Genomic DNA, 72,089 nt, shown 5'->3' with positions numbered 1-72,089 from the left:
TATAAAACCAGATAATTTAGGCCATATTTCCAATGGAATAAGTTAACATTTTTCTACATGATTGTTTCATACCCACAACACTCAAACATCTTAAAAAAGAATAAAATAGGCAATAACTTAAGCTACATCCCAAGTGTACATTTAAGCAAAATATCAAAATGCCAGGATCAGTGTCTTCTCATGGATTCAATGGCTGTGACCTTTCAGGGTACAGGCTGTGCCTGCCAGCTCGATGTGTTCATCTCCAGGGGCCTGGCACAGCCGTGGAGAAGGCACTCGGCAAATATTTCCTGAACACAAGTAAATACCAAGAGCCATTCTGTTCAGTTACTCAGGTTTATTTATTTTTCTTATTTTTTTCTCCATTTATTGTGCTGATGTTCTCCACTGAAAAGGTAAAAGTGAGTGTGTGGGAAAAGGCAGGTCGTAGAATAAAAGGCCTTCCCTGCCCCCGCCCCCCCCCCCTCCCCCCGCCATATACTCAAGTTAACCAGATAGAGCAGCCCAAGCGATGAGTCAATATGAACAGACTGGGAGAGACACAGACTCAGGGAAGGCTCAGATCCTAACCTGTCCAAGCACAAAAGAGGGCTAGAATGAGAGTACAGGAAAAAACAACAGCAACAAAAACAACAAAAACCCAACGCTGGCCAGGATTACTTTTACCCAGATACCCCGGAACAGCTAACTAGTTGACCCCAAAGTCTTGTTCTCAAAACAATACCATCATGAAAATACCAAGGGAGGAAAAAACAGAACACGATATAATCAGCAAATAAGAAACCAAGCACGCCTTGCAAGCCTGATCTGAATTCAGTCACACTTGAGGTTTGCAGTTCTCTCTCTCAAAAACCCCAGGTTCCACCGCCTCCTCTCACTTCTACAGCAGAAACTCATTGCACTATTTTCGCATTCCTTTAGGTTCCTATCTTGCAAACAGACCTAGATAGAGTTTATTCTCATTTGAAAGTGGCAACCCTGCAAATAATTTTCAGGAGAATTAACACTCACACTTTTCCTTTCTTCCTTTTATCCTCCCTCCTTCCTCTCTGCCTTCCATCCTCCCTTTACCCTCTCCCTTCTCCTCCATTCTGATATAATGAATCACGGACAGAATTTTCTGTTTTGATCTAGTTAGAAAAATAGTCTCATTGCCTCAATATTGACAGCAGCTGCAGCTGGACCACCCCAGGCCAGGAATCCTTTGTCTGAAACAAACAAACAAAAACTGCCGCTCCCCATTCCCCCACTGAAGCCTGTCGCCTGCCTCTCAACTGGAAATCTAACCCACAGGCATTTACATCATGAGGTTTGTTTTTATAAGTTACAGCAAAAGGCAAAAATGAGCATGGTTCTCTGGCTACAGGGCAGATTTCCCAATGCCTCATTTTTTAGGAATGACATTTCTGTTAATGCCCTTGTGTTAAAATTGCATGCCCATATTTTAATTTTAACATATCATATGATGGCATTTAGTAAGAGAGGACCATCAAGAACCATTACCAAAAAAGATATTATGGAACTTTATTCAACTAAGTTGTATATTGACTTTTAGTCAGTGTTTCAAAACAGTTTCATTAAGTTTATGTTGGAAGAAAGAAACAAGGAAAGAAAAGAAAGGAGAAGGAGGGACGGAGAGAGAGAGGAAGGAAAGGAGAGGGAAAGAGGAAAAGAGAGAGAGGGAGGAAGGGAGAAACGGACATATGGACTCTCAGAGTAAGGACTCCTGATAGAGAATAACAATACTTTTGTTATTTATTTTGTAATTTATCATCCATTCTACTATGCACTGCAGAAAACATCATTTTTCTTTAAATGGGTTTGATATTAAATCTCTTGTTCTACTGGATCAGGTATTATTATATACCCACCGACTCTGGAATCTGCTGTGCCTGAGAAGTATGTTTAGAAAAACGGATGCTAACATCAAGGTTTCCTTTCTGCTAAACGACAAACTTCCACAAAGCACAAAGCAAGGTTTAACCCAATCTCTCTGGTAGCCATGACTGGGTGTTCAAAGCATATGTGACCACCACATCCAGGATGATACTAATTTCCTATGTGACAAGACAGTCCCGAAGATCGTACACAGAAATTCTTTGTTTTTATGGTTAATCATAAACAGGAGAAAAAGATCAAATGAGCCAGCTTTCAGTCATACATTAGGCACTCATTTTACAGCATAAGAAACACATGTTTTTACCCCTGATTTTAAAAAAGCTAACAAGTGCATCACAGAAAATACAGATTCAGTTGCTTCGCTTGTACATGGTGAGGGCCTTCTCCAAGACCGTGAGTATCAGCTTCTACTAGACTTGGTCAGAATTTGATCACAAATCCTTCAGAAGCTTTTTGCTTAAAAAGCAGAGAGCAATTCTTTGCATAGCAGAAGGTGGTTTTCACTCTTCCCAATTCTCTGACCCAGCAAAAATTACTGTCAGCTATCTGCCCAGTTGAGGGATATTGATTCTCCTGTTGCCGTGGTAACACATTAGTTGTCAGGTCTGTGTGACTCTCATACTCAGTGCCTAATCTGTTCCTCCCGGCTTTTGGATTTTGACACTTTCTAAGCCTTAATTAGTTTATTTGATGGGACCCGCACATTTTATTTTTATACTAAGTAGCTATTGAGAACATCGTCATCCAAAGAACAGATCACAGAGGTAGAAATCGGTGTGCTGTCAGGCCGACTGGAGATGACAAAGACAGAGAGCAAAGTGGGAGGCACAGGCTCCGCTTGCTGCTCCTCGGATATTGGGGAAAATCAAAACAGTTTTTGCCATCTGTCACACAGCACAGTGTGAAAATTATGGAGCTGTTCGTTTCGACGTTTGAGGAACATTCTGCCACTGTGATTAGATCACAGTAATATTACCCAGTCACTAAAGGTTTGGATCAATGCGCTTTAATATTTTTCTTCTCAGAAAATCTCTGTCTTAACTTATTTTTCAGTGTGAATGTCTGCTGAGCAATTCGCTTAGAGATAAATATTTCATACAGATAAAGTACTTAGGATGGGAGTCAAAGGACAGCTGATGACTTAGTTAAGTTTAGAGTTAATAACAAAAGAAAATAAGAAGTTTAAAAAAAAACTTCATAAAGGATTGCTGTCCAGAACGAAGCATTATTCTAGACCCATTCTCGAAGTATGGCCCACAGAACCCTGCCAGATTTGGGGAGTGGAGTCCAAGGAGTTCTGTAGGGAAACCAATAAGTCAAAAAACAATTGTCATGATAAACCCAAGAAATTATTGCCTTTTTCACTTTCTTGGCCTTTGCATTTTGATGCTAAAGTAATCATGGTAAAACTGCTAAGTGGCTTAGCACAAATCAAGGCAATCACACACACACACACATAGAGAAAGAGAGAGAGGTGGGGGGAGAGAGGGAGGAAGGGAGGGAAGGGAAGGAGGAGGAGGAGGTTGCATTTTAAGAATATCTTTGGTGAGTTTTAAAAAATCACTTGATTAAATCTTGGCCCTTAAGTACAAGCCTTCTTAATATCCTATGTGACAAGATGGGAAAGTTGCATAAAACACTTATGTTGTATACTGAAGTGGAGTGGCTAACTCAAAGGAAAGCACTTGTGTGATTGTTTGAGGGGAGAGTCAAACTAATTACTTTTTTAAAATTAAAAAAATCTAAAAGAGATGGAGTCTCACTGTGTTGCCCAGGCTGGTCTAGAACTCTTGGACTCAAGCAATCCACTGACCTTGGCATCTAACCACTTTTTAAATGGAACAACTTTTTCTCAAAAGAACAACAGAAATATCCAAGGCACTGAGACCACAAATAAAGGACCTAGGGCTCACAGAGAAATAAGTTTTTGAACGTCCATTGCAGTCCCTTGAAGAAACAAAGGGACAAAGATTGTACAAAGAACAATCGCTTTGTACCCAGGCCCTAACCTCTTATCCCAAAGTAATGATAACAAAAACCTAGAGCAAGGAAAAGACAGTCCAGGTTTAGCCCTAGGACACAGTTCTGCTTTCCTGGATAAGACATATTCCTCTCTTCTTTTTCATCTTACAATATTTTTGCCTAATAGGTCTCTCCATCCTACCTTAATAAGAAACATTTTATTCCATATTAATATTGACAAAATGCTTTGGGATCAGGAGAGAATCTTTAACACCAAATATCCTTTACCAAGACAGAAGGCAGGACTAAAGATGTGACATATTTTACCTTTTAATGAACACCATTCCCAATATCTATGATAAAAGATGCAGTAAAATTCTGCTGCCTATGTATCTTACACTATTTGAATAGAAATCACAAGTCCTAATATCACTAAGGCATGACTAATGGCAGACTAGGGCGTATGGACCATGTTTCCAGCAGAGATTGGCATCTTCAACCAATGTAACCATTCCAGACTGTCAGATTAAGATCCAGATCACTCTAGTATCAGGGAAATTTTGAGAGGCAATGCATCTTGCAACAGTTAGGAGTCAATGATTCAAACCTCCAAAAGCACAAAATCTTATTCCATAAACAGAACATTTATCATCTTGGGAATGAATGAAACCAAGTAAGTAAAAATAATAACTCAGCTTCTCATGTATGTTTTTCACAATAAATACAATAGTAACCATTCTTCAGCATGGACTGTTTTACAGCCTACATCCTCCAGTCTTGGGAGGACTGGATTCGCAGTTTCCCCATCAGTAAATGTAGAGAAAGGTCATTCGGCATTTACCTGACTCCAAGGCCATCCAAGCAGCTTGACAGCTAGACCTGCCATCATGTCTTCCTCTCACAAAACTAGAAAATATAACAAAACAATTATTAAAATCTGGCCTGGAACCCTTCCATACTTCCCTATGTACTTTGCTTCTTCACTTCTGAAATTAATGACAGCTTCAGAAAAAGGAGACATGAGGGAGGAAGCCACATAATATTCTCAAGAAATTGTCCTCTGGAGCTCACCTTTGCACAAGCTCATTTTCTCTTTCACAAGCTATAAAAACTGTGATGCTTAATTTATGATGGCAGTGCCAGGGTACCTCTTTTTTTAGGATACAAATCAACTTTATTATACAAAATTAAGGTTTTTGTGTTTCTAAGTCTACCAAGGCTAAATATAACAAAAGCAAAAACAAAAGTCTCTAAAGAACCTTATTTCAAATACTTCACCGAAAAAAAGGTAAATGCTTAGCTTCACTAGTCCCCATTTCTAAAATTAGCAAATTGGCCTAACCAAATGTTATAAGAAGGAACGCTATAAATAACACCAAGTCTTTCAAAGGAGAACATCTATACATTCTTGGCTTGACGATCTTTATAGGGTAGGATGGTGTGACCTTAAATCCTTGGGACTAGCTGGCATCTCCAGCCAACCCACCATTTTAAAAATTCAACAAAAGCAATATCATGTCTCCCAGGTACCAAACAGTTCCTTGAAACCAGAGAATGGAGTAGCTGATAACATCATCCCATTCGTTTCCTCTCTTTAGTTATTAAGGAATAAAATACAGTTTGGAGGGTGAGAGTGAGGATCTGGTATCCAATTTCCTGGAGTGTTAGTTGAAGCCTGAGGCTCCATGACCAGGCATGTGTAGCAACATGAGTCTGTTTCATTGTTTTGACCTTTTCTTTTGTCAGTAAAAGTACCACACATTTTAGATAATATATCCCAATCTATTTTTGCACACTCCATTTGCATTAGTTTATCATGAAATAGAATTTCTTTTAACTATCTCAAGCTATTTGTGAATAACACCAGTTCTTTAAATAAAACAGATACCTTCACCCTCATCTTCATGGCCAAAATAAAGAAACAGGGCACACATCTCTCTCTTAAAATGTTGTGATTCATATTGTAGATGTAAATTCCATGATTCAGTCTGTTATCCAAGTTTTGGGGTTAAATATTGTCAAACAAAACAAAACTAGCTTTTAAAGACTCAACCCCCAGCCAAGACTGCCCTTAATACCTCTTTGTTACTATTAATCATTAAGTAATCAACAATTTTGTTCTGTTTGATAATTAAATCAACACGACCACAGCATACTGTTGATTGTTAGCCCCTCTTCACTAAAGGATTAAATTTTTCTAAAGCTTTAGTGCTAAGCAACTATGAATAATTCAAAAAACACAATTTGTTAATCCAGCAACTAGTCAATGAGCTCTTCAAAGACTTCAAAAAACACCAAAATTAAAAACAAATTATGCTTAGTTTATATTTCTTAGTATTTCTCCTTAATCTCATTTCACTTGACATTGCCTTAATCTTGTTAATGGGTGCAGCACACCAACATGGCACATGTATACATATGTAACCAACCTGCACGTTGTGCACATGTACCCTAGAACTTAAAGTATATATATTTAAAAAAAGTCTCTCCTGGACTCTCTGCTTTCCTGTGTTCTCTCACTTTAGCATTTAAAATATGCAAGGAAGTTTATCATCTGGGAAGAAAATACAATTACACCTGTCAACTTATAGGAGGGACAGTTGCTCTGTTTGCCACAGGGAGATTTAATCATACCCAGGATCTGCATCAAATACTTTAAAAAATAAATCTAGGAGAATCCCTGTTTCAGAAAGAGAGGCCAACTTCAAGAAGAAAATGGGCTGTTATCTTGGCGGACCCTGGTTGCAGAAGTTGGCTACAAAGATTAACAGTCAACATATAACATAATTCTTTAGGAAGGGACTACTTGTCCTTGTACTTACAATTATTTCTTATTACTGTGGTAAAATACATGTAACATAATATTTACCACTTTAACCATTTTCAAATGTGCCATTCAGTGGCATTAAGTAAATTCACATTTTTGTGCAACCACCACCACTATCTAGTTACAGAACTTTTTCATCACCCCAAAAAGGAAACCCCATACCCATAAAACCTACAATAATTTAAATCACGGACTAGATGTTTGGCTTGGGTGAAATTTCCTTAACTCCTTCCTTCCTGTCTCGGTAGATGATAATAGTTGGAAGCAGAGGCTCTGGGACCTGATTGCCTATATTTAAATCCTGCTTCTACTGCCATCCTGGGCACATTGCTCAATCTCTCTGAGCTTTATTGTCCTCATCTATGAAATGGGAACAATCATAAGACTTCTTACAGGGCTCTGGGGAATAAACTAGAACCCTGTAACCCACTCAGGTCAGTGTCTGGCAAGCAGGAAGAACTCAATATATGCTTCCTGTATTTACTAACTTATATTTCTTATTAGACCCTCTGTATATTAGGCACCACTCTAAATGCTGTGTATACATGAGCTCTTTTAAACCTCTTAGTTCCATAAGATAGTTACTGCCACTAACTTCGTTTTATCTACATGGAAACTCAAGCACAGAGAGGTTAAGTAATGTGCCCAAAGTCACACAGCTCATAAGTGAAGGAGCCAGAATTTGAAACTCCAGAGGCCATGCTCTTGAACACTCTGCATGCTGCCGCTACATTATTATCAGTTATCACACTCACCCTGAAACACATATGATTAGTCTCTTCTCACCATTTTTTTACTTCATGAAGCAATTTAATTTAATATTGATAAAATAAAAACCATCCCTATCCCTGCCTTCTTCATGCAGCATCTTGAAGGGTTTGTGTGTACTCTCACCATTTTTGTTTCTCATTAAATGTGTGATTTTACACCATCATCAAAAGACCGGACATGCAATTTACTTGCTGTTTTGCACCATGATGTTAATAACATAAAATATTTTATTCCCATGAATGTCTGTGATCACAATACTTGAATTAGCCTGTTGTACTTCCCGTCTATCTATGTAGGTATGCTACACCCCCCACACACTGAGTAGCAGTTTCTGTGCAGCTAGTTAGCTCACATCAAATCAAGTACCTGCATCGAATTCTGGGGTACGACGTTAGAATAATTAGAACCCCAAGGAAGGTTGGAGCTCTGCCAGGTATAAAAAAAATCATGGTTCCTTAACTCATCCTGTGGCCCCTAGGGCATTGTGCGGGAAACACCATCCTGGTCACAGGATGGAGGAGAAGGGAGATTATGGAGAAAACAGCACATCAGCTACAGAAGTCCGAACTGTACAGAAAGTGAGGGAAACTAACATCAACCAGCACATGTGCATGCCAGCATGGGGATGAGATGCTGGTCTAACAAACAGCATTTCCAGTTACCGTCAATTATTAGCAGAGATCTGCATATTTAAACAAAGCAAGCCTACTGGAAATTCAGGGCAAGCTGCTTCATTATACGATTAAAAAATCATACAGGTTCTGATAAAATAAATTTCCCTGGAGGCACAACTGTTGTTCTTCATACCTTCAAAAGGATGAAAGGGCTTCATATTACTTGTAGGGATGTCAAATTTAATTTCTTCCCTTTTTTCTCTTTTTCTTTAATTACAAAAGCAATATCTGCTTATTATACAGAGTTCAAACAATACAGAAGGATGTTGACTAAAAATAAAGTTCCCCTCTTGCCATCACCATCTTCCAGTTCTAGTCCTCACAGGCAACTGCTGCTAACACTTTAGAATAAGACCTTCAGACTCCTGTCCTATTTACTGACAAATATTTTTACACATACATGCATGTATATGGATATGCAAGTGCATTAGTATATACATTCAAATACACAAAAGTCTAACTTTTGTTATTAATCACAGGAAAAAAAGTATAAAAAAGAGAAAAGATAGATTGAATCAGAAGTTAAAGACATATTGGGTTTCCTGATACCCAGAAAATAGCATTGAACTGAAAAGAATTGAAGAGAAAATGTTCAAATGAACATACCTTTTGGCTGAGAATACATAACATCATTCGACAAATGATGTACATACTTGTAACTCCAAATTGGGGCCAGTTTAGGGTGATTGGTTATATAACCATGCCCCCTCAGCAGAAGCATACCTATAGAACCACCATCTTTGAACATCTGTCCGGTGATACTTACAAATAGGAAAAATTTGCTACATATACTCATTGCTGTCCACATTCTTGCTCATTTGATTTGATATTCTCTCCAACAGTGTTGCTCATACATTGCTCGCTTGCTCAAAATATACTTCCCCATCCGTATATCTTTCCTTCACCTACCTAAGGCTTAGTTATGCTTCAAGTGATAGATTATTTCCTCCCACCTTTGCAAAGACTTTTCTTGATTGCTCTGACCCAATGAGATTTCTTTGTCTTGTCAACCCTACAGAGTGGGGCTTACCATTTTGTGCTCAACCAACCATTTTATATTAGCTTCACTTTGTCCCCACCTAAACTGTATGCTCTGACATGACAGTATCTCAGGTACTCCCAGGTTGTCTGGCATGATATATGTAGTGTGCATCAAAACAACGTTTGATGACAAATTTATTTCATTTGCTGTGGACTGTTGTCAGATGTCGACCAATGTTCATGGTTTAAACCTCAAATAAGAAATCAAAGATTATTTCCCCACAGCTTACAAGTTCTGGATTATAAGAAAAAGAAAGAACATTAACAAGGATTTCTTAAGGCCCCTCAAAGACTCCAGAGGGTCATTAAGAACCCCTTAAATTATTAGCAAAATTGGTGTGTTTAACCGCGTGCATTGGGGCTGGGAGGAACAGGTCCATGGGCTTTTGTCAGATGATGGATAGAGTCTATACCTCCAAAGGGTCAAGAAACATCATCGAGGTCACACAGCAGACACAGAAGGGAAAGTGTTCAGGAAGGGGTAGTGGCATTTGTGTGGCAGTGTGAGGCTTAGATAACACAAGGGGCTGTGCCTTTTTCCATGGATGGAAGAATTTGCAGGAGCGTTTGTTTCCACCCCTCCATTCCAACCGGCTGCCCAAATGGTTGACATTAATAACTATCTGCTTTTTGATATTTTTCAATGAGCAAAAACTCCCTTTATGGCAGGAGACTGCAGCAGGGAGGGTTGTCATGAGAAAAGTGCCTCAGGCCAGAGAGGGTTTACATAAAAATAAGGCTTGCACTTTAATATGATCTCCAACCTCAGTACACCACTCCACGTTCAGTTAAACACACCACGCAATACTACAAATTCCTATTTCTATTGGTATGTGCTTATGCATAACTGGTATGAATGATCCTAATAAGAAAACATGGCTCTAAAAACCCATGTAACCCTTCAGCTCCTTAGAGGATATTATTAAGAATGATCCTAATGTACAATACAAAGTCAAAGAGAAGTCCAGTGAGTAGAGCTCATTATTTCTGAAACTTGTCATGCCCTGCAAGAGAAAAAAAAAAAACACATCGTTTGCTCTGACTTAAATTAGAATTGGTTTCCCACTGAGTACTGTGTTGAATCTTTGGCAGAATAACAGATGATGCCTTAGACAATTACACATCCATCTTGAGATGAGACTGAACCCAGCAGTATTAGGCATATCTCAATTTCAGATGATGGAGGCAATTACACCTTTACAAGCCTGGAAGCAAAGTTCGGATTTCCTGCGAATCAGGATATCTGGGTTTCAGTCCTGAGCTTGCCATTAATAGATATGTGACCTTGGACAAATCAGTTAATCATTTGTAAAATGAGTGGGTTGGATTCTGCTTCCTTTTGGCTCCCTTCCAGCTCTGGGATTCTAAACCTCAAGTATTACTTTGAAATCAGAGAAAGGATTAAGAGATTTTTAATTGGAAGAAAAAGTGAGGAAAGAGATTTCTCTCCCCTTAAGAAATGAATTTCGAAAAACTCATGTTGCATGATGATTCTATAAGGTGGATCCTGTTGTTTTGTTAGATATGTAAATATGCTGCCTTTGATAATTTATAGCTTAATATTCATGCTTTAGGTTTCCTGGCCCTAGCCTCTCTCTGGAGGTGAGAGAGGCTTGTTGTTTGTTTACCTAAACAAAACACGTAAGTGCAATAGAGTCAACATCTAAAAGATGATTCGTGTTTGTTCATTTTGCGTGGTCATATATCAGGATTTCTGAAGTCCAGTTTACCTAGGACCAAAAATCACTTGAGTTCCTCTTTTCATTAAACAACTCTTAGTGGTCACCTATGGATATGGTTAGGCTTTGTGTCCCCACCCAAATCTCATCATGAATTGTAATCCCCACAATCCCCATTAATTCCCACGTGTCAAGGGAGAGGCCAGGTGGAGGTAACTAAATCATGGGGGCAGTTTCCCCCATGTTGTTCTAGCAATAGTGAGTTCTCAGGAGATCTAATGGTTTAATAAAGAACGTTTCCCTCTTCACCTGGCACTTCTTGCTACTTTGTAAAGAAGATGCCTTGCTTCCCCTTTGCCTTCTACCATAAGTTTCCTGAAGCCTCCCCAAGCATGCTGAACTATAACTTAATTAAACCCCTTTCCTTTATAAATTACCCAGTCTCAGGCAGTTCCTTATAGCAGTATGAAAACAGACTAACACATCTATCATGTGATAATATAGGACCATGTGCTGGGAAACAGGGGGACCTCAGTGAATTTGGTCTTAAAAATTGAGAATTCTTTTTAATGTGTGTAGCTCTCTCATCTTTTACCAATGTCTAAGGAGATGAGAATAATTTATCTCCTTCAGTGACAGTATTTCAAAGGAAAACAAGAGGCATGTACATATGCTTTTGACTTGAGAAAAATTTTTTCCAGAACTGAGAAGAAAGGCATAGAATAAACTCTTTTACCTCCTCCTTAGGGAATGGCCAACCCTCTTTAAGATGGAAGAATTAGAAAAACGTCTCCTGGAGAATGGTTTATTTTCAAGGCTTTAGGATCCACTACTGTCAGTCACCAGGAAGTAAAAATACCTAATAACTTGGACCAAAGGATTTCTGAATTCTACAGCTCAATTCTAGAGTTAAGTGAATACAACTACCCCGGAACACACTGTTGATATAGATGAGTTTCCTTTTCTTAGCTGAGGAATATACCAATGGCCACTTTCCTATCTAAAACCATCAGTAGTGGTTGTATCTCTTATCTTTTATTTGTATTTTTTCTTCATAATGAATTGCTGAATAATCATATTTTCTCCTGAGGATATATTTATTCAATTACTCGTGATATGCAGCCAAATTTTCTATGTTGGCAATGTTTTCTTTAAGTAGAAGGAAATAATTATTAAATCAATATAATTAAATGGTTGATGATCCAAATCACTCCACATTCACTTTTATTTTTAGTGCCTCTACAGCTTGTATTCAATAAAGTTATGAGGACCTACCCTGTACTGGCTGCCTTGCTGGGTGATGGTGAGAGAGGGAAGGTAAAACACCATCTCCAGCATCATGACAGAAAACAAGTCATTTAATGCAAGAAAATAAGGTCTCTATTTTCTTTGGTGAAAACTGAGACTCACAATGTTTCAGAGCAGAAGATGTCCAGGTGCAAGAACTGCATACTTATTAATTTACTTAGCCTATCTGAGCATCTGAGGGTCCTATCTAAAAACAAACAAACAAACAAACAAAAACCTGCCTCATAAGTTTGCTATGAGGATTAGACAAGTTTTACAGGACCCTGTATTCATCTGCTCGGGCTGCCATAACAAAATACCACAGACTGGGTGACTTAAACAACAGAAATTTATTTTCTCAAAGTTCTAGTGGCCAGAAGTCCATGATTGAGGTGCCATCAGAGTTGATGTCTGATGAAGCCTCTCTTCCTGGCTTGAAACAGCTACCCTTGTACATGGAGAGAGAGAGACAGAGACAGAGACAAAGACATCTGATATTTCTTTCTCTCCTTCTAAGGATACCAGTCCTTTGGATTAGTCCCATCCTTAGGACCTCGTTTAGCCTTTATTACCTCTTTAAAGGTCTTATCTACAAATACAGTCACATTGGGCATTAAGGCTTCAACGTATCAACCTTAAAGGAATACAATTCAGTCCATAACTGACCCTTATCACATTCTTGGCACATGAGTTAACATTTCTTGGGAGCTCACTACAACTGCCACTGTTATTTTTACAAGAGTAGGAGAATATTTTCCCCATAAACTCAAGAAAGGTTAGAAAGATTGTTTTATTATAAAAGTGACAATGAAAATGACTATAAAATCTTTTCCAAAAGACCTTGTCTCCTCCCCATCTTACTTTTCACCACCTTTGAAAGGAATTGTATTTTTTATGGTGAAACCCAGTATCTGTGGACTGGGGTCCCTACTAACACATCTGGCCCTCTTCTCTGAGGTTGGTCACTAGTTATGGTACCCAGAAGGCTCAGCCTTTCAGCCCTGCAGAGGCTACCTCCACAGCCCATGATCCTCAGCTCAGTTAATCACACGCCTAAGTACTGCATTGCTGCCCGCTGTAATACCAACACAGCTGTTCTGCTCCATAAAGCGGGGTCCGATCTGCACACAGGAGCCATTACAGTATTTCTCTGTGCTTTAATGAACAAGCTTTGAAAGCAGTACACTTTCCAAAATGAACCTCCATAACATCCACTGTGACTCTTCTCTTGGCATAGAGAGAAAAACTATCACTTTAGGAAACTGTGACCATTTGCAGGGGGCTTTCAAATGTAATTTTCTTTATAAAAATCTGAGAGATGAGCTGATAAGAAATAGAAGCTGTTTTGTCATTCTTTGATGATGCAAAATAATGCTACCTCTTCTAAACAGATAATTGACAATGCAAATACTACGTAAAAATCTCTATCTTTTATGCTAACTTGCCTTCTCAAAAAAAAATGTTTGCTGAGAACTTGGGTGGATTTGTTTGCAAATAAGGCCATATAATCAGAGACCCTTGATACTAATGCTAGATACCAACTGATTTTCCTGGCACCAGATACATAAACCAAGGCTATAAGGGCTGTGCAAGGGATAAAAGTATAAATTAAATATATAAATTACTATAATAAAGTAAATTAAGGTAGCTTAACACCAAATAAACTTTTTATCTACATTGGAAAAATGTCTTTCAGTACTTGAGCCATTGTAATCCAAATAATCACATGGTGACTTGCCTCCTGACATTAAAAATCAAAACGTTTCTTTACACATTTTTAAAGAAAAGGCACACATGATGAATTCCCAGAAATCTCTATATTAGGTATGCCAAAGGAAACGATGAATCAAAGTGGGGGTGAGAGGTAGCCCCATGAAATGAAGCTACAGTGTCATGAAAACTCCCTGGGCCAAAAGAAAGTTATGGAATTTTCCCAAAGTACACTACCTTTCAGAAAGAGGGACTTTTATTTTAGCTTAAAGGGGAAATAAAACACAACTTCTAGTGGTGATATTCCATCCCTCTAAGTCACACCCACCCCCTCCCACAGAAACCTATTTCTTCATTCAACTGTCCTCACTCTAATGCAAATATCATCATCTCTTCCTTTAGCTCCTGCATAAGGGTATTTCTTACTGCTACTCCCGTTTGTAATCTTTTCCTCTTCTAATCCAGTCTTATTTTTCTTTCCATTGGTAAAATATACATAACAAAAATTTACTATTTTAGTCATACAATTTAATGTCATTAAATACATTCACAATGTTGTATATCACAACTACTCATTTCCAGAACTTTGTCATCTCAAACTGAAACTTTGTACCCATCAAACAAACAGTAGCTATACCCCCAGCTACTATTTTCTATCTCTATGAATTTGCCTATTCTAGGTACCACACATAAGTGGGATCATACCATATCTGTCCTTTGGTGTCTAGTTTATTTGACTCAGCATAATGTTTTCAAGATGTTGTGGCATGTATCTGAGTTTCCTTTCTTTTTTAAGGCTGGATAATATTCCACTGCATGGATGTACCACAATTTGTTTATCTGTTCATCTGTTGGTGGACATTTGGGTTGTTTCACCTTTTGGCTGTTATAAATAATGCTGCTATAAACATTGGTGTACAAGAATCTTTTGAGTCCCTGTTTCCTATTTCTTCAGGCACATACCTAGAAATGAAATTGCTGGATCATATAGTAATCTACGTTTAACTTTTTGAGAAATTGCCATCCTGTTTTCCACAACAGCTGTACCATTCCACATTCCCAACAGTAATGCACAAGGGCTCCAATTTCTCCACTTTCTCAACACCTGTTACCTCGCAGGTTTTGTTTGTTTTCCTTTGTTTTCTAATAGCCATCTAATAGGTTTCTAATGAGTATGAAGGAGTATTTCACTGTTATTTTTATTTGCATTTTCCTAATGAATAGTGATGTTGAGCATCTTTTCCTGTGCTTACTGGCTACTTATACATCTTCTTTTGAGAAATGTTTACTCAAGTCATTTGCCCAATTTTGAATTGGCTTATTTTGTTGTTGAATTGTATGAGTTTTTAGTATATTTGGAATATTAATACCTTGTCAGATATGCGATTTACATGTATTTTCTCCACTCTGTATTTATCTTTCCACTTTCTTGATAGTGTCCTTGGATACACAAAAGTTTTTCACTTTGATGAAGTCCAATTTACCTATTTTTCTTTTGTTGCCTGTAGTTTTAGTGTTATATCCAAAAAATTATTGCAAAGTCCAATGTCATGAAGCTTTTCTCCTATTTTTTTTCTAAGAGTTTTATAGTCTTACCTCTTACATTTAGGTCTTTGTTCTATCTTAATTTTTTTATATGGCAATGTAAGGATCAAACTTCATTATTTTGCATGTAGATATCCAGTTTTCCAAGCATCATTTGTTGAAAAGACGATTTTCCCCCATTGGATGGTTTTGACATACTTAGTCATACATACTAAGGTTTATTCCTTATCCAAAATACTTGGGAACAGAAATGTTTCAGAGTTTGTTCAGATGTTGGGATATTTACACTAGACTTACCAGTTCAGCAGCCCTAATCTGAAAATCCAAAATGCTCCAATGAGCATGTCTTTTAGTGTCATGTCAGCACTCAAAAAGTTTCAGATTTGAGAGCATTTAGAATTTTTGATACTCAACCTGTATGTGTATGTTTGTGTATGTGAGTGTGTGTGTATGAGCCTGTCCTTATGCCACTACCACACTGTTTTGACTACTGTAGCTTTATAATTTTTGAAATCAGAAAGTATGAGTCCTCAAACTTTTTTCTTCTTTTTCAACATGGTTTTGGCTATGAATTTTGCATCACTTTTATTTGCATCACATAAATTTTACTATCACTTTAATTTATGTAAAAAATTGGCATTTTGATAGGACTTGCATTGAATCTGTAGATCATTTTGGGTAATACTGTCATCTTAATATTATTAAGCCTTCCACTCCATCAGCACAATATGTTTTTCCTCTTATTTATGTCCTTTTAATTTCTGTTGGCAATGTTTTGTAGTTTTCAGTTCAGTCTAACCTTGACACAGCAGCTAGAGGAAGCTTTTAAAATTATAAATGAAATTGTGTTTCTCTGCCTAAAACATTTCTGTGGTTTCCCAATGACCTTGAATATACAGTAATACCCGTATGGTCTTCCACAACCCAGACTTTGCCTACTTCTCCATAATCTCATATGACAGCCACCCCTCATTCTCTACTCTCCAGCCACTATATTCTGTGATCAGTTTCTAGAACATGTCAAGATTTTTCTCACCTCTAGGTCTTCATATATGTTGTTTCCTCTGCCTGGAACAACTACCTCCCTTGGGTGTCTTTCATCTCTCAGGTTTTGCATAAAAATAATCCCTTCAAAGAGTCATTTTCTAATGATCCTTGGTAATTAGTTTTCCCCATTTTATCACTACTTCCTGCCTCTGTCCTTTACAGCACTTAGCTCAGTGCAAAGCTAGGTACAATTGTCCCCTCTTTTCCTCAGGGAATACATTCCAAGACCCCTAAGCAGATGCCTGAAACCTCAGACAGTACCACACCCAATACACACACTGTTCTTCCTATACATACGTACCTAAATTTTAATCTATAAATTAGACACAGTACTCTTGCGCTTTGGATCCATTATGAAGTCATACTTGACCATATGTGTTGTGATAACAAGACACTCGATCTGATAACCAAGACGGCAAAAAAGTGACCAACAAGCAGGTAGTGTAGACAGTGTGGAGATGCTGGACAGAGGTATGATTTATGTCCCAGGTGGGACAGAGTGGGATAGCACAAGATTTAATCACACTACTTAGAAGGACACACAATTTAAAACTTATAAATTGTTTATTTCTGGAGTTTTCAATGCAGTATTTTTGGACCGCCATTGATTGCAGGTAAGTGAAACTGCAGAAAGGGAAATAGAGGATAAAAGGGGACTCGTGCATTTGATCGTGCTTTTCTCTGTGTACTGTCTGACTCACTTAGGGTAAGAGTCTTAGCTATGTCCTCTGTGCCTGACACATTTTTGACTTGCAGCGAATAGTAATTAAATGAAAAACTAGCAATACCATTGATACCATGCAGGCACAAAAGTCTTGTCAAGATTTTCTTTTCTCCAAGGCCAACTTACCTCCTCTTCATTCTGGGTTCTACTATTACCTGAAGGGTGTTCAGAGGACCTGCTTGGAATCCCAGAACACGGAGGTGAACTGCTGAGCATGACCACACAGGCAGGGCGACTTTGCAGGTGTGTCTGAGGTACAAGAGCAGGTTCGTCCTGTCGTGGAGCACTTTCCCAGGTCCATGTGCTTCTCCATCCTCTCCCAGTGTCCCAGAGAAGACGGAGAGAACCTTATTTCAGAATGGCCCCCTCTGGCAGTGTTCTTCCAGCTCCTCTACAGGGTGCATGACAGAAATGCCCAGGTCTGAGGCCAGCCGACCCACGTAGGCATCATTACACAAGACTACGAGCTCCCTCAAACCCGCTGTTCCTACTTTGCTGTTTCCCAGGAATTAGGCATCAGAAGTGATCCCAGCACCTTCGCAGGACCAGCTCTCTCAAGACTCTCCCAAGAGAAAAGGGCCACATAGACTGTCCTGCTGCTGGGAGCAAACTGGAAAATCCGCAGTTTTGAGTTCCTTGTGATCAACCAGTACCTGAAGGGGGCACTAGCTTCTCTGATTTCTCCTATTGATATTTCTTTTAGTTTACTTCTGGTCCTGGGAGGTTTCCATGTTTTCTATCTGCTCTATTGGACATTTTCAGGATTCCTATAACTTTTGAGGACTTTTGTCTGTATTAAATGATGTTTGGAAATACATATTCTTTGCATATATAACTACAATATCTCACACACATATTTTGTGTCAGAACAGTATGTCATGGCACAATAGCATGACTATAGTTAACATTAATTTGTTGTACATTTCAGAATGGCTGGAGAAGTATACTTGGAACATTCTCAACTCGGGTTGATGATGGATGATTAGAGTGATGTGTATTCTGATTGCCGTGACTGGATCAGTACACATTATGTGTTTGCATCAGAATATCACATGTACCCCATAAATCTGTACAACTATTACATATTCAGAAAAATTAAAAATTAAAAAATTAAAAAAGAAATTCCAATTTTCTTCCTTTGGAACACCACCAATATATACCATGTAACATCATTTGTAGACTATATTTTTCAATACTAGAAAGTGTGTTTATGTTCTGTACATATTGAGTCACAGTTCTCTGTTTAATGAATAATGCCTGCATATGTCCAGAATTACTGTTTTCCTGTAACATGAAGATAGTACTAGAATAATTAATTGTGCGAATTTAGGTACCTTGGCTTCAGTCACAGGGTTTCCTCCTTAGCAATTCTCTGACTCTGTAAAAGTAATCTCAGTTTGGAGCTCCTATTTACTTCAATAGTTATCTTAAATGATCTTATAAAAAATTTGCATGTGGTTAAATATTACTTATTGGTTCCACTTTAATTGATGAATTCTATTGTACTTAGAAAATTGTATCACCTGTGGGATTTCTGTTTTCATGAAGTTAATAATACTTTTTCAAGCCTAAAACCTTGAAATTTTCAATAGTTTTCTACAGTGTTTTGACATTTTTTTCATCCTGTTTAGTGCTCAGAAATAGTGTTCATTTGTCTACCTGAATAACTAGTCAAACTTTCCAATAAAGTCACTTAACACTCAAACAAACAAACAAAAAGTCTCATCAAGAAGGCCAGCAAGGAACAGAAATACTCCACAGTGATGGCTGATGGTTTGAGACATACCAAATCTAGTTGAACCAGGTCCACTTTTGGCCTTCAGGATCAGTGGTTTAGAGAGCAGATCTTGCCATAAGAAGGAACACTTTAAACTGAACATCATTAAAATACATGTTGCAAGATCCTTTGGTCCACTGTCATTGCTCACTCTACAGTTTTAGGGCATTGTGCTTCTTCATTGTGCACAGTGAAGAACAAAGTTCAGTTCTATGTTCAGAGGTTTATGGCAAAATACCTCTAGAGGTTCCAGGAACGCTTCCACCAACATTCATACCTGGGGATGGTTCAGATCACACTAGCTTCTCGCAGGACAATGTATGAAAGCTACTGCCATCAGTATGCCCTCTGGGAGTGACATGGGTCACAGATGCAGTGGAACTGGGAAGTAAAGGCATAGTTTGGCTGCTTTGTGGAGAACGGGGAACAAAAGCAGCTCCCAGGTAGGAGGCATTCCATGTTGTAGCACTTGTGCAGATAAAGCAGGAAGTTATCAATAGATCCCCCAGCAGGTTTTCTAAAGAATTGGTTCTGAACCAGAAGCTACCAGATGCAGAACACTGCCAGGAAGCAAAACAGTCTGGTGGTTACCAGCCCTCATGGGAATCAGAGGTGGTTTTAAGCTTGTCTCTGCTAACCATGAAGACTGGTTGACCTTTAGTAAGTTAGTTAACTTCTCCGACCCTTGCTTTTCTCATCTGTGAAATGAGGCCCGCGAGAGCACCTACCACATACATACAACAACAACATAGGCTCTAGAAAGAAAGTGAGTTCAGAGGCCGGGCACGGTGGCTCATGCCTGTAATCCCAGCACTTTGGGAAGCGGATCACGAGGTCAACAGATCAAGACCATCCTGGCCAACATGGTGAAACCCCGCCTCTATTAAAAATACAAAAATTAGCTGGGCGTGGTGGCGGACGCCTGTAGTCCCAGCTACTCAGGATGCTGAGGCAGGAGAATTGCTTGAACCAGGGAGGCGGAGGTTGCAGTGAGCTGAGATCGCGCCACTGCACTGCAGCCTGGCAACAGAGCGAGACTCTGTCTTAAAAAAATTAAAAGAAAAATAAAAAATAAAAGAGAGTTCAAATACTGACTTTGTCTCTTACAGGCTGCATGCTCTGGTAAGAGACTTAACATTTGGGTAAGTCTCTTCTTGGGGGCTCGATTTCCTCATTGGTAATGGAGATAATAATAGTAGGCTACCATGTGTATTAAAATGAGATATCCCTAAAACCTCCAGATATCCCTAAAATCATCAGCTCTGAGTGTCAAGTCAATTCTGGTAACAGGATGGACTTCACCATCTTCCATTCATTCACTGGACACGTACTATTGGAGCCTCCTTTCCAAGCATATGCCCTGTGCTACGATTCTCTGATAAACAAGACTTTGTTTCCGCCCTTGTGAGGCTCCCTGCTGAATGCAGATGTATTCACAACATAAGAAATGCCCAGAAAATGCCAGCAATTGCTACATTTTCTTATTTTCCAGGCAACTCTACAAACTTTGAGATGTTCCTGGATACACTGATCGAAATAAGTTCTTACATGTATCCAGCAAAGAATTTTCTGGTAGTGAAGTCAAAGGGTAAAATGAAATATCCTATATACTCTAAGATCTCTGAGACTAAAGCATTCAGAATCCCTCATCAACAGAGCAATTTATACAATTCCTTGTACTTTTTGCTATATAAAAAGTGAGGAGACACTTTGTGAGGTTGAGGCAGGGCAGATTGCTTGAGGCCAGGCATTCAAGACCAGCCTGGCCAAATGATGAAACGCTGTCTCCACTAAAAATGCAAAACTTAGCTGGGTGTGGTGGTGTGCACCTGTAATCCCACCTACTCAGGAGGCTGAGGCACAAGAATCGCTTGAACCCAGGAGGCAGAAGTTGCAGTGAGCCTAGATCGCACCACTGCACTCCAGACTGGGCGACACAGCAAGACTCTGTCTGGGAAAAAAAAAAAAAAAAGTTGGGGAGGTAAGCAGGCAAAACTGAAATTCTGTTTCTTGAGGAATGGGAGAAGAAGGATGGGGAGATACTTAGAGATGGATGGGCAACCTCTGTCACTCACACACATGACTTCTCATTTAATTTCAAGACTTTGCAGACTTCAAAGAACCCTGGCCCTTCAGGTACTAGAGTTCTGTTTAACTCAGAAAGCCTGGGGCCCTGACATATCCAATAACAAGTCCTACAGGAAGCCCCTCAGGACATAGTGCTGCTCCCACAGGGCAAAGATGTTTCTCAGCTACCACAATGGCAGGATCTCCAATTCACACGTATCTCAAGCCTTTGTCAGGAGGGTTCTTCCAGCATTAATCTTCCACTCTTAATGAGGTTATTAAATCTGAAGCCTCGTTCTCTGTGTTGATGACAATCTGCTTATCTTACAACCAAGCAGGGGTGACTTATTCTTTCAACACAAATTGAGTGCCTGCTGTGTGCAGGATACTCTGCTAGGGGCTGGGAATCAAACAGTAAATGAGATAGGTGTGATGTCTGTCCTAAATGATTTCGCAGTCTATGAGATGAAAGTACCAAGTAATTTGGGGGTGCAGAGCAGGTATGAGATGTCATAGAAAAAGACAGATGCCTGAATCAGTCTTGGGAGCTCAGAGAGGCTTCCCAGAGAAATATCAAAGCAAATTGTGAAGGGAGGCATTAACCAGCAAAGGAATGTAAAGTATAGTGACGGAAGTCAGGTGCTTATTCCAGGTAAAGGAAAAAGTATATTGGAACTCTAATGGCAAAGGGACTGGATGCTTTCAAGGTCCTGAACATCTCAGTGTGGTTAAACTTGAGAATATGAGATGGGAAGTGACATAAAAGGGGCCCAGGAGGACCTTTAAGGTGATGTGAGAAAGTTCTGCCTCTATCCTGTAGAAAGGAGAGTCAGGGAATTCAAAGCTGAGGAGTCACATAATTCACTCATTCCACTGGCTCCGAGTGCCAACTACATTCTGGTGACAGGATAGATTTCACCATCTTCCATTCATTCATTGGACAGGTACTATTGGAGCCTGCTTCCCAAGCATGTGGCCGATGCTAGGATTCTCTGATAAACACAACCTTGCTCCTGACGCAGGAGAATAGGGTCTGGAGACAGGGAACTTAAGGCCAATTTGTGCTGACTTCCTAAAAGAGAAAACACCAAGGTCTGGGGGAAGGGAGTCTAAGGCCAAGTCCTGCCGACTTCCCAAAGCTGGATCGAAAGGACAACATCTGGGTCTGAGGGCAGGAAACCTAAGGCCAATTAACACCAACTTCCTAAAGCTGAACCTAAAGGAAAAACCCCATCTCCCCGGCAAATAGCAAAGGATCAAAGGCCACTCTCCCTGCAGCCCTCCCCCTCCACCATGGCTCAGATGGAAAGGGAGAGTGCCTTGGATTGGCAGGGCCAAGCAGAGACCATCCCTTCATCTGCATAGGGCACCAATTCATTTCAGCCTTGAATTAGCCACAGGCCAAATCCTTCATCCAGATAAGGGGTAGCTGATAAGAACTTCAAACGGGGTACTTAAAGCCCGGAAAACTTTGGGCCCTTGAGCTGCTTGCTGGGACCCACTCCCACCCTGTGGAGTGCTTTCCTGCTTTCATAAATTCCTGCTTTTGCTGCCTCATTCCTGCGTTTCATTCCTCTGCTACTTTGTGCGTTTTGTTCAATTCTTCTTTCAAAACGCCAAGGACCTGGACAGTTCGTAGTCAAGACGCTCCACCAATGACACTTCTGCCCTTATGAGGCTATTTGAGGCTACCTGCTGAACAGAGATGGCTTTATCAAAATATCAAGATGACAAATGGGTGGCAATTCTTAAGAACCTGAAATGCGTGCAGTCCTGGCTCAGAACAGCTCCCAGGACACGTGGTGGGTACCATGGGTGAGGTAGGAGGGGAAAAACTCTGATAGGGTCTTGGTCTCTGTGAAAGCGGCACCGGGCTGGAGGAAAAAAAGGTGCCACAAGGAACACTCGCTGGGTGCCCTTCAAGGCAGGGAGAAATAACGAAGGCGTGAGCAAAACACAAGTGAAGTTTTAAATAAATAGTTTTTTAAAGGCTGGCTTATACCAGGGCCTCTGCAGCCTCATTACAGCACATTTAGAGTTTTTCCAAAACACTCTTATAAGATAATTAACCTAATTTGGCGTGTTATAAAGTCATTTGAAATCTCCATTTGGTGAATGAAATAATATATTCACCAGCATGTGTATTTTAGTGATAACTCTGTTTATCAAGGGCCAGAGGAACCCAATCTGCCGGCGAGTGCCTCCGTGTGAACCCAGGGGCTGGTAATTATCTCCTGCCAGCTTGGCCACCTGTAATAAGTTTGTCTGTGATGTGGCCTAGTTTTTTAAATAATACCAGGTCGTCTCTAGAGCCCCCAATCTGAGGATTTACACCTAATATGATCAAGTTGAAAGGAGGGAAGGATCCCATACTAACCAAAACTGCCATTAAGATATACTTAATTCAAATGTTTTTGAGCTGCTTTAAGTTTTATCTCAAAAAAAGGCCATTTAGTCTTTTCGTTGCTATTTCAGATGTTTTCAGAACTAGTCCCATATTAAGAAACAAGCCATTAGGGACCATCTAGATGCACAAATTTTAATTACATGATTCACTTAATTAATTTTGACAGAGGGTTTCACAACAAAGATCCCAAGCCAGTCTTGCTTCCCCTAGAAAAACACTGTGCATGTAATCCTTATTCACGACACTCTGCTGAGGACGGGGTTTTAAAAGCCAGCATTTTTAACTACTTTGATTATTAATAGCAACAAGACAAATAAGCACACTTCTAGTAACATCATGAAGTCCCAATCTGTCCCAATTTATGTGAATGTGGCCCGGGATTGCACTACTGTTCATTAGCTTTACTTCTGCTAGGATCTGGAGGTAAACATTTCAGCTAAATATTTATGAATTATTAATCCAACATTTAAGCTCTACATTTAGCTTAAATGTCATGTATTCCAAATGATTAATGAGAAAAGTCATGTATTCCAAAGGAAGTGATAAAGTGATCCCCGAAAGAAACTAAGTCAATTGTCCCAGCATGTCTCAGACTCTGTGAGTTGCTCCAGGGTGGAGGCCATATCACTGTCGTAGGTCCCCAGTAAATGTTTCTATACCTACATGTTGTTCTTAGTCTCTAGCACCTCAGCCGGGAAATGTTCTTTCATTCCCCATCATTCAACTTGAAAAGGCAGGAAATCCTCATTCATTCTACCACAATTACACTACGTAAACAAACAAACCCACTTGCTCTACAGAAGCATTTTACATCTTTCAACCAACTGCTTTGGATTTTTACCATGGGGTAGTCGATTCCATTACCCTTTCTGCTCGTTCAGTCAGATGTTTGGTGACCTCCTACTGTGATACAGCTGAACAGTTCCTGCCCTTCAAAAGCTGACAATTCTGATAGTTGTACCAAATCTGGCCCTCTTGCAGGGCAACTAGAAAAGCAATTCCTATTTCTAAGTATCCTTTTTCATCCCTTGTGCATGTTCTGAATTTCGCATATGCACAGTGGATCTCTCACTCTTTGCACGGTGGTGGTATGCCATGAGCTTTGCTATTTGTCGATGAGCCTCACTTGTAACTGGCTCCACAGACATTCCAACTCTAAGCCCAGGCTCTGGTGTTCTCCAGCCTCCAGTATGTATATAAATTGCAAGAGGGTCTCATTTGATTTAGTGCCACTAGGGTGACAGGGCCTGAGATTCTGCCTTTCCAGCAAGTTCCCAGGTATTACCCATGTGGCTGGTCTGCAGCCCACACTTGGAATGGCAAGGGACAGGTTCACACTGAGAGCTAAACTTTCCAGTTATTGCTCAAGTCAAGACAACATTTGGCTTCCTCTTTCCCCCTTGAGGTGATCTTTAATTCTAATTTACAATTTCTCCTGAGTATCATACTTGGATTTTGTTAGTGTTCCCCAATACTCATAAAAACCAACACCACAACCTAAATTAGTTCCACATAGGAACACAGCCATAAAAGTAGACTCACTTCACCCTTTCACCATTTGTCATTTCAATCACTGAAGACACACACATTAAAAAGGGAAAGAGAGAGAGAGAGACAATAAAGTACCTTACATCCCATGTTCCCCTGTTTATCTGAAGGTGTTGATTACCTAGAGGTAATTTTTTTCTTGTAAAGTAATTTATTTTAAATAAAAAAAAGGTCAGGCAGCTATTTCATTTATCACTGTTACAAAGGAGTCTCACCCAGTGATGGAGAAAAGGAAGGAGAAATTAATTACAAGTCAGAAGCTGCAATAACACTCTTGGTAATTGTGACAAAAATTTTAAATTAACATTTCTGTCACTGAGAGAAGTTTGATTAATTTTACAATTGGAGATGCTATCACCAGAATATTGGGGGGATTGGAGGACACAGCAGTTTGCAGTTTGCAACACAGATCCGCTTCTTTAAGGCTGAGAATATATCTGCAAGGCACCTTCACACTTTATTAACAGCTCAATCAGTGCCATGCTGGAAATAATTAGCCAGGAAGCCATGGAGTAAATAGATCTTGACTGGCAAACCATGTGAAAAGAAATGTATGGGATGAGCTTCTCCGTAGCCATAACAAAGCAGACCTTGTTTTCTATGTACAAAGTACCCCGGGAAGACTGCTGTTGCCACAGTGATTTTCTCTTTGGGAAATAAAACAACAGCAAGCAGCAGTTAGACTTTTTCATTCACATTTAAAGGTGTGATGCTGGGAGGGCTGGGAGTGGATCCAAAGTCTAAACGATAGAAATTAAGAGAAAGGAAAGGGTTTATTAATAACGTATTTAAAACTAGCCGGCAATGTTCTTCTCATGACGAATTTGTCAATGATCTATGAAGTATACTGGTCTCTAGTGAAAACAACATTAAACACTTAGTTTAGGGCTTATTGTGTTCCTGGCACATAAATTCTAAGGGCTTTATTTGCATGAATTCATTCAAACCTCATAACGACCCTTTACAGTAAATTCTATAATTATCCTCATTCTATGGATGTAGTGCTGTGGCACAGGGAGGCTAAGAAACTTACCTAACATTGTGGACGTAGAAAGAGAGGAACAGAGCCAGAACAGGCAAGCTGGCTGCAAAACCTGCAGTATGAGCCACACTCATTTATTTACATATTGTCTATGATTATTTTTCATTACAATGACAGTTGGGTAGTTGCAACAGGGAGTATCGCTCGTAAAGCAAAAAACGTTTATTATCTGCCTTTTACAAAACCAACTTACCAACCCCTGCTGTTAACCATGATGCCATATTGCTTCTTAGATCATTTCTGCATTAACTCACAGCGTCTAGGAGAAACCCAACAGCGACAGACACTCTGGGATGCTGAAAAGTCAAGTGTCAGGGGAAATGTGAAACTAAAGGGATGGAAAACTTACTTGCAAATCCTATTTGCTAACTTTTTAATTTATCACAGGCCCCAAATAGTGTTACACCATATTCTAATGTAAAACCTGTCTTTCAGCTTGTGGAGGGAAGCTGGAAAGAAATGCATTTTCTTTGTACATGACCCCTATAGTCAAGGAAAGATGGTGGTTTCTAGCACAGATCACTGAGACACTCATCAGGGAAGTGGACCTAGGAGAACAGTATTTCTTTCTCTCTGCTGAGATCAAATGGAACTGCATGGCAAATTATAGTTTGAGATTACTGCTCACATTTATATCTTTTGGGTCTTTAGAGAAAGTTTGAGAACACATGGGTACTTTCCAATTCCCATAGGATGAAAAAAGAAATACAATCCAACTTGGGAAAGTATAGCTCTTTCAAGAGTCTGAAATAATTAACTGTATAGATGGAGAGACAAATGTGGTACAATTAGGAAGAGAGAGAAGGCTAGAAGTACAGTAAAAATGGAGAGGATTTTTTTTAAAAAGGGTAAGAGAAATGATAATTAACAATTACTCATGTATCACATGAATATGTATTAACTGGCACTCAATAGAGGCCTCTGGCCTGAAACAGAAGCCTTAGATGGTATGAGTTAGGGCAACATGAGGGTGAATCAGCTGGGAATGAAGGCTTAAGCACTCTGGGAACATTTATAATAATCATTCACCTATATAATCAGAGGAGAGAAGTCACACATTAAAAAGCAGAAATAAAAGTAGAAATTAAGAAATACTCTCAAAATCAAAATAAAACCCAAGGGAATATGAACTATTTTATATTAAAATCTATTTAAAAGTCATAGTAACTAAAATGACTGCATTGACCTAAAAGTAAGTGGGCAGAAAAAAATAGAAAAATGAATTCAATCTTAAAATATGTACATACTCAGGGCCAGGCGCAGTGGCTCACGCCTGTAATCTCTGCACTTTGAGAGGCCGAGGCGGGCGGATCACAAGGTCAGAAGATCGAGACCATCCTGGCTAACACGGTGAAACCCCGACTCTACTAAATACACAAAAATTCAGCTGCGCATGGTGGCGGGCACCTGTAGTCCCAGCTACTCGGGAGGCTGAGGCAGGAGAATGGCGTGAACCCGGAAGGTGGAGCTTGCAGTGAGCCGATATCGCGCCACCGCACTCCAGCCTGGGAGACAGAGCCAGAACCCATCTCAAAAAAAAAAAAAAAAAAAAAAAAATTTACATACTCAATATAGACAAAGGAGGCATGTAAATCAGTGAAAAAGATATTTCATAAATGGCCCTTAGATCCCTCCTGACAAAATGTTAAATACCTACTACTCTTATATATCCAAATAAGTTTTAGGGGAATTAACATGTTTTAATAAATTAGATCTTATAAGAACTAGAAGAGTACAGGAGCATATTTAGTCACTCTTAGGATTAAGGAATCAAAAAGAAAGAGACTCTGGAAAAGATTCTTAAAATATTTGGCATCATAAAAATAAACTGAAAACCTAATTGTTAAATACCAAAGTCAGACAAAAAGCCTGTTAACAATTTATTGTGTGAATTAAGAGTTTAAAATAAAAAGATACTTTAATTACATTGGACAATACAAAAAAAAAGTAATAAAAATAATAAAGGGAAACACACAAAAATTCAGTGAACCTAAAACACTTGAAAATCTCTAGCTATCAAAACAATGCAAATTTTTATAACGAGACACCCATTTTGACATAACAAATCACTAAAGATTAGAATCCATCACCCCCTCCATCTGCAGTGCACAGGGTTTAATCCAATGCAATGGTCTCTTCAAACAATTGTCGATGATTCAAGCCCATAAAACTTTAAAAGGCCTGATTAACCTAGCAATTCCACTTTGAAAATTTTATCCTGAGGGGAAAAATCACAGATGTGCAAAAAGAATTGAATGAAAGGATAGTCTCTATATAATAGACAAATGTTAGAAGGGGAAAAAAAGCCCTCTAAACTTCTAACAAAAGGGCGTGGTTCTATAGGATAAGGCACATCAATATAATAGAATAACGTGCAGCTCTAAAACTCCTGTTATAAAAGATGTAAAGGTGGGGGAAATGTTCCAGATATACTGTTGAGTGAAAAGTAATTACAGCACAGTGTGTGCAATAAGATCCCTGATTCAGAAAAAAAAAAATCATACGGAAAATATTTGTTACAGAAAGATGAAAGGAGGAATAGTGTTTTTCTTCTTCTTTGTGCTTTCTTGTATTTTCTAAGCTTTTCTTCAAAGTCAGAAATAACTTTGTAATTAGTATTGATAAGTGTGTTTGATGTTCACTGTGAAAGAGAATTTGGAAACAAGGCAAAGTTGATCAAACTCTCCCAGGGACTCAGTGGAGGTGGAGTTAGCAAGGGGGTTCTGGATGGCTGGACAGAGAATCAGGCCAGCAATAACTGACTGGCTAGTTATTTGGTCATATGCTAGCCCACTTAGAGTTAGAACCACTGTGGGACTCTTCTGTAGTACAGTGTTGCCTGGGAACCATCCCTCCTAATTTTCAGCACGTGGCAGAGGTCACGCCAAATGATCTTGGAACCCTTGGTCCACTCGCTCCAGACCCCAGGATCGCAGTGCTGTAAATGAGTCTCTGTGACGAAAAAAAAGCAAACTGACATTCCAAGACAGAAAGCATTTCATAGCGAGCATGTACAATGATTTTTCCTTCCGAAACCATCAAAAGTAAAGACTCCATTAGAAGTGTTGTCACCCAATCCGATTCTCTCTCCCCTTTCTAAAAGCCGCAAGAAATGTTAAAAGGCAATACGACAGAAAGCTTTTAGTTTGAATCCTTATACACGTGGCTCCTCTGATGGGAAGTGAGTTCTACCTTTGAAGGTGCAGGCTTCACGCAGAGAAGAGCCCAATTGATGCTCTGCTTCCACCACTCCACGTAGTCCAACCATCTCTTTCTGCTTTCCCAGGCAGGAGGAGAGCACACCAGGGTGTTAGGTAACCAGTAATTTGGGCTCATCTGCAGAATTACGCTAACGGGGTCCATCCCGAAACAGTGCTGGCACCTGGCACAGTGCCTGACATAAACGTGGAACAGATACTCCATAAATATGCTTGAATTAACAGAGAATTCCACGAAATCCACACTTCCTGGCAGACAACTTGGATTATGCTCTTTCTTAAAGCCTCTTTCTATATATTTAACTGGCCAATAGGAGAGTATCTTCAATTTTACTCATTTTTATCATTCTGAGATCATTCTGTGAGGTTTGGCTTTCTAGACATGAAACACTACTCAACTACTCATCACCACCAACCTTCAACTTCCAGTGGTACAAGTTCTTTGCTGGGTTCTGCACGTTCAGGGGAAGGGCTTATTGCACTCACCCAGCCCATCCTTCCTAGCTGTACAAATGACAATGTGTCCGCAATTTATTCCTTCTGGTGGGTTCTTGGTCTCGCTGACTTCAAGAATGAAGCCTTGGACCTTCACAGTGAGTGTTACAGCTCTTAAAGATGGCGTGTCCGGAGTTTGTTCCTTCAGATGTTCAGATGTGTCCGGAGTTTCTTCCTTCCAGTGTGTTCGTGGTCTTGCTGACTTCAGGAGTGAAACTGGAGACCTTGGCAGTGAGTGTTACAGCTCTTAAAGGTGGCGCGTCTGGAGCCCTTTGTTCCTCCCCGTGGGTTTGTGGTCTTGCTGACTTCAGAAGTGAAGCCACAGACCTCCACAGTGAGTGTTACAGCTCATAAAGGTAGTGCAGACCCAGAGAGTGAGCAGCAGCAAGATTCATTGTGAAGAGCAAAAGAACAAGTCATCCACAACATGGAATGGGACCCCAGCAGGTTGCCCCTGCTGGCTCTGTTGGCGTTTATTTCCTTATTTAGCCTTGCCCACATCCTGCTGATTGGTCCATCTTACAGAGCGCTTATTGGTCCATTTCACAGAGTGCTGATTGATGCGTTTTTACAGAGTCCTGACTGGTGCGTTTACAAACCTTTAGCTAGACACAGAGCACTGATTGGTGCGTTTTTACAGAGTGCTGATTGGTGTGTTTACAAACCTTTAGCTAGACACAGAGCACTCATTGATGCATTTACGATCCTCTAGCTAGACAGAAAAGTTCTCCAAGTCCCCACTCAACCCAGGAAGTCCAGCTGGCTTCACCTCTCAACAAGATTAATGAGAGAGCAGGGTGAATTATTAGCTGATTTGAGATCAGGTTTCAAGTTTTCCTCCTCTCAGGCTAGTCTCTGTCAGAGTAACCTTTCACTCAGCCAGTCTTCTAACAGGTACTGCAGGCGGAAGAAGATAAAACTCACACTTGCATGTAAGGAACTATACATTGTGACTTCTTTCCATGTTGAGTTTCTTCCCTCCTGTCAGGTCACAGCCATACATCCCCAAATAATCAGTTTAGGTAATTAATGTAAGTCATCTAAATAGGGGAAATAGATAGGACAGTATGGTGGTTTAACTGTGTGGATGTGATTAGAGCAAATCAGCTGTTTTCAAAATACACATTTCTGCCCCCTACCACTCCCACCATCACCCTCAGTGATTCTGATTCAGTCCGACTGGGATGGGTTCCATGAATCTGTGCTTTTCACTTGCTCTCCAGGTGACTGAGGAAGATGGCTTGAGAAATATTTTATCTCACTGTGAGCTCCAGAGATACTGGCAGTCTCTTATGTATTTATCCACAACATTTAGCCCCATGCTTATCATGGAGAAGTTGCTTCATAAATATTTGATGAATTCATGTTTACTAGGGATGTTTGTACCCTCTTAAAAAACCACAAAGACAGTCTACTCATTGGGAAGGAATTTGGGGTAAATATTTGAAATCAATATGTTACTGCTTTACCACCACAACACAAAGGTCTGCTTTTCTCATTTGGGTCTCCTGGGATCCTGTCAGCTGTGCTCCCACACGCTGTACCTCAGGAAAAGACGGAAAAGACAAGGAGACCAAAGCTCAGCAAGTCCTCAGTTTCCCCAGATCACACATTCAAGATCTGTTTGAATCTATGACGTGGGCCTGCCATACTCGGTCTGAAGAAGGTCATAGCAAGAACAGCAGGCAAAGTAACAGCCACAGCCATGGAGTTCCTGATGGTTTTAGCACCACCTGTGAGCCATTTGCTCTTAGGTGATTTACAATTACTCTGAGTCTCAATTTTTTTTCCTCCATAAAATGGGGAGCTGATTTCACTTTTTCTACTTTGAGGCACTCTTAAGACAGATGGATCACACAGAGAAGGGTAAATGTGACAACTGTGTGAAGCATTGTGTGTAAATTTGAAGATTTATATATCTAAGTCATCACTGTGAATACTATTAGCCTGTTAGTACTTTGTTTTCAAATACTCATATTTTCAGTAATCATTTAGCTTGAAAACTAGACAAGTTTTGACAACATGCATTTGTGTGTACCTATTACAGTGCAGTCAATTTATTGACATTGTTATTGCCCAGCCCCTAAACCCCCAAAAGAAAGTAGGGGGAGAAAAAGTAAATATCAGGTCTCCTCACAATTCGCTGTCTAAAATTATCATGAATTGGGGTTAGTTCTGTCTCTTGAAACTCAGTCTTCTTAATGAACATCATCTCCTTCTCTTTATATCTCTATTATTACAACACAAGCCTGTAAATAGTTTATATATCTTAACTTTTAAAAACCTACTTTTGAGATACAAAATCCAAAACACATGATTATCTGTAGAATAATGCAGAGTACATCTTCACACCCTCCCTGTTTTACTGTATTTATCATGTGTTTTCCCTGCCTTTGATCCCCAACTATTTGAGAAGTATATGAATACATCCTAATGAATATATTAAATCTTAAGCTAAGTGAGCTTAATAAAATAACAAATGCCACATGCCCTGTCTTAGAAACTATTTCCATTTCATTCCATTCATAATTTCACTGGTTCCATTTTCTTCTTCAGAGAATACTGGTTTTTGATTTGCCAATTTCTCCCACCTCCCCAATACCATTTCCCTTTAAAGTTAAATTCTCCATGTGTAGTCAGGTCTTGATCTGGTCAAAGATGGGAAGGGAGTCATGTTAGTCTGGATCATTGGGAGGAAGCTGGGGTAGCCTAGGGAGAGCAATCAGTTCATGCTGAAATCTGACCCCCAAGTCAGCCAGAGAGGAGACAAAGGAGGGTGTGTACCTTTGTCACCAGGCATAGGAGAGAACCAAAATTCATGGACAAATATGTCTCTTATTTTCCAGGAATGAGTCTGCCTTAGACTTAAAATAACTTTTAGACTTAGGATAACTGTGACGCTCTCAGTTATTTGCAAGGAGTAGTTGGTAGGTGGTGTGGTCTTGTTGCAAACCCATGATGGATTCCAAGTTGCATAACTGACCCTCGGTCAGTTATGACAGTTACAGTAGGAGGTCTGCAAAGAGCACTCTGATGGCTGCCACTGTCATCTTCCAGGAATTTGACATCTGAAGGTCACTTTTCAGGTACCACATTTAATTGTCCCCATGAAGATGGAAAAGGAACAAAAATGGGGAGAGACTATAGTGTCTGGAATGGGCTCAGGGAAATAACAGTGTTCAGGAATTTTTGGAAGTAGACTTTGTTTGCAAACCCAAACGTTTGTGGGATTTTTAAAAATAAGCTTTTACTGTGAAGCCGTAAGAGCTGATATGATTCAATCTCAGGAGCAGCAAGACCTTCTAAGTTAAAACAGTAAATAATTTGATTGAGATAAAGATTAATAGCCAAAATCATGCAAGTCAGTCAGAAGCACCAGAGAGCATCAATCTCCAAAGATTAATAATGGTAAAAGACAACACTGTGATCATCAGTTTCATAGTGATGGATCATGGGAGAGTTTAATGTGTGAATTTCGGGAGGAGAATTTCAATCGGGTAGACTAGACTTGGGGAAAGTGCAAATCACATGGCTAAACCTTAAAGCAGGCCGTCTGCCTGGAGGACACAGGCGGGAATACCATTTTCCTGTCTTCCTACTAAATGCTGAAATAGCACACAAATTGGTGTCAGGAGGTTGAATGGAATCTGCTGCAGCAAAACGTGACTGGAGCAGAGAAACTGTGCTCACCACTCTAATTTAGAAGGCAGGAGAGCTGAGCTCACAGAATGTAATCGTGTCTTAATGTGCTCAAGGAGACTGAGAATCATTAGTCATTGTCAGAGGAGGCACACAAACTGATGTCGTTTATGGGACTGTCATATTTCAGAAAGTTGGGAGCCATTGTCCTCAGCGTTTGTCTCTACCTGCCCGTGCAGGCATGAATCAAGTCCTCTTAACAGGTACTGGGTTCTCAGTGGGTAGCAAGCACTCTTCTGGGCCTGGGGAATAGAATGACAAATAAGCCATGGTCCTAGACCTCAGAGGACTTACAATTTAAAAAAGAGGGACTGGCAGGAGCATAAATCATAACAAAATGGAGTTTGTCCTGGCAATGGGTGGGAACAATAGTCTATGTTTGAGAACGGGGACTTTAAAGACAAACTGGCCCACGTTCTAGCATCTGCTCTACTACGTACTGGTTATGGAACCATGGTAAGTGTCTGAGCCTTGAATTCCTCATTTGCCAAATGGGGCAAGTCATAGGTAAGTTACCGGAAAGCTTAAATGAGATAAGATGAGTCTGTTCTTCACACAATGCCAGGTACATGGTAATGCTCTAGAAATTGTAGGAAATAATTTTGTCCCATAAATAAATAACTACAGTGGTGTATTGCTTAATGACAGGAATACATTGAGAAGTACATCATCAGGTAACTTTGTTGTGCAAATATCATAGATTTACATACACAAAACTAGATGATATAGCCTACTACACACCTAGGCTATGTAGTATAGCCCACTGCTTCTAGGCCACAAACCTGTAGAGTGTGTTAATTTAAATACTGTAGGTGATTGCAACACAATGGTAAGTGTCTGTGTATCCAAACATAAAAAAGGTACAGTAAAAATATGGCATTATAATCTTAGAGTGCCACCATTATATATGCAGTCCATTATAGACCAAAATGTCATTATGCTGTACATGACTATACCTTACATTGTTATCACACACAAAATTAAAATGAAGAGTGTAAGGACAGATGAGTTGTTTCTGCAAAGGGGGATGGAACCAGGATGAGGATTAACATCAGGGGAAAACTTTATAAAGAAACAGATTTTTGAGATGGGTCTATATAGGAGAGTTTTCCAGATTTAGAAGCAGGAAAAGTTTTCACGGATGGAGGAAATGTTATGAGCCAAAGCAGAGTATGAAAATCTACAGCCAGTTTGAAAAATGGCAACAATTTCTGTGTGGCTAGGGTATTTCACAGTCCATGGGACAAGGCAGCAAAGGCTGTTTGGGATGAGACAGTGAAAAGTTTAAACACCATGCAAGAGGGTCCTGAAGAGCCAAATTTGTAGCTGGAAGAATATTTTTTTAAAAAGGAAAACACTGAAGATTTGTTAAGCATCTTCAAAGGAAAGAATAAGCAAAATGTATACAAGAAAATGTACTATCACATAATATGTAGATTTTGATATGTCCTTTGTCAAATCAGCTTCCTGCAAACAAAACTAAATTTCTCAAATAATTGAAACAAGTGGTTGGAATACGTGTATTGGACCCAAAGACCAAGTAGTAATGGATAATTTTGTCAACATCATCTATGTTTGTAATGATCAGTGATGACCTTACTAAGTGCCTGAGCACAATGATGACCACTATCCATTGACTGAAATCTCCTTATGTGCTAAGGGCTTTGTGATGCGTGAGTTGTGTTATGTATCCTCATTTTGCTGATGAGGAAACAGAGTTCTTGAGAGGTTACATTACCTGCCCAAGGTCACACGGGAAGTAGGGCACCTGGGATGTGTCTGAGCTCCAGACTCATCAAGTAGCCCCTGTGTACCTCCTTATTTCCCTCCTTCTCCTTCTCCAAGACAACCAGCAGTGCAATCCATTCTCCATGGAGCAATAGAGACTTTAGACTCCCACTGGTTTCCATTCTATTCACATTGAGCAAATTACATTATAAATTAATCCTGATAAAACATTCCACTCTTCCCTCCCCATAAGCTAAGGAGACTCACTGCAGTCCAGAGGCCCTGCAGAATGCACCTTCAGAGAAAAAATCCAGAGGCTTTGATTGCATTTGCTTTTTAATTAATCTAAAGTGTTAATTTTCAGCTGGAGGAAAGTTAATTTTTCCTTTTGTTAATCTAATGGCCACAGGCAATACTAGTACTATTGCAGCAAAAGTTTGGAATGACTGTCAAGCTCCCCGGTGCTACAATAAATGCAGTGGCAAATAAAACAGCTTCCCTGGAAGGCACATGAATTTAAATAATTTCCGCAGATGGTCTCTGTTTCTCTCAGTGAAAAGAGAAAAAGGCTAATTCAGACCTAATCAGGCCACACTAACATCTAAGCAAATGGTTTCTTTTGATCCTTTCACATTTCTTTTCTGAAAATGAGAAGGGAAAAAGAAATACGACTTTCTTCCAACAGCAGAGAAGCACCACAAGTTTGGGGTTTAAGAAAGTTATGACATGTTCTTCCTCTCTGGGGAGCTATTCTAATCCCAGGCCTTCTCTCCTGTCTCCCATTATACGACCTTATAGGTTGGGACCCTTTCTGACTAGAACAAAGACTGTTATTTGTAAAAGGAATTAAAGCTACAGGCTACCTGGTTCTTCGAAAGGAAACTCAGAATATGTCACATTTGTATGTCAAATAATTTAAGGCAGTCAAAACAAAGATGTTTGTTGTATGTAGCCAGGGTGCTCAAAACATACCGGGGTGATGAGCCGAGATGAGGATCTTATGACCACATCTCTTTGTTCTAAAAACCTGCATGAAGGTTTGAGACATCCCAGAGAGGGCCATTAGGCATTGGTCAAAAGCCAGGGCAGGAACCTGAATTGTAGAATTTAGAAAGACTGGCAAGGTAGCAGCAGCAACCAGAGGGACATGAAATCTGGCCTTGAGTCTAGACTTCATGAGTGCTGCACTGCCTGACATTGTCATTTATCCTTTACAAATACTTTCTTACAAAATGTCTTATTTTATCCTGCACCATAATTTCACATATCAACTCAAACTGATTGTTGGTGACTACCTGGAGCACCATGTTCCACAAAAGATTGTGGAACTCAGTGGGAAAGGATTCTTTAATCTTAGTGATACCCAAGCAGGAACTTCATGACCTTAAGTGCCTAGGAAAATAGGGGCATATATATGAAGTATCTACTCCCCACATACCACAATTATTTCTTAGCTAGCCAGTGATAATAAGGCTTCAGTCATGAAGGGAATCTTAACTCCTAAAATATCACCTGTCCAATGGCCCTAACCCTAAACCATTTTGAATGACAGCTTCAATTATCCTTTAAAGAAATCCCGCAACCTCTCTTTTCCTCCAAAACCATTGTTACCGAAGAAAGTTGTTCCTTGCAGTGAGCCTATCTCCTTCAAAACCCTTTTCTTCCTGATGAAAAGAACTTGAAAGGCTGCAGCTTTGTCTCTGAGTCTCTAAATGAAGTACATGTTCAACTCTCTATATAAAACTAGGGGGAAAGACTCACGCAGGCATCAAGGGGTTACACCTTTGTGCCTAGAAAAATCCTTTCCCAGAGCGGGTGAGAAACAGGCACAATGAATTCAGCCCATCTACTTTTTAATGGCTTGCATTATTAAAAACATTACTTATGCCTTTTTGCATGACAAAGAACATGAGTAATAATTTTGATAATAACTTTGTCTTTGATACACAAAGGAACTCAGTGTGAAAGTTTTTAAAATACTATCTGTGGGGCAAAACTGGAGATTAGCAACACGCTGGGAAATGAGCTATTCCATTGAGGGAGAAGACTGCAGTGCTGTTTTTCTTCTTTTAAATTTTAAAATTGGAAACCCAGCAGAAAGCTGGTAGAATGCTTAAACAGTCATGTCCATTAGAATATTTGGTCTATGCAACAACATGTGGAACTGCTGATCAGAAAAAGTGTATGTGCTGTGCCTACTATAGTAGGTTTTCTATCTATCAAATACATCATGAAGACATTCTTTGTTTACACAGCAATGGTTTGTGGTTCAATGCAATTAGTGGACAATTAACATTAAACTTTTATGATTAGCTTTAAGCATACCTTCTCTTGAATTTTTTTAACCAAGTGACAGCTGACATTCATTCATTCACATATTTATTGAGTATCTACTATGCACCTGATATTGGATGTAAGGGTACAGTGAATAAAACAGAGGGAGATTCCCACCCTAGTGTATTTACATTCCAGTGTGGGGAGGAAGAAGCCGAAAAATAGACATAAAGAAGAATATGTTGTATGTTTGAAGATAAGTGCTATGGGAAAAGGTATATCAGACTAGAGTGTACAATTTAAAACAGGGTTGTCAGGGTAGACCTTCTTAGAAAGGGAACACTTAATTCAAGATGTGAAGGAAGGGACAAAATTCACCACACTGTCCAAGTGTTGGTGTCCAAGAAAGAAGGTGTCCAAATCACCACCAGTTCCAAGAACCTAATCAAGATAGGCAAAGTTCTGTATGGAGATTTAGCAGGGTCGGGAGATCGGGAGTTTTATTTTGGATCTTTTGGGTTCAAGATCTCAGATGAGAGATGACAAGTGACTTGGATATACTAGTCTGGAGCTCAGGAAGGAGATTTGGGCTAGAATATAAATCTGTACACTTTTGCCATATAGATAGCATCTACTGCTGTGAAGCCATGTGAGGTTGCTGAGGAAATGAGTAAATCTGCATATGTTCATTGCAGCACTATTCTCAGTAGTAAAGACATGGAATCAACCTAAATGCTCATCAATGATAGACTAGATAAAGAAAATAGTGGTACATATATGCCATGGAATACTATGCAGCCATAAAAAAGAACGATATCATGTCCTTTGCAGGAACATGGATGGAGCTGGAGACCATTATCCTTAGCAAACTAATGTGGGAACAAAAAACCAAATACTGTGTGTTCTCTTTTATAAGTGGGAACTAACTAATGAATACATAGAGGGGAACAACACATACTGTGGCCTTTTGGAGGATGGAGGGTGGAGGGAGGAGGGAGAGGATCAGGAAAAATAATGGGCACTAGGCTTAATACATCGGTGACAAAATAATCTACAACAAACCCCCATGACACAAGTTTACCTATATAACGAACCTACACATGTATCCCTGAACTTAAAAGTAAAATTAAAAAAAAAAAAAGAAGAAGAAAACCAGGATCAAGGGCTGTGCCCTAGAGCTTTCTAACCCTTCCCATATTGGGGAAAAGAGGAAGAACAGCAAAGGAGATGGAGAGGGTAGGAAGAAAAGCAAGAGCACGGGTTTGGAAACTAATTGAAAAAAATGTATCGGGGAGGAAGACGTCATCAGCTGAGTCAATGCTGCTGACTCAGAGTCAAGAAAGATGAAGGCAGAGCATCACGAATCTATGGAGGGCATGAGTCACCAACATCTTTATCCAGGCATGGTATTTGCCTCAGAGACTCACACATCCTTTCACTTCATTGTATGTCTCACTAATCTGAAAATAGTCCACAACCCCATCCCAGGCATGGTCACAACCTGGTAGCTCATGAGACGGGGCTGGTCTCAACACCTGTTTGGTGGTGGTGGTGGTGTTTTTGCTGGGTCATCACAGTATTTTAAAAATGTGAAGTAACACATTACGCTTGTGAAATTCCCTGCTTAAAAATTACAGCTTTCTGTGTCCTCTAAGAAGCTTAAAGCTCTCACTGATCTGACCCATATTCCCACTGCACAGCAGCCACTGGCTGCAGCTGAGGGCTGTAGGTTTCCAGCTCACCAGGACCCGCGGCAGTTTGTACATGGGTGCAAATGAACTCCCATCTCGCCAGCCTCGCCTGTTTACCTGCCCTGTCTGGCTAGAGAAACATCCCACTTTGCAATCTCTCTTCTAAGAAGCTTTAAAAATAGAATCGGATCTCAAAGGTTCTGAAGGCAGAATGTGAATCTGCATTTGGATTGAAGTACAATTTCTGGGTAGTTTGTTTATGAATCTCAGTCTGAAAACCTTATATCTTATTGTGACAGATTTCCTGTGGACCAGCAGGAGACACTGACTTTAGGAGCTGTTTAAAAGTATTAAATGGCAAAAAGATTTTGTGTTTAAATGAGCATGAGAAATAGCAAGTTCAGTTTTCACTATTTCTTTCTTTTTCCTATGCTATGGAACATCGCAGAGGTTGTAAATGTTAATTTGTCTTAGGATTCTTAAAGATTCATGTCCTGGCCGGGCATGGTGGCTCGTGCCTGTAATCCCAGCACTTTGGGAGGCTGAGGCAGGCAGATCATGAGGTCAGGAGTTGGAGACCATGCTGCCCAACATGGTGAAAACCCATCTCTACTAAAATACAAAAAAAAAATTAGCTGGGCATGGTGGCGGGTGCCTGTAGTCCCAGCTATTTGGGAGGCTGAGGCAGGGAATTTCTTGAACCCAGGAGGCAGAGATCGCCATGAGCTGAGATCGTGCCAATGCACTCCAGCCTGGCAACAGAGCGAGACTCCATCTCAAAAAAAAAGAGTCATGTCCTATACCGTGTTTCCCAAACCTGCCTGGCCATGGAATATTTGTTTGGATGGATGGAATCTCCAGAGACATGAGAGATGCACAGGACACTCCCAGGGAATGGCTTATTTCCAGAGGTCCATACTTTCAATAGCATTTAATGCACAGTTGTTCAACAAGTTGTAGAACAAATTACAAACTGGCGAGGCTGGACATGTCACCCAGCAAAGATAATAGGATTCCAGACTTCACTCCATCCCTAGATGAGAGCTGATACAATGGGTCCTCAGTTCCTGCACAAAACCAGTGTCAGAAGGCAGGCCGTGTGAGCACCTCTCAGCTGCATGAGCGTCGATGTCCTCCCTCCAGCAGCACATCTACCTCCAGCAGCCTGTCGAATTGATATTCTCAACAGCCCTGGAAAGGGCCTGTTTCCAAAGCTCTGGGTTTACTGAGCTAGTCACGTGCAGAGCGCACGACCCTCCACTGCCTCCATCAGTCTGCTCTCTGACTTCCCCACCTTTGCTGGTGTATCATCACTTGGTACCAAAACTGATCTTGCATTGAATTGGAAGACTATCTCTGGCAGGAGAAGGCAGTGCCTAGCAGTATGTGTCTGGCATTCTGGCTTTAGTATGTGGCAGTTTTACTCCATTTGTGGAAGCATGAGTTTAAATCAAACCCACTCTGAGGATGAAATGCCAGAGAAAGGCACTTGCCTGGCAGCTGTACCAAGCTGGCCCCCAAATATCTACATCTCTGCCTTTCTTGTTCTTGCCAATTTTTTAAAAAGTTACTATTTACTCATAATTTTCATAATAACTTCATGAAGCAGATATTACAGATTTACAGATGAGAAACCCAAGGCTCAGAAAAGTTTTATTCATGTGATACAGAAAGGAGCTCAGTGTGAAAGTTTTTAAAATACTATCTTTGGGACAAAACTGGAGATTAGCAACACGCTGGGAAATGAGCTATTCTATTGAGGGAGAAGACTGCAGTGCTGTTTTTCTAGTAGTGAGTAGCAGGGCTCAGATTTTTAACGCAGGTCTGACCTGATTCTAAACCACCCTTGCTGCTTAACCAGTAATCCTCAAACATGCTGGAAGAGGCTTAGCACAATCCTGCAGGAGACTGATGAACTCACACTTGTCCATATTCTTTCAGGGGATTCTCAGAAACATTCTCCACCTCGACATGGTGGACAGAGAAGAGCATGTACATTTAGCAAAAAATTTTCATGTGATTGTGTCCAAACTGTGGCCTGTGTCTTCTTTGTATTGTATTTGGGTTTCCTTGTGATTTTAAAAATTTTCGAGTTTTCTTGCATTGAAAATAAATTGTGTCTATCAGTTCTAAATAATTAAAACAAGACATCATTTAAAAATTAAATTCAAAGGTGATACACAGCTTGCTCTTCATAAAATTTGTCCCTCATAAAAATGTCATTATCAACATAGGCAGGCATAACGACCCCATTCCTGTGGGCCTGTGGGGTCTCATTTGGGGATGATGAAAATGTTTCAGAAATGGATAGAGGTTATAGTCATACAACATTGTGAATATATTAAATGCCACTGCTTATATATTTTTAAATGGTTCATTTTATGTTATGTGACTTTCACCTAAAAAACAAAAACAAACTACCCCATATTCCTGGACCACAAAATTGAGTTCAAACACACTTCATCCTGAAGACCCAATTCTACTCATAGTGAAGCCTCTGCAAGCTGCAGCCCTCCCGGGGAGCCACCAGGCTTTACCTGAAACTCAGGGACAACAGCAACATGCTAAGCCTCCAGATCACCCCTTACCATTGGAAATAGGGCTGCAGAGTCAGCTCACTTGGGATAAAGGAGAAAGTGACAAAGTAAATGCACCATAATTACCAAGTTTTTAGAGCACTCAACAGCCTTACAAAGATCTGAAAGGGAGTCCTCCACAGCCTAGTCCCTTATGGTGAAATAGAAAAAGTTGGCCCAAATGTCTGCTGGCTCAACAGCCCCCACCTGAGCCAGGGTGATCAAACGTGTGTCCACCTGCTGACAAAGCCGAGTCTCATTGGTGTTGAGGAGTACCCAACAGGTGCTGTTGTCACCACATCTTTTAAAATTTTTTTTAATTTTTAATTTTTGTGGGTAAATAATAGGTGTATATATTTATGGAGTCCATGAGATGTTTTGTTACAGCCTTGCAATGTGTAATAATCATATCACAGAAAATGAGGTATTTATCCCGTCAAGCATTTACCCTTTATGTTACAAACATCCAATTACATTCTTTTAGTTATTTTAAAATGTACAATTATTTTGACTATGGTCACCCTGTTGAGTCACCACATCTTTGTTCTTTTCCTCCTCCCCTTTCCTACCTCGGTTTACCAAGTGCTGCTCAGTAGACCAATACTCCTATCCCTCTCCCTGCCCTCCTCCACACTTACTAACACTTGTGTGGAGGCGAGCATGCCATCCCCTCGCATGGAAGCAACACTTCTACCCCTGGGTCTTGCAGAGTGGAGAGCCTGGCCCCGCCTCAGCCCAGTGCTGTGCATGGTCACCTGAGCCTTGAAGGTCCTCTGCTTATGCCCAGCATCTCACAAAGTCCTCTCTCTCAAGTGATAAACAGTTCCAATGGTTTCCTGCCCTTGCGCTCCTCACCCCAGGGCATTGCTTCCATGAGTCTCATCTGAGCCCTGCTCAGCCAGCTAAAAACATTTGTTACACAAACATGTTCTTCTCATCACACGCAACACCGCACTTCCAAGTCACTGTCACAGGCACCTTTATTTGGTGTTCAGGAATGTGGGTGAAATGTGCATTGTCATCTGCTACCCCAGGTGACCAAAAGCACACATTTACACCCCGTTCTATGAGAATTCAAAATGCAATTTCAGGCTATGTGATGGTTTTGTGCCATGCAAGGCTAATAAGCCATGCGGAATCAAGGCCACAATGCTGGCCTCGTCAGCGCTCTCCCCAGACTTGTTTATACTCCACAAAGATCAAAAAGCATATAGAGAATGAAGGTGAATACCATGAAATGGCCCTATACTTTAATTTCTTTCCTAAAGGTCAAAGCTTTATAACGAGGCTCACAAAGGAGCAATACAGCAGGCCAGAAACACACATTAAAAGAACCTCTCCGACATCAAAAGGAAAAAAAAATAGGTCATCGACCATTTTAATGGGATGATTTCAGTCCACTGGCCCCTGGTTCTAAAACTGTTTTGGAAATAGAAAAATGACGGGGATCGTTTATATTCACTAATGTCCCAGCATCAGTGGGGTTGAATGTAGTCTAAAATGACACACTTCTACAGAAGGAGGGAGAGGCCTGTGAGTGGAATGTGTCTTAGGAAGGGTTATCTCGAAAGAGAGCTTGAGACAAATTTTGCATGCAGGTGGTTTAGTTGGTAAAAGGACTCCTGGAGCAGGAGTGAGGGACTGGGGTCGTGATACGGAGAAGGGGCAATGCAACACAAAGCCATGCCATCGGGTTGGCCCTCCTTGGGCACTGTGAACTGAGCTGCTCAATCCCCTAGGACCTTCTGAGGGGCCTTATGAAATGTGTCTTAGAAATGTCCACCTAGGTGGGACTGTAAACTAGTTCAACCATTGTGGAAGACAGTGTGGTGATTCCTCAAATATCTAGAACTAGAAATACCATTTGACCCAGCCATCCCATTACTGGGTATATACCCAGAGGATTATAAATCATGCTGCTCTAAAGACACATGCACACGTATGTTTATTGCGGCACTATTCACAATAGCAAAGACTTGGAACCAACCCAAATGTCCATCAATGATAGACTGGATTAAGAAAATGTGGCACATATACACCATGGAATACTATGCAGCCATAAAAAAGGATGAGTTCATGTCCTTTGTAGGGACATGAATGAAGCTGGAAACTATCATTCTCAGCAAACTATCGCAAAGACCAAAAACCAAACACCGCATGTTCTCACTCATAGGTGGGAATTGAGCAATGACAACAAACAGTTGGACACAGGAAGGGGAACATCACACACTGGGGCCTATCAAGGGGTGGAGAAGGGGGGAGGGATAGCATTAGGAGATATACCTAATGCAAATGACGAGTTAATGGGTGCAGCACACCAACATGGCACATGTATACATATGTAACAACCTTCACGTTGTGCGCATGTACCCTAGAACTAGAACCTAAAGTATTAAAAAAAAAAAAAAAAAAATGTCCACCTAGGAGATTAGAAGAGAAAGCATTTATTCCCTCGCTCCCCACTTTCCCTGCCAAAGTTTTCCCTAAAAAGCACTAATCCTTGAGCCTCCAGGTTGTACCCGCAAACTTGCCAAACAGCTCTGACAGTCACCCTGTGCCATGGCATTGGAAAAAGCACAGAACAAAGGCAGCAGGTGTGTGATGTGCAGCTGAGTAAGATGCTGTCTTGCTGCGCCTGTACTAAGCTGCTCGAAGGCCCCATGAACTGGTTGTCGCCCTCGTAGTATAATAAGTCAAGAGAACTCAAAGCCATGTCCACTACAGACCTCTGAGGCCCAAAGCCTTGCTTATCAGCACTGGAGGAATTCAGGCACACTTGTTAAAAAGATACCTAAAGTTTTGCACGTGAAGCAAGACTCCCCTAATCCGACCTTCTGAAATAAGATTGCTCAAAATTGAGTGTACTCAATTCTCTGAGGGCCTCTTAACCACATACTTCATTCTGATAAATTAACTGGTACTCCCTTACCACTTTACATGAACAAAAAGGAGATTCTCAGTTTCTAATACCCAGACTGGCTCCTGTCCCAAACATGTTGATATTATGGTTCAGAGAGTGATTTTGAATAGAAACAGCAAATATTCATAGTTCTGCCAACGTGGATATTTTAATTCTTTCCTCTTTCTCAGAGTAGCCTCTGACCAACCCTTCTTTACCATCTTTACCATAATTTTACTCCCCCACCACACAAAGAAATATCTATGATTCAAAAATCAGAAGTTCCTTTCCCATCTTGTTCATTGGCAGAACACAACTAGAGAAGAACATGCAAACCAAACGTGCCCTTTCCCGGGGTACACTATAAATGCCTGGGCAGCAAAGACCACTTGTTTATGAGTTTTTCATTTTCTTATTCCAGTAAAAAAGAGTCTCATGGAGACTTATGAAAAGTACTCATTGAATAAATCTGTGTATTTTTCAGTAAGAGGAGAAAAGGATAATTCTCTAGAGATATTGCTCAGAATAGTAAACTCTATAGTGGCTGCAGGTGTGTGATGGACTAAACTAAGGTCTCCCTTTCTATTGTGTGGCTTTTCTAGGTTTCTTGAATGCATGGTGACTTTTTTTCCTCCTTGCAACCTAAACCTGGTTTGCCCGGCATCTGGTTGTCAGCAGTTGGAAGGTTCCACCTTCAATACACGTGCTGCAGCCATTGCAATCATTCTGCTTGCTTTCTCATCTGGGGATTTAAATTGTTCCATGAGATGTACAGACACCCAATTTGGGTTAGGGGTTTGATTTAAATGTGCTGTCAGTTTTGATTTTTCACATTACCTGCTCATGCTAGCAGAGAGGGCTCACTAAACTAGCAATAAGTTTTCAATCCAAAGAGATCAAAATAAACTCGGGGTCATGTGAGCAGCGAGGGGCTTCTTCTGACCAAGTTCAGCAAACTGAAGGAATGGAACTGCCCAGCAAACATGATGAACTGGATGGGGTTGGGGGAGAGGGGGATGCTTTCCTCTCCAGAATTCAGCCACAGGTTTCTACTCTCATTAACTTCTCACCTTTTAGAGAATAGATTTGTAAATTGTCTGCACAAAGATGCAACAGCTGCTAATTAGGTGTCCTCCTTACTGATTGCCTGACCGCAAAGAAAACAAGTAAGAATTCAAAGAGAATCCTTGCAGCTCTCCTTTCAGAAAATGTCTGACACAGCAGTCTGAGGTTCTAACAGAGCCTTGTATACAGGAGGCACTCAATATGTGCAGAGTAAAAAGCAATGACATTCACCCAACTGTCCGGAGTTCTTCAGCCAGTGCATGGCTTTCCCCTTCTGTGACAGAGGTTTGGTTTTTGGTTTCCTACTCAAAGACATAAAACTGCCCACTGCTCCAGCTCAACAACTGTGGTGAACAAAACAACAGTATCCAGAAATAGCCTCACTGGAAACCATGTTTAACAGTGTCAAACAAGCAGCTTGACAGATTTTCCCTTTCAACTCTCCTATATTTGGGCTAGCTAGATGATAGCAGTCAGGATGGGCTGGGTTATGATGCAGTGACAATAAAATTCCACATTGCAGTGACTTACAGCCACCTAGGTTTATTTCTCACTCACACTACATGCCCTGTGTTGAGCTGAGGGCTCTGCTTACCTTAGTGGCTCAGGGACCGAGGCTGATGATGGGCCCATCTCCACTGTGCCTCTGTGTTCCCCACAGCTGGGTAAAAAGTAGCACTTCAGTGTTGCTCTGCTTACTAAGTGCTTTGGTCTAGAAAAGACATACACTACTTCCTCTCACATTTTATCATCCAAAGCCAGTCACTGACCACCCAACTGCAAGGTCGCAGGGAATTGTAACCTTCCACGTACTGGGAAGGGGGTGGTGAAATGGAATACCTGGGCACATCCCCAGTGACTAGCACACAGCCCTGTTCTGGCTTCAGGAAAGGAGACTGACTTGTGGCTTTGTCTCTAACTCTGCCTGGTGCTCAAGACCAGACAGATGCACAGCCGAATTCTACAAATGTACAAAGAAGAGCTAATACCATTCCTACTGAAACTATTCCAAAAAATTGAGGAGCAGGGATTCCTCCCTAACTCATTCTATGAGGCCAGCATCATCCCGATACCAAAATATGGCAGAGGTACAACAACAAAGAAAATTTCAGGCCAATATCCTTGATGAACATCGATACAAAAATCCTCAACAAAATACTGGCAAACTGAATCCAGCAGCACATCAAAAATCTTATTCACCACCATCAAGTAGGCTTCATCCCTGGGCAAGATTGGTACAACATACACAAATCAATAAATGTGATTCATCACATAAACAGAACTAAAGACAAAAACCACATCATCTCAATAGATGCAGAAAAGTCTTTCATTAAAATTCAATGCGGCCTCACGTTTAAAACTCCAAATAACTAGGTATTGAAGGAATATACCTCAAAATAATAAGAGCCACTTATGAAAAACCCACAGCCAACATCCTACTGAATGGGCAAAGCTGAAAGCATTCCCCTTGAAAACAGGCACAAGACAAGGATGTCCTCTCTCACCACTCCTATTCAACAGAGTACTGGAAGTTCTGGCCAGGACAATCAGGCAAGATAAAGAAATAAAGGACATTCAAATAGGAAGAGAGGAAGTCAAATTATCCCTGTTTGCAGATGACATAATCCTGTATCTAGAAAACTGCATCATCTCAGCCTAAAAGAGTCTTAACTTTATAAACAACTTCAGAAAAATCTCAAGATACAAAATCAATGTTCAAAAATCACTAGTATCCTTATACATCAACAACAGTCAAGTCAAGAGCCAAATCATGAATGAGCTCCCATTCACAGATGTTACAAAAAGAATAAAATGCCTAGAAATATAGCTAACTAGGGAAGTGAAAGATCTCAACAAACAGAACTACAAACCACTGCTCAAAGAAATCAGACATGACACAAACAAATGGAAAAACATTCCATGCTCATGGATAGGAAGAATCAATATCATTAAAATGGTCATACTGCCCAAAGTAATTTATAGATTCAGTGGTATTCCCATTAAACTACCATTGACTTTCTTCACAGAATTAGACAAAACTATTTAAAAATTCATATGGAACCAAAAAAGAGCCTGAATAGCCAAGGAAATCCTAAGCAAAAAGCACAAAACTGGAGGCATCATGCTACCTGACTTCAAGCTATACTACAGGGTTATAGTAACCAAAACAGTACAGTACCAGTACAAAAACAGCACATAAACCAAAGGAACAAAGAATCCAAAAACAAGACTGCACACCTACAACTATCTGATCTTCGACAAACCTGAGAAAATCAATGGGGAAAGGACTCCCTACTCAATAAATGGTGCTGAGGTAACTGGCTAGCCATATGCAGAATATTGAAACTGGATGCCGTCCTTATACCAAATACAAAAATTAACTCAAGATGGATTAAAGACTTAAATATAAAACCCAAAACTATAAAGACCCTGGAAGAGAACCTAGGCAATACCATTCAGGACATAGGCACAGGCAAAGATTTCATGATGATGACATCAAAAGCAATAGCAACAAAAGCAAAACTTGACAAATGGGATCTAATTAAACTAAAAAACTTCTGCACAGCAAAAGAAACCATCAACAGAGTAAACAGACAACCTACAGAATGGGAGAACATTTTTTCAAACTATGCATCTGACAAACATCTAATATCCAGTGTCTAAAAGAAAAATTTACAAGAGAAAAACAACCCCATAAAAAAGTAGGCAAAGGACACAAACAGACACTTTTCAAAAGAAAACATACAAGTGGCCAACAATCGTATGGAAAAAAAGCTTAACGTAACTGAACATTAGAGAAATATAAATCAAAACCATAATGAAATACCATCTAACACCAGTCAGAATGGCTACTATTAAAAAGTCAAAAAAAATAACAGATGCTGGCAAGGCTGTGGAGAAAAAGGAATGCTTATACACTGTTGGTGGAAGTGCACATTAGTTCAGCCATTGTGGAAGAAAGTGTGGCAATTCCTCAAAGACCTAAAGATAGAACTATCATTTGACCCAGCAATCCCATTACTGGGTACATACCCAAAGGAATGTAGATCATTCTATTATAAAGACACATGCATGGGTATGTTCATTGCAGCACTATTCACAATAGTAAATCATGGACTCAACCTAAATGCCCATCAATGATAGACTGTATTAAAAAAATATGGTAGATATACACCATGGAACACTATGCAGCCATAAAAAATGAGATCATATCATTTGCAGGGAGATAGATGGAACTGGAGGCCATCATCCTTAGGAAACTAACAGAGGAACAGAAAACCAAACACTGCATGTTCTTACTTACAGGTGGGAGCTAAGTGATGAGAACACATAGACACATAGAGAGGAACAACACATGCTGGGGTCTTTTGGAAGGTGGAAGGTTGGAGGATGGAGATGATTAGGAAAAATAACTAATGGGTACTCAGCTTAACACTGGGGTGTTGAAATCTGTACAAAAAACCTCCACGACACACATTTACCTATGTAACAAACCTATTCTTGTACCCCTGAACTTAAAATAAAAGTTTAAAAAATGGGAAGAACTTTCCATAGAAGAAAGCCCACATGTTATAGTCAAAATACAGTTTAAGGTATAACCCAACAAGTCAGTATTAAATGGTCAGGCAGTTCTTAAACCTCTATTATAATTACTACCCCCTTCAGTGAAAAACGAGGCCTCATGCCCATACATATAGAAAAACAGCACTCTCAATTGGCCTAACCCTAATTGCTTTCATGGTCTCACCCATACAGTAATACTCCCAACACAAAGTTTTATTGATACCTGAAAATCTGACAGCCAAATCTAGTGGGGTTTTGGATAAGTGATGTGTCCCTGAGGAGAGTTGGAAGACTGGAAAAGCAGAAAGGCCTCCTTCAGGGACCTCTAAGTAGAGGTGAGAGAGACTCAATGGCCAGATGGCAAAGACCCAGCAAGACTGCCCACCTAACAAGCTACACCTGACCAAGGAGGTCCCAGTGAGAGAATACATCTCCTGTGGCCAAAGTGAAAGGTATAGCCTTTTCCAACTTTCTACAGAAGGGCTGCCAAGACACGAGCATAGAAGCCAGCGCACCCCATACTCTCCCTGCACCTCCAGGGAAAGGAGCCACACATCCTTGGTTGAAGGCAAGGTCAATGAGATTTGACGTTGTCCAGGGAACCTCAGGGTATGTATTGGGGACATGCCCTTTAAGGATATATACACACACAAACACACATACAATCATGTATTAATATACATATATGTATATTCACAGTGAAACTCAACATAATGGAGTCCTGGGATAGTATGTCTGCATTTCTCCTAAAGCAGAGATTGTCCAACTACAATCCACAGGACAAATCTGGCTGTTTTCATATGGCCCATGAGCTAAGAGTAGATTTTACATTTTTAAATTCTAGAAAAAAATTGTGGAAGTTGGTTTTATCTCTTGTCATACAAAAATCTACAAAATAGCCTCCATTTTGTTTCTTAGCCTGAAAAACCAAAAATTTCTATCTGGCTCTTTACCAGAAAAAAATTGCTGACACCTGTCTTGGAGTATTAGGAAAGGAGACTGCCTCCAGGTTCCCTCCTGGGAACACATTTATTAAGGAGATTCACTAAAGACCCCATGGATATGCTGTTATAGGAGGCCTTCCTCTGTTGGTCATGGAAATTTCACTGAGGTTGACTATGACTGTCAGTAAAGAAGAAACCAGAACAAAGTGACAGAGGACCAGGAGAAACACAGGGTACATTGGGAAAGCCCAGACTGGAATTCACAACCACAGTATACATTGAGTTCTTGTTTTTAACAGCCTTGTGATAAAGCCTCTGAGCCTTGGTTTGCTTGTCTACAAAATGGGGTAATGTTACTTGATCATCACAGTTGCCTGTGTTACTGTTTACATCAACCAGAACCATACAGCAGAACCCCTTGAAACACTGAATAGGGCTGGGCAAATGGAGCTTACTCCAGTTGGTGGTGGCGGACCATCTCCACAGTTATAGAGACAGCACCTTTGTCTCGTCTATGTGGTATACTCAGCAAATATTCAACTAGAAACTTATCCACTCTATTTAAATGTGAAGAAATACAGGTAATTAAGCAAGGTTAGACATGGATCTCCAACCACCATTTACCAAGATAGCTTGGCATCTGTGATGTTCACAATTTCAGGGTCAATTTTGTACTGGACATATAGTAGTAGGGAGGTCATGGACCCTGAGGTGAATGGAGAGAAAGAGAGGTAGAGAGAGAACACACAGCAGAGATCAATTAAGAACCCTATTACACTGTGTTCTCACTCCTTCCACATCCATGCAACCCTCCATCCATGGAGTAAGCGTCTTCTATATTCAATGCCCCCTCAGTGACCGAAGAGATAGATGAGGCTCCTGTGTTCAAGGACCTTACATTCTGCAGATGGGAGGGGACAGAGGGTAAACAAATTGACAAATAAGGTAACTATAGATGGTGATATATGCTTTGATGGCAATAAAAATGGTTGAGAGAGTAACTGGGTGAGGTCAACTTCAGGATATTTGAGAATGACCTGAAAATATGGGCAGGAGTCAGACATGTGATCTGCTGCAGGAAAAGCATTCCAGGCAGAGGGAATGGCCATGTAAAGGCTAGAATGAGGTGAGGGGAGGGGAGAAAAGCCTGAAAAACAGGCTGGAGACGTTGAGGAGGTCAGATTATGTGGAGCTGTGACCCTTACACAAAGTTGGGCTTGATTTAGATTGATCACAGGACATAAGGTTGCAGTTTTACAATTGAGCATCTGTGGTCCAATTCCTGATCTTGGAGGCTGGTTAAGTCAGCGAAGTCACCAAGAGGAACTGGGGGCCAGAGTTGCCAGGAGTCAGAGGGTCCTGCAAAACTACTGCTGGGGCAAGAGTAGGACTGGTCAAACTGGAGTCATTGAAACTGTATCCAAGCAGGATGGGTAAGTGTGGGACCAGAGTGGCAGATTGGAGTTGAGAGCTGAGAAGACACAGGAGGCAGGAGGTAAGGAAAGATGGCACAACGTCAGGGGACCAAAACTTTTGCTACTGACCTGAGTTTCTTGGGACTGCCTCTTTTGATGCTGGTTCAATGTACCCTGGTTAGGTTGGGCACAAGGAAGCATTATGAGTCTAGAAATATGCTGGGCTCCACGACAGCAAATTGGAGACTAAGTCTTCCATAGTCTCAAGAAGTTCAAAATCTGGTTAAAAACATGGAGTATAAGACACAACTAAAGGATGATGCCAATACTGAGCTGTGTGTGACATGTGTGTTTCTGTACATGCTATTGGTGGTCAAAGGAGGGTGAGCTCCTTTGATATGAAGCATTTGGGGCAGAGGAAAAATGAGCCAGAACTGAAGAAGGACTCTTCAATTGACAAATGGGCATTTCAAATGACAAAACTGAAATGGCAAGGAATGAGCAGAGAACAGTGAAGCCAAGAAATAGGGTGACAATTAAGAATGTTCCAGATGAAGTCCTCTATTATTTCCTTTTCTGGTAATTAGAGCAAAATAAATTTTATAGTAACATTTTAAGTTAACAATAGACTTAATTCCCTCCACCTACCACCTGGCTCAGATCAGTATCAACTCCCCCTTCTGAAAAGAGGGAGATCAGGAGAGACTCTTCAGAGATAAGAGAGGAAATTGGTTGTTCTGAAAACAGGGCCCTTTCTTCTTTGCAACTACTTTCAAAGGGGAAAGCAGCCTGATAATGAAAAGTATCATTATCATTATTATTGACTTCAAATATTGGGCTCTGTCATAACAAAAGCTTCTTTCTCTGTAATCTTATTGTTGTTTGGTATCATGAAGATATTGAAATTCATTTACACCTCCAGCTCTGGATACAACGTGTGCCAGCTGCTGCTCTCCCTCTGTGGCCAGTTTTATCCTATTATGCTATTTATAGGGCCTTCTCGGTGAAGGTGGCAGGAATAGTGGTGCCAAAGTTTCCTGCTTCCCTCCATCTGACAGCTGGCATGTTGTCTGACAACACAAAGGGAAAGAAGAAAGGTTGCATATCAAAATATTTTGAAGGCATCACTGTCAAACTTACAGACACACAACATGGATAATTACTCAAGTTTCACTGCAATGTCCAAAATGAAATCTTTCTAACCTGCGGACAGTTTATGAGTTTCAAGAAAATATTTGGTTTTTGACTCCAAATGTATAATTTTTCTTATCGCACATTCACATACTTGTGTGCACACACACAGAAAACTCAAAATAATTATTTTGCCAAACACATCAATTCTGAATATGAAGGATTTTTTTTTTTACTTCTGAAGTGTGCAAAGAGTTGATCTAGGTAAATTTCCATCAAGTAAATCATACTCTCAACTAATTTTGATAAATAAAAACCCGAATCAACCAAAAGCAACATGGAAAACTCTGGCTGGCTGAGATGCCACCTAACACAACTAATTCTCAGGAGCGCTAAGACGGAATGAGCACTCAGAGTTTGACTCGACTGAATCAAAATCTGTTCCTAATTAAGTAGGTCCTCTCCATCTTCCAGTCCTCGAATTTTAAGAGTTTCTCCATCCGTAAACATCTTGGAACTTCCCGTTGGGTCTTTGTATTATTAAGACATCACACTCCACAGTAGTGTCACAATTGGACGGCCTTGTTGTGAACACTCCTTAAGGTAAAGGTCTTTTGTTAAGATGAATCCTCTCCCTATCTTATTACCTGTAAGAAATTCTGAGGTTGAGGTGATGAGAGGGTACAACTGTCAGTAACAGAGACTTCATTCATGCCCCTCAGCCTCCCAGTCACCTTGCTTTCCAGAACCTTCTCTCCCCCAGTGGCCTGAGGACTGGATGCCCAGCCAGGAATGGTTCTCACAGAGGTTGTTCCTGACCTTCAACTTGTGTGCCAGGGCTCCAGGGGTTGCACTGCACCAATTAGATCCTCTCTCAGGAAAGCAGCACTGGTAAGCTCCTAGGGTAATGATGAGAACTTTAGGGTAGAGTTGGGGCACAAAGAGGGGTGGCCTGTGCCCATGTCCTGAGGGCCTAAAGACCTAAGGAAAAGTGGTTCACAGTGAGAAGAGATTAGACATGCAGAAAGAATCAGAGAAAGCAAGAGAGACAGACGTAGTGTCTTAGTTTGGGTGGCTATAACAAACTACCATAACAGGGTGGTTTAACAACAAATATCTATTTCTCACAGTTCTGGAGGCTGGGAAGTCTGAGATTAGGATGCCAGTATGGACGGGTCCTGTGCTGTGCACAATGAGGGTCCGGTTGTGCACTGCAGATGGCAGACTTCTTGTGTCTTCATATGGTAGAAAGAGTTCTCTGGGATCTCTCTTATAAGGGCACTAATCCCATTCATAAAGCCTCCACCCACATGACTTAATTATCACCCAAAGGCTCCACTTCCTAATACCTTGGGGTTAGGATTTCAACATATATATTTTGGGGTGACAAATAGTCAGTCCATAATAGCTGAGGGTCAAGCCAGTCCCTGGAGCTGCTTTGGTGCTGGACCTCGCACAAGTCTGCTTGTGTAATATTTCCTGTATTCCCGGGCAATTTCTGTATCCTTCCAAAAGAAAGATGGCCTTTAAACTCCATCGACTCAAGCAGGTCTCTGTTCCTGGCAGCCAAAAGAGCCCTTCAATGTAAGGTGGCAGACAGACTACTAGAATCTAAACCACTTGGTGCTGGTTAAACAGACCGAATGCTGATTTCCATGCCAGACCTCCTGAATCAGAAGATGGGAAGGATGGAGACCTTCTTAAGGATGGAGACTTAAGAAGCATCACGTACCCCACTAGAATCTGAGAGCTACATTCCTTACAGAAACATCTTCCAAGGCATTTTATTACATACCTATGAAAATTGCTGAAAACACAAAGTACAAAAAGTCAACCAAATCCCTACTCAGTTTTCAGAACATGTCATGTTCACATTATCTTTAAATCATTAAAAAACTACTGTAATCATTCGGTTAAGTTAATGCATAAGCGGCAAATGCCTATGCTAATCATCCCTTATTATTGCAATGAGTTCTAATTGTTCTCCTTAAGTAAGGATGTGCCTATTAAAATGAGCATCATATGCACCAGACACCATGTGTCACATACAGCTTGATTTTCCCTTCTGTCCATGCAGTGTTATGTGTCATAGAAAAGCTGCTGTGTAATAAGTGTGATGGTTTTAATGCCAATTAGGTGAGAAAGATGATACAATCTATCTCCAGAATCAGAGCTTCGCCTTTCAACAAATATTCGCCAAGAACTAACTCTGTGCCTGCGACTCCAGAACTGGAGTTCTCCTGGGCACAAGGAACACAGAAAACTAGAGTGCTAGGCCTTCACCTATAATTAATATTGCCAGGAAGAGTTATGAGCACCCAGACAGGCATATGCACAATGGAGACATGGAGAGGGCAGGGTCACTGCTACACAAGGGGAGGGAGAGAGAGGGTGATCTTCAAGACTCCATTTAAGCACAGTCTAGTGTAGCACTGCTAACAATGGGCTAAGTTGGTTAAGCCTGGAAGTGAGAACGAGAAAGCATGTTGGCTTACAGGTATACTATATGTCCTCTAATCTTACTTTTCTTGCTAATAGAATATACATAATATACTCCATTTGCCATTTCTTCTGTTTAAGTCCAGCATATAGCATCCTCTTGAGTTTTGACTAACCTCTTATTTCCCAGGTTGGTCAAAACTCAAGAAGATCTTACATGTTGGATTCAAAGACCCCCACGAAGAAAAGAAGTTGGTTAATAAAACAATTTTTCCTAGAACTTCTGTACACTTAATTTCAATAAATATTTCAGTGTCTACTAAACTGTGCTAGGCATCAAAAATGTATACACTTTACCATGTAGAGTTTAGAGAAACACAGACATAGACAATAAAGGTATAATGAAGTATGGTATCAGGGTCTCACGTAAAATACAACGATAGCATGGAATTATTAAAAAAGGAACAATTAATTATGGTTCACAGATAGACACAGATCTCTGAGGACAAAATATTTGATCTTGGCCTCTACATGAATTAGGATTTGAACTCTTAAGGTTTGAGAGAAAAAAAAATAACAATTCTACGGTAAACAATTCTAACAAGTAATATATACTGTATGAGTAAGCTTTTACTATGTAACAAAACCACTGAAAAACATAGTGTCAGAATAGCATTTATTATTTCCCATGATTCTGTGACTCAGTTCAATAGTTCTTCTGGTCTGAGTTAGCCTGAATGGGACCAGATGGCAAATACGGAACTCTCTCCCATACCCGGGGCCTTGGCTGGGATGGCTGAGACAGCCAGGGACTTTGCCCTTGTGGCCTCTTATTCTCTAGGAGGTTAGCACAAGCTTGTTCATATGAGGGCAGAAGGCTTCTCAGCAATAAGAGAAGGCAAGCCACAATAAACATACACTTTCCAAGCCTCACTTTAAATCATGTCTCCTAATGCCTCATTAGCCAAAGTGAGTCACCAGGCCAAACCAGGTTCCAGCAGGGGAAAAGTAGATGCCGCCTCTTGATGGGAAGAAAAGGAAAGTCACACTGCAGAGGGTGTGTGCATACATGTATGAGAGGAATGATCACAGCAATCCTTGGAAACCATCTACGGTGCATATTAAGTATACATGAAACCACATCTCAGGTTGATCCCATTATTTTTCCTTGGATAGGGGTAGGAGGGGAGAAATAATATAGAAAAATACCTGTCAGAGGAGCCTGACAGTCATCGACACCTCTATTGCCATCACCATCACAACCTCAAAAACCCAAATTAAAAAAAAAAAAAAATTCCATAAGGGTTAACCTTAACGTCAAACTGCTTGAAACAGTATCATTTAAGTTACCCTTAGATAAGAAAGTGGAAGAATGGTATGAGCAGCTGAGCTGGACGACCACCCATTTTAATCCTATTTGGTATGGTATAAAGAAAACCCAAACTGGAACAACTTGGGGCAACTGAGAACTGTGAGCAGGGTCCTTGATTGCCAGGTCACCAGCCAGAAGACGCTCCGCTGACACTGGCTGCTGAGTTAGAAAAGGGTTCCAGGACCATGAAGTGACGCTGAACATCTGCTTATTCTGGATCCTCCGTGGCTGAGGTTGCACTTTGGTCAGAATGTTAGCAAACTGAGCCTTGTCACAAACTTTATCAGACACTGAAAGTCAATATCTGGAGTCCTCTCCCCACCCAGAAGGTGAATTGATATTGAATTGAATCCTCCTCGTGCTGTTACAAAATAAGCCCTTAAAAAACAATGAGCAAATGGAAAATAGAGTGTCTTTTATTGATTGTGATGTTTCCACTTAACTGGATTCCGGCAGCGGAGCTTCTAAGGTGGCACACGCGTAGGGAGCAAGGGCATTGCCATGGTCGATAATTCCGAGGAAATGGACAGCTTCGTCCGCCTAATGGATCGCTCCAATTTCCTCTATTGGGATCCAACTTGGGATTAGTCACTGGACAGATTTTTCAACAGTTCCTCAAAGCAATTTGGGAAGTGTCAGCTGAGCATCTGGGCAAACTTTCATGACTAAGGCCTTTTTATTAAAGACACCTTCCATGTGGCACTGATACGTTCTCATGCCTTCCTTTTGGAACCAGTGGTAGCCTTTGATTTTCTGTATTACTTTATTTTTCTCAGTTTGTGACTAGCAAAATACACACTCCTGCATACCACACACACACGTGTACTTGATAGGGGGAAAAAAGTGTCCATGAGGCATTCTTATCAAAAAGAATGTTTCAGTAATTCCTTAAATTCTCTCTTTCTACTCCCTTCCAAGTGTCAACATCATTTTAAATAAGTTTTTCATTTTAGTATCATTTTTGATTTATAGAAACATTGCAAAGCTGGTACAGAAAATTCCTATATAGACCTCACCCAGTGGAGTTTCCTCTAATGTTACCACATTGCTATGGTACATTTGTCAAAAACAGGAAATCAGTATTTAGTGAACTCTGGACACGATTCAGATTTTACCCTTTTTTCCACTGATGTCCTCTTTCTGTCCCAAGACTCAATCCAGGGAACTTCACTGCATTTAGTCCTCATGTCTCCTTGGTTTCCTCTGGTCTGTGAGAGTTTCTCAGTTTTTGTTTGGAATGAACTTGACAAGTTTGAGGAGTACCGGTTAGGTATTTTGTAGATCATCCCATGATTCAGGTTTGTCTGCTGGTTTTCTTGTGATTAGCTTGGGGTTATGAGTTTTGGCAAGAATGCCACAAACGTGAATGCCTTTCTTGTTATATCATACTAAGTGGTAAGTGCTATCAATAAAACTTCTCACCAGCAACGCTAAGCTTCATCACCTGGCCAAGGTAGTATTTGCCAGGTTTCTCCTCTGTAAACCTATGTTTGTTTGTTTTTAAAGCAGCGAAGCCTCAAAATGCACTGTCATATTTAGGTAGTATTTCTAACTATTATGTTGCTCAAGTAGTGCCACTACTAGGTTAGTCTCCTTAATCGTAGGCTGAGAGAAGTTGAATGGGAAGTTAGAAAGTATTTGGGGGAGAAATGAGGAAAAAGGAGAAGGATATAAATTGTTTTCAAATTTAGTTTTCATTTCCAAATTCTATAGCAAAAAGTTTCTTTCAAATAAGATATTTATGTTGGCCAACTGGTTAGTGTCAGCCTCATAGAATTTAGCCTCAGACCCCTTCGTTAGTTATAAACAAGTCAAGCTGATACTCACTTCTGAACTTTTTAGATATTTTACATTGAAATTAGCAATTGCCAACTTAAAGTCTACTTTGCATTTCAGAAGAACTGAGAATTTATGTCTGTGTAACTAATTCAACCGTATCTCGGAAAAAGGCAAACAAAAAGAGCAGTTCAATTTATTGAACATCATATGAATTAGCACCTACTATGTAAATAATGTTCCTTCATGGTGGCAAAATCTGTATGGTAGTAGAGAGCCCTGCTTCTCAAAGCATGGCGCCCTAATCAGCTGCATTGATGTCCCCCGCGGGAAATGCAGCCTCAGGTCCCACCCTGGAGCTCTGGAAATAAGAATTTTTAACTAGATCTCCAGGTGATTCCGCTGTACATTCCAGTATGAAGCACACTGCTTTAGAGACTATTACCGATGAAACCTCTATGTGAAACACAAACATCGTGCTCATGAAAAATATATGTGTATGGACTTTAGTCCCTTGGTCCTCGAGCCAATGATAATGTATGTGTTTTAAAAACACAGTTTGCTAAAAAAAAAAAAAAAAAAAAAAAAGATTGATATTAGTCTGTCAATTTTGCTTTCAAAGGCAAAATTGTTCTCTTGAACAAATCTGCTAATTGATTACATCTTAAGGTAACCTATGCACCCAGATATATCCATTTAACACAATCTTTCTTTTAAAAAAAGATTGGAAAAATAAAGCTCCATTTAAAAAAATGTAGATATACAGAAAGTAGAGCCTCACAGCTTGAATTTCATCTCATAACTGAGAGACAGGACAGGTTTCTGGTCCCCATGGTTTGTGACAAGTTCTTTCTCCTCTGTGCCCTGTTGCTACTTGCACTCCTAGTGGGTCTTCCAGGCAACAAACTTTTGTTTTCAATCATTACATGAGGGTGAAATTTAAAACATGCTTTCAGGACACGCATAGAGTGGCTACTTTGTGAATTGTTGTATGTTAGTTTTAAAAAACCACACACACACACTAAATCACATGATGGTGGTTCTTACAGATTTCCAAATGCCAAAGGGAAAATTCCATGTCTCCTTTGCTCTAAGTTTGGTGAAAAAAGGAAACATGTCCAAGAAGTTATAGTTGAAAGCAGACTGGGTATGAGGAGGGACTTCCTACAATTTGGGGTAGTAGAATGAGTCATGGACAAAAAAACCAACATCAAAGGCAACCCAACTGTCAGTCGCCAGAAATGCTAACATGCACAGATGTAAAATACGACTGAAGGGAGCAAAGGAGGAAAATTCTGGAGTGAGACAGAGTGAGATTCATGTCCACCCCAGCCGCCACCAGCTGTGTGACACTGGGCAAGGTAGTCAGCCACTCTTAAGCCTGTTTATTTGTAAAATGGGATCACAACTATACAAACTTCAGAGGGGTGGCATAAGGCTTTCATGACACAATGCACAATGCCCATCAAATATATGCTAAAAAACTTAGTTGTTATCAGTATTATCACCATTATTGTCATATGTAAGAATGTATATCAAGTGCTTTGCACAATGCAGGCACATATAATTACTTAGCAAATAATGGGCTATTATTATTGTGATGGTAGTAGCTTCCTTGATTTTTAGAATTTCAAATTTCAGAAAATGATAGAAGAGATTGTAAAATTGGGTCAAAAACTAAAGTCCTTCCAGCCCACGTGGCCTCACTATACCCAAGTCCCCTCCCCATATGAGCCTCTGAACAGTGGCTTCTAATTCTTCTTTGGGCTTCCCTCTCTCGCTGAGGGGAATGTGCCCTAACATGACATGAAGGATAAGGTCAATTATGATTTGGAAGAAGAATCCGGTCCCTAGGCTGGGACACAATGTTTTTTCAAAGAGACATAACAAAGGTCACCCTAGAGACTTTTAACAGATGACTCTCCTGGGCACCAGGAAAGCCAAAATGAACCTCAACGTGAATAACCTGCCGGCATCCTGCATTTTGACAGCTACAATTCTTCCTTTTTCAATTTCAATTCTTATTGATTTTGAAGATTCTCATTTCAGAGATGTATGCCATCATTGTACTACAGTGTTTAGCAATTTATCTGTGCCTGCTTTTATATGCTAGATTGATTCTTTCCTACCGAAGCTGTAGGTGGGAGAGCGCCCCGGTTGCTATTTGGTGCCATCTCTGCTCACAAGTGATTAAACTGAGACATTTCACGCTCTCACCTGAGGAAAAAATGCTAAAGTAAGCCTAGTGCCGGGGGAGGTTCACATTTGGTAATGAAGCAGTGGAAGTTGGCAATGAACTCAATGAACTCCTTCTGAGAAGAAAGGCATAAATTAGGGAGAAGTGGAATCTGAGGGGGGCAAGGGCAACACAGACATTGCTCTGAATTTCCATTCAAAATGCCCAGATTTCCCTCTGGGAAGTCAATAGAGAACTGCATTAAATGATTAAATACTTGCTTGGTTCTTGTTAGGGGCAGAAATGGTGAGCATGTGAAAATAGGTAGAAAAGATTAGGAAGTGTGGAGAGGGCAAATGAAATGAACCTGGATGAGAGTATGTTTCTTATTGGCTAGATTTTCCAAAAAATAAATTTGAGAGTAAATAGTGAAATTTATTTAAGTTAATCTACTCACGGTGAATAACTGTAAGAAAAATGTTCCAAAATTTAGGGATTAAAGCATAACCCAAAACATTTAGCAATCAAAATAATTACTTATCTTTTCCCTTTAACCTAATTTCAATTATTTCATCTGTAGGGACTATGATCATTGTGTTTCCTTTTTGTTGGTGAAGGTGTTTCTTTATGTCACCACACTCTTCCTTACCCTTTCTTCTGATTCCATTGTAAGTGCTTCCCAAATTCCATGTAACATAAAAGGACTGTCAGTCATGGGGCTTTCTCCCACCTCCACTTAAATGGATCCTCTTGGCCAAATACTGCATGGGACTTACTTATGCTAAAAAAAAAAAAAAAAAAAAAAAAAATTGTTTTCAGTAGATAAAGAATGTAAAAATCATGGAATACTACTCAGCCATAAAACGGAATGAAATAATGGCCTTTGCAGAAATGTGGAAGCAGTTGAAGGCTATTATTCAAAGTCAAATAACTCAGGAATGGAACACTAAACATCGTATGCTCTCACATAAATGGAAACCAAGCTATAAGGATGCAAAGGCATAAGAATAATATAATGGACTTTGGGAACTTGGGGGGAAGATTGGCAGGGGGGGTGAGGGATAAAAGACTATATATTGATACAGTGTATGCTGCTCAGATGATAGGTGCACCAAATCTCAGAAATCACCACTAAAGAACTTATTCATGTAACCAAAATACCACCTGTTCCCCAAAAGCTGCTGAAATAAAAGTTAGTAATCATGATTATGACATGGATATTCAACCCTTTATCATTTCATACTCACTAGAAAGACTTTTCAGGACCGTCATATGTATATAGATATAAATATAAATAAATATATATATATATAAAGAGAGATATATATGTGTATATATATATGTGTGTGTATATATATGAGAGTTTATTAAAAATTCCAATATAACTGGGCTGTCTGGGATCTACTTAAACACTAAAATATTACTTGTTTATCTAAAGTTCAGATTTAACTGGGAATCCTGTATTTTATCTGTCAATCGTACGTTGTGCCCACCTGTTCACTTGCCAGTGCCCTTATTTATGTCCCATAAAATGTGCGGCTGGTCTCTCATTCCATAAGGCAGCAATTATCAAGTGCCACCATCCTGTCAACCTATGGGAGTTTGGGATAAACTACGTTATTCCCAGCTGGATTTTTTAGTACTATAGCCCTTACCTGGCCTTATCTTTGCCACAGCTGAGGAGCCCCAACCCATGTGAGAGCACCACCATTGAGACTTGTTGTCAGGAGAAAAGACAACTACTGACTTAGGAAAGGTGCAGTCTATTGTTGTGTATTGACAGGAAAAGGCTCCTACAGTCTACCCTAGGATACTTCCACTGCGCTGTGAGGAGAGTGCTTTCGTCCCAAGAAAGGGTTGCCTCCCACAACCAAAATGGCTAAGGAAAGACTGTGGAACTGAGCAGGATGGAGTCAATGAGGCAGGTTACTCGAAGTGAGGATTCACCTTTGCTCCTTCACTGTTCCTGGGTGACAACTTTACTCAAATGTGACCGGTCCATTTCATGTGTTGTTTGGTTTTGGTGGGAGTATGTAAGTTTGCATGTGACATGCCCATGCATATGTGTTTGGGGCAGTGAGTGTCCTAAAAATCCCAGCCTCCTCCCTACAATCACTTAAGGGCCTGGAAATCATACTATGATGTCAAACTTTCCTTCCTCTTCTCTCAGCTTCTTTCATTCCAAAGCATTTATGATTGTAATCCACACACACAGTTCAAGAGGACATCCTGAGGCCACCTTCCCCCACTCTTGGGGTTGGAGGAACTCACTCAAAGGTATGCATTTTCCTGATCTGCTGCATCAGCCATGTAGCCCCTACAAGGACCATGGCATTTAGATTCACTGCGTAGGCGTTTCTAACAACATATGTGGAGTTCAGGCCTGCCAATGGGCTGAAATTTGAAAAGTTTTCCAGGTATTATTTATTCAGCACTGAGCTACATGAAGCATAAATGACCCATTTACAAATAAATCTGTTGGATCTTGCTGTCTGTGTCCTGTTAGGAAGGCAGAGTGGACTTTTTTCCAAGATGTATTACAAGTGCCTTGTAATGGGGAGGGAGAGTGTTACAGGAGAAAGGGAACAGATTTAGAAATATTGGTCCAAACAAAAGATGCATAAGAAACACGTCTTGAGCTTGGTGAAATGAGATGGTCCTGAAACGTGGAATTATAGACCTTGAAGGAATCTCAAAAATATATCCACCGAGGTTAACTGGAAAGGGGGGAGAGTGCCTCTTCCATGCCTGAAGAATTTTACTCTTTCATGAGCTCTTGATTGCCATCCAAACAAATGGCAACACACAACACTTCAAACACTGGATGGTTGCGTTTTTTCTTTTGTTTCTTCTGATTTAAAATGAACTTTGAAATAGAATTATTACCCCCCTTTTTAGATGAGAAGACATTTAAAAAATGGGCAAAATTTCCATTGCCACAGAACTAATAAATGATACAAACTCCAGGTTTTCTTGCTTGAAACCTCTTGGAGTCACCAGCTGTATCCCAGGCACTATTCAAGACACTAGGTGAATAAGATAGACATCCTTCTGCTTCAAAGTGCTGAGCATAATACCTCTCCACAGACATTAAACACATTTAATTCAGTATTGTGAAATATACAAACTACTTCACATACCTTTAAAAAGTAGGCACAGACAACATTAAAATTCATTCAAAGTATGTAATACACACTAAATCTTGAGGTCTGAGGACAATTTGAGAAGACAGACAGAAGGAATAAGAAAAAAGGCGGTAAGAGGCACATGGAGAGAGCTAGTGAGAGAAAATCCAGATGGCACGGAGTAGGAAACAGAACTCAAAGAGAGACAATATTTAACAACCAAACATACTCATGAGATGAGGGCAACACACCCATTTTCTTGCCTTCATAGTTTTCACCACCTAGTTCAAATAGCTTGTTCTAGACTTGCTGAGTTTCATCTTCAAGGTGCTCATGCTATATAGGACAATCTCATCCTGACATCTAAACCTCTCCCACCAGCTCCTTTAACTTGCATTATTCCTTTCTCATAATGTGGTTTTTTTCTACTATTAATGAGCAAATCAGTCCTCCTAAAGCAGTAAACTTTCTGAGGCTGAAATCATTTCTGATTCCTGGTGGCACCTTTTAATATACCTACCAGTTTTCAGCGTCTAGTAGGCTCTCAATAAATCTTCACTAAAATGAGATTAAATTGAGGTTTCCCATTCCTAATTTACTATAGGACTTTTAAGATATCTACCATGTTGAAAACCGTGTCCTGTTTTAATAAGCTGAATATGCACACTGAGTTTTCATCAAGAGAAGGCACTCTAATAGATTCTGAGTGAGAGAGGCTGAAATGGAGAACACAGGAAGTGTCCTCTAGGGATTTACATTCTATGTCCCTTTCCAGGGTGTGTTTTCAATTTTATTTTAAAACTAACTGAAACAGTCCTGTTTGGGTTAACCAGGGACGAACTTGGTCATTGAATCATCTGAACTGCCTCCATCATCTCACCTCTTGGTGAGCATCACTGAAGTTGGGGTGGGGGTCAGCCAGGTCCACAGGGTTCACGTGGATTCCGTCCAGCCACATGCTGTTGGGGAAACTACATGCCAAATAAATGGACAATGGCAGCAGGCATACAACACAGAAATATACCAGAGATGAACACAAAATCAGCACTGTTCCATGATGTGTCTGATCTTTTTTCTTAAAGAGAAATATAACTTACTAGAGGAAAACAATGACGAATATTCCCTACCTTGCATGGTACTCGCCAAATGAGGATCTCAGCCATTAATTCAGGGTGTCCTCTAGGATACCTAGGACATTGTTGATGTTCAAATAAGATTCTCCTCAAGTGAGACCAGATGGGAAATGAAGATGAAATACAGCAATACATTTATGGTTCTTATCTGTTCCTTGCAGAATTCTGATTTGTGAGAAAACAGGGCTATTCCATAGGCATCAAGATACGTATGTTGTAATTGTCGTATTAGAAAAACAAATATCTTGGCTGTCCTGAAAAAAGCCAGGATCTCTAAGATTTTGCAATTCAAAGAGAGTTTAATAGGCCAGGTGTGTTGGCTCACACCTGTTAAGCTTAGCATTTTGGGAGGCCAAGGTGAGTGGATCACTTAAGCCCAGGAGTTTGAGACCAGCCTGGGCAACAAAGTGAGACTCCATCTCTACGAAAAATACAAAAATTAGTTGGGGATGGTGGTGCATGCCTATAGTCCCAGATACTTTGGAGGCTGAGTTGGGAAGATGGCTTGAGCCAGGGAGGTCGAGGCTGCAGTGACCCGTGATCATGCTGCTGCACTACAGCCTGGATGACAGAGCAAGATCCTGTCTCAAAAAAAAAAAAAAAAAAAAAAAAATAGAGAGAGAAAAAAGAGGCCCTAATGAATAAACAAACTGTGGTACATCTACTCAATGGAATATTATTCAGCAATAGAAAGAAATGAGCTATCAAACCATGAAAAGACATGGAGGAAGCTTAAATGCATATTGCTAAGTGAAAGGTGTCATTCTGAAAAGATCAGTGGTTGCTAAGGATTCTGGGAGACGGAGAGAGAGAAGAATTAATAGGTGGAGTATAAGACTTTTAGGGCAGTAAAACTACTCTGTACCATATTCTAATAGTGGATACATGTTGTTAGACTCAAAACTCACAGAATTTACAAGGCAAAGAGTGAGCCCTAAACCACAGACTTGAATAACCGTTTGTCAATATTGACTCACCAATTATAACAAATGTTCCACACTAATGCAAGTTATTAATAATAGGGGAATGGAGGATAGACTGAGGGGTCTGTGACAGACTGTGTTGGAACTCTGTACTTTTTCCTCAACTTTTCTGTAAACGATCAACACTGATTAGAAAAAAACCAGCCTATTAATTTTTTAAAGCAGCCCTATAAGGAAAAACATAATTTACTAGAATGAAATCTTAACAAATAAAAATGAGTGTTATATGATTACAAACCTATTTTTGGGGAGTGAGGAAGACATAATGGAGGGGCTTGGTCTATGGTATGCTTCTGTCTATATTATTTACCACGCGTGGTGTGAATTTTGAGAGGCAGTAAGGCTCACAGCCACAAAAAGACAAAACAAAGGAATAGACTATATAAGCAAGCAGCCCCAAACATCTTAAGGCAACCAGAGAGAGCAGAGATGGTGAAGCAATGACAGCGAAGGGAGAACACAAGAACAAGATAAAAGGTCATGATAAAAATGGAGGAATTACAGATAAGACAGAAACATACATGAAATGTGGGTAAATGTAAAGAACTCCGAGAAATTTTTTTAACCACAGTACTTGCTTTATACTTTCAACATGAGGCCACTGCAGCTGTATAGTATTGTGCAGTCAAAGGGCAGTATTTGAAGTTTTCATCGTCTTTCAAGAGTGAAGGGTAGGGAACTATAACAGGCTGTAACAACTTTTCAAAACTTTCTAGTGCTTTTTCACCCCTAGTGATTTGCTCTCATCCATTTTCTCCAGTTTGCCTTCATTAGGAAGACTTTTCACATTCATATGGCTTCCAGACACACTCAACTTTTGATTAGAAGATAAGGGCAATAAGATGAACTAAAACAATTCTGGCTTGCTTTCTTCTCCAATGTTATTTCCACCCTGTGCAAAGAAGCCAGCTGAGGGACAGGGAGGAGGTGATTGAGTGGAGTTAGGTCCTCTCCTGTCACCTACTACATTAGCTCAGGTGACCACAAAATCTTCCTAAAAACATATTTTTTAAAAAAGGAATGAATGGGCCAGGCATGGTGGCTCACCCCTGTAATCCCAGCACTTTGGGAGGCTGAGGCAGGTGGATCATCTGAGGTCAAGAGTTCAAGACAAGCCTGACCAACAAGGTGAAACCCCGTCTCTACTAAAAATGCAAAAATTAGCCAGGTGTGGTGGCAGGCACCTGTAATCCCAGCTACTTGGGAGGCTGAGACAGGAGAGCTGCTGGAATCTGGGAGGCGGAGGCTGCAATGAGCCGAGATTGCACCACTCTGCACTCTAGCCTAGGCAATGAAGCGAGACTCTGTCTCAAAAAAAAAAAAAAAAAAAAGGGAATGAATGCCTTCTCCTGAGATTGAAAGATGCCATCTCTCTCTCAAAGGTATAAATTAGATGAAGTATGTGTTAGGGTGTTGGCAAAAGTTTACATACCTAAACAGATGGTCCCTGACTTAAGATGGTTAGGATTTTTCAAATTTATGATAGTACCAAAGTTCTGCATTCAGTATGATCCTTACACACTTTTGAAGTATGGTCTTTTTTTTTTTTTTTGAGATGGAGTCTTGCTCTGTCCCCAGGCTGGAGTGCAGCGGCGTGATCTCGGCTCACTGCAAGCTGCACCTGCTGGGTTCAGGCCATTCTCCTGCCTCAGCCTCCGGGGTAGCTGGGACTACAGGCGCCCGCCACCATGCCCAGCTAATTTTTTTGTATTTTTAGTAGAGATGGGGTTTCACTGTTTTAGCCAGGAAGGTCTCGATCTCCTGACCTCGTGATCCGCCCACCTCGGCCTCCCCAAAGTGCTGGGATTACAGGCTTGAGCCACCGCGCCCGGCCTCGAATTATGGTATTTTCAACTTACAATTGGTTTATTGGACTTAACTCCCAAAATGAGGAATGCTTGTACTTCATCTTTGAGGATGTGAGTCATTGTTTCTTCCCCCAGTGAAAGAAGAAAGAGCTAGGCACCCCAGCTTGGGAAGGAATGGAGTGAAAGTGAGGGAAACCTTTAGAGAGACTTTCCTATAACACTTTACACAGCTCACATACCTTAAACTCTTCCTGGGAGAGAACACACACACACACACACACACACACACAAGTCGCCTGCTGGAGAGATGGAAGCCCATGAGGAAGGAAAAGTTGCTATTGGAGACATTTGGACACTCAGCAGTCTCCTTGCAATTGGGGTTGCTATCCGCTATGTGGGTCATGCAATCAATTCACTGGGTCATAGTCAACATAGTGGCATTGGTTTGTTTGAGGGGTTTAAATTTGGTATTTACCCCTATGTTCATTTGAAACATTACTAAGATAACTAACATTAACTTTTAAATTGTATCATGTCATAAGGCTATTATTTTTTAAACTATGTGTCCTGTTTTTTTTTTGGTTTTTTTTGTTTGTTTGTTTGTTTAAGTCTGAAGAATAGTGCTCTGAATGGGAAGTGAGGTATCTGAAGTCACTAGAAATAGATGAGGAGGGTTAATTTGGTTCCCTCACTCCTTGCTGTCCTTGACACCTGCAACCCACCCCAGCTTGAAGGCAGCAGCCCACTCCACCCCTGTACCTCCTGGTGGGGGTCGATTTATCTATCAAGGTGCTGGGATAGTTAATATTGAGTGTCAACTTGATTGGACTGAAGGGTGCAAAGTACTGTTTCTGGGTGTGTTTGTGAGGGTGTTGCCAAAGTGATTAACATTTGAGTCAGTGAACTGGGAGAGGCAGACCCACCCTCAGTCTGGGTGGGCACCATCTAATCAGCTACCAGCATAAAAGTAGGAATGGAAAGAGCAGACTTGCTGAGTCTTCGGGCCTCCATCTTTCTCCTGTGCTGGATGCTTCCTGCCCTTGAACATCAGACTCCAAGCTCTTCAGCTTTTGGATTCTCGGAATTACAGCAGTGGTTTGCCAAGGGCTCTCAGGCCTTTGGCCACAGATGAAGGCTGCACTATTGGCTTCCCCACTTTTCAGGTTCTGGGAGTGAGGTGGGCTTCCTGGCTCCTCAGTTTGCAGATTGCCTATTGTGGGACCTCACTTTGTGATTGTGTGAGTCAATTCTCTTAATAAACTCTCCTTCATATATTCATCTATCCTATTAGTTCTGTCCCTTTAGAGAACCCTAATACAGGTGCTCTGCAGGGGAAGTGGCTCCTGTGTTGCCTTATTCTTTATTTCTCTCTTAGAGGACTGTCCTCCCAACTCAAGAATGAAAATAAAGGAAAAAAATTGAGTTCCTTCAAGGATAATTCCAGACACCTAGCTAGCCCTGAGAAGCAAATGAGCAATTTGATAAGCAAGGTCATAGTAGCTTAAGACAATAGTCAAGGGAGTTGGAGTCAGATGTTTTGCTCCCCATGGATGCTAAAGACAACATCTTAACATATGTCCCCGAGTTGATTTTCAGAAGCCTGGACCCCCACCAAGTGGATCTGCTGGCAGGGCATGTAGACCTCAGATAAGGGGGAACTGGGGACTAAACTCTGACCTCTACTCTTTGTTCTAAATTTCCTCCTGAGGGGCTTGGGGCCCGGAGGAGTCACACCCACAAATCAGAATTCTTTTCTTCTGATTCAAAGTTTTAGACAAAGCTTTGCCTCCTTAACCATTCGCAGATCAGAAAACCTTTGAATCCACCTCTGCCTGCCTCCCACTTCAAGACATCTCACCTTTTTAGTCAAACCGACATATAGCCTCTATGTATTGATTTATGACTTTGCCTATAATCGCTCCCTCCCCATCTATGCAAACCCTTACCTGTGAGCCATTGGGGAATTAAAGTCTTAAGAATGAGCTGCCCAATTCTCCTTACTTGGCACCCTGTGATAAGTCCCTCACTTTCTCTTGTAACAGCCTAATGGGTTCTTCTTGCCCACTGCCCAGAGAAGTCATTGCACTGAGAACAGCAGGTTTTGTGGCAAAGAGAGTTTAATACTTGCAGGGCCAGCCAAGCAGAAGGATGGGAGATAATTCTCAAATCTGCCTCCTCGAGAGCTCGAAGGCTAGGATTTTTAAGAATAATTTGGTGGGAAGGGTGATAGGGAAAGGGTTCTACTGATTGGCTGGGGATGAACTCATAGGAGCATCCAAACTGTCTTTGCACACTGAGTCGGTTTCTGGATAGGTGTCAAAGATCCAATTGAGTCAAGGGTCTGGGTTGAGTCAGCAGGTTGTCAGAATGCAAAATTCTGAAAAATATCTCAAAGATAAATCTTAGGTTTTGACAATAGTGATGTTATCTGAAGGAGCAATTGGGGAGGTTACAACTCTTGTGACCTCCAGCTACGTGACTCTTGAGCCCTAAGTGATTACAGAAAGGCAAGCTAGGGAACAATGGCTGGTTATTGCTTAACTATGCCTACATTTTAGCAGATTTCAGGCCCTTCCCACAATCCTTAACTTGCGGCCTTTGGTTAGTCTTACAAAGGTGGCTTCAGTCCTCAAACAAAGAGGGGTTAGTTTTGGGAAAGGACTATTATCATCCTTGTTTTAAAATTAACAAAGGCAGTTAGCTTGTGAGGTTAGAAGCAGTATGGGGTCAGTTAGGTGAGATTTCTCTCACTGTTATAGTTTTCACAAAGGTGGTTTCACTCTCACTGCAATCTTGATGTCAGTGTTTGGCTTGCTGCACCAGGTGAGTGGGCCCCAGTTCAGTTTAATAACAGGATCAAAAGATAAAGATGCCAGATGAGTTGGTCTGCCCTGTGCTGAGACACCCATGGGGAACCATGGGCGGCCTCTGAGGAGAAAAGTCTCCTTATTGCCTTCATGTCTTTATGCCCGAGAGCATAACCATTCAGTGGCATTCCACAGGTTACTCAGGAACATAACACTCCCTTGAAGCAGTGGTGTATGATCAAACATCTTGGCTCTTCCTGAAATCAGCTCCCACCCATTTCAGTCCCGATAAGTTAAAGATCTTAAGTAGTTTAGACACACACCTTTGCTCAAAGAAATTCACAAAAACTGCCACTGCTACACATCTTATTGAATGACTCACCAGTTCTCCTTCACTGATTAATCCCTTTCCTCATCCCTTCCTACCCCTTCCCTTTGCCCTAAGAACAAAGAGCTTGTAAACCAATAAATTAGGCAGAGCCAAAGAGCTCTGGGCCGTGAGCAAGCCTCCAATGCTGCGGTCCCCTGGACCCACCTTTTAAACAGTCTCTTTCTAACTCCTTTGTCTCCGCTGGACTCGGGGTACCTGCTGTGTGGTGTGGGGCTGGTTTCCCCAACATCCTCCATGCAATATGTTCTAGGCCTACCCCAACTCATCCTTCCTGTGTGATTGATATTGATATTTTCTACTTTACCATAAACAAGAGCCACAAAGCCAGAGGCCTGGCTGTACTGTAATCTGGAACAATGTGATACAGCTCTTGAAGGCATGACTGCAAAGTCCATGAAGAAAGGTCCTGAGGAATATCTTTTTAAATATTTTTGGTCATATTGTACTCAGACCAAAAAGCTGTTATATTAAAAGTGATGGACTTGTTTGTTGTCAGAAAGTATTCAATGCTCTCTGATACATTCGAGCACAGAACTGGGAGGTGTGGAAGGGAGAAAAAAATCTGTGGGACTGAAACCACTTGAAATCTGTTGGGCAGTTACAGGGTCAGGACTGACTAGTCTCCTTAATAGCACATCCTTGTCACTGACCTTGGCTGGGCTATGTCACCTTGGCAAAGGAACATGATAGCAGGGAGTGTTAGTGGGGTAGATATGGAGGATGTTTCTGGAAAAACTAATTTATTGAGCACCAATGGGCCAGGTATTGTTCAAAGGGCTTTGTATATGTCATCTAATGATTAGAAGTCAAAGAAAATTACTTTTCCTTATTTATATATTTATATATGTATTACATTATCTCATTCCAATCTCAATTTTTAGGAACCCCAATAAAAAGAAACCATTCTCACTTCAGAAAAAAATTATAACAGACAGTGAAAAAGATCTGACCTAACCAACTCCATCTTGCTTCTCACCTCTAACCTGTCTTTGTTAACTCCTGGGCCCAGGCCACCTAACTTTCCGAAGAACTTTCTTTACAGTTTAAAATAAAGATGGTAACAGCTCTTTTCCAAAACAAATACCCTTCTTGCCTGGGGACTAGACTGCCTTTCACTAACAAATTAGCCAAAAGATTAGAAGTTATGGTTTAGGAATCATGCAGCTGGAGGCTATAAGTTCTAAACCTCCCCAAATTTTTCCTGGGGACATCACAATGGCAAAATCTAAGATCTGTGGTTGAGATATTTTGCAGACCCTGCACTTAATGGATCAGCTGGAACCACCTAGATAGATAAACTGGTTCATCTGACCTTGGGGCCCCTACTCAGGAACTGACTCAGCTTAAGAAGATAGCTTCAACTCCCTATGATG

This window comes from Macaca fascicularis, chromosome 2, assembly GCF_037993035.2.
Source record: "Macaca fascicularis isolate 582-1 chromosome 2, T2T-MFA8v1.1".
Taxonomy (NCBI): domain Eukaryota; kingdom Metazoa; phylum Chordata; class Mammalia; order Primates; family Cercopithecidae; genus Macaca; species Macaca fascicularis.
The sequence above is the reverse complement of the archived record's forward strand: the minus strand, read 5'-3'. Positions refer to the sequence as shown.